The sequence below is a fragment of the Ranitomeya imitator genome, chromosome 3 (genome assembly GCF_032444005.1).
Source record: "Ranitomeya imitator isolate aRanImi1 chromosome 3, aRanImi1.pri, whole genome shotgun sequence".
Lineage (NCBI taxonomy): Eukaryota > Metazoa > Chordata > Amphibia > Anura > Dendrobatidae > Ranitomeya > Ranitomeya imitator.
In genome coordinates, this window is record NC_091284.1 from 802,836,378 (window position 1) to 802,908,466 (window position 72,089).

General features: G+C 42.3%; 6 non-coding genes and 7 pseudogenes across 6 annotated transcripts; all 13 read right to left on the minus strand.

The window, feature by feature from the left end:
- Positions 1 to 9,138: 9,138 nt before the first annotated feature.
- Positions 9,139 to 9,328, minus strand: LOC138673309 (U2 spliceosomal RNA). The gene has a single exon (XR_011319953.1). It is a non-coding gene; the product is annotated as a U2 spliceosomal RNA (small nuclear RNA).
- A 6,420-nt stretch (positions 9,329 to 15,748) lies between these two features.
- LOC138673230 (U2 spliceosomal RNA) lies at positions 15,749 to 15,941 on the minus strand. The gene has a single exon (XR_011319888.1). It is a non-coding gene; the product is annotated as a U2 spliceosomal RNA (small nuclear RNA).
- Positions 15,942 to 16,886: 945 nt separating this feature from the next.
- On the minus strand, positions 16,887 to 17,102 carry LOC138673305 (U2 spliceosomal RNA; annotated as a pseudogene).
- Positions 17,103 to 23,387: 6,285 nt separating this feature from the next.
- On the minus strand, positions 23,388 to 23,565 carry LOC138673308 (U2 spliceosomal RNA; annotated as a pseudogene).
- An 11,100-nt stretch (positions 23,566 to 34,665) lies between these two features.
- On the minus strand, positions 34,666 to 34,882 carry LOC138673304 (U2 spliceosomal RNA; annotated as a pseudogene).
- A 6,277-nt stretch (positions 34,883 to 41,159) lies between these two features.
- Positions 41,160 to 41,352, minus strand: LOC138673297 (U2 spliceosomal RNA). The gene has a single exon (XR_011319950.1). It is a non-coding gene; the product is annotated as a U2 spliceosomal RNA (small nuclear RNA).
- Positions 41,353 to 42,297: 945 nt separating this feature from the next.
- On the minus strand, positions 42,298 to 42,490 carry LOC138673244 (U2 spliceosomal RNA). Its single transcript, XR_011319899.1, has one exon. It is a non-coding gene; the product is annotated as a U2 spliceosomal RNA (small nuclear RNA).
- A 965-nt stretch (positions 42,491 to 43,455) lies between these two features.
- LOC138673301 (U2 spliceosomal RNA) lies at positions 43,456 to 43,671 on the minus strand (annotated as a pseudogene).
- A 6,300-nt stretch (positions 43,672 to 49,971) lies between these two features.
- Positions 49,972 to 50,161, minus strand: LOC138673306 (U2 spliceosomal RNA). The gene has a single exon (XR_011319952.1). It is a non-coding gene; the product is annotated as a U2 spliceosomal RNA (small nuclear RNA).
- Positions 50,162 to 56,580: 6,419 nt separating this feature from the next.
- Positions 56,581 to 56,789, minus strand: LOC138673310 (U2 spliceosomal RNA; annotated as a pseudogene).
- Positions 56,790 to 62,805: 6,016 nt separating this feature from the next.
- Positions 62,806 to 63,017, minus strand: LOC138673311 (U2 spliceosomal RNA; annotated as a pseudogene).
- Positions 63,018 to 69,022: 6,005 nt separating this feature from the next.
- Positions 69,023 to 69,215, minus strand: LOC138673256 (U2 spliceosomal RNA). Its single transcript, XR_011319910.1, has one exon. It is a non-coding gene; the product is annotated as a U2 spliceosomal RNA (small nuclear RNA).
- A 957-nt stretch (positions 69,216 to 70,172) lies between these two features.
- Positions 70,173 to 70,375, minus strand: LOC138673307 (U2 spliceosomal RNA; annotated as a pseudogene).
- Positions 70,376 to 72,089: the final 1,714 nt, after the last annotated feature.

Consider the following 72,089-nt stretch of genomic DNA (forward strand, 5'->3'; position numbering starts at 1 on the left):
TATTTTCCTAATATAGTGCCTAAACAGTGGAAACCCCCCAATTATAACTGAAACCCTAATCCAAACACAACCCTAACCCTAATCCCAACAGTAACCCTAACCACACCTCTAACCCTGACACACCCCTAATCCCAACCCTATTCCCAACTGTAAATGTAATCTAAACCCTAACCGTAACTTTAGCCCCAACCCTAACTGTAGCCTTAGCCCTAACCCTAGCCCTAATAGGAAAATGGAAATAAATACATTTTTCTAATTTTTCCCTAACTAAGGGGGTGATGAAGGGGGGTTTGATTTACTATTTATAGTTGTTTTTTAGCGGATTTTTATGATTGGCAGCCGTCAAACACTGAAAGACGCTTTTTATTGCAAAAAATATTTTTTTTGCGTTACCACATTTTGAGCTATAATTTTTCCATATTTTGGTCCACAGAGTCATGTGAGGTCTTGTTTTTTGTGGGACGAGTTGACGTTTTTATTGGTAACCTTTTCGGGCACGTGACCTTTTTTGATCGCTTTTTATTCCGATTTTTGTGAGGCAGAAAGACCAAAAACCAGCTATTCATGAATTTCTTTTGGGTGAGGCGTTTATACTGTTCCGCGTTTGGTAAAATTGATAAAGCAGTTTTATTCTTCGGGTCAGTACGATTACAGCGACACCTCATTTATATCATTTTTTTTGTTTTGGCGCTTTTATACGATAAAAACTACTTTATAGAAAAAATAATTATTTTTGCATCGCTTTATTCTCAGGACTATAAGTTTTTTATTTTTCTGCTGATGATGCTGTATGGTGGCTCGTTTTTTGCGGGACAAGATGACGTTTCCAGCGGTACCATGGTTATTTATATCCGTCTTTTTGATCGCGTGTTATTCCACTTTTTGTTCGGCAGTATGATAACGCGTTGTTGTTTGCCTCTTTTTTTTTTTTTTTTTTCTCTTACGGTGTTTACTGAAGGGGTTAACTAGTAAAACAATTTTATAGTTTGGGCTGTTACGGATGCGGCGATACTAAATGTGTACTTTTATTGTTTTTGTTTTTTTTTTATTTAGATAAATGTATTTATGGGAATAATATTTTTTTTTTTACACATTTGGAAATTTTTTTTTTACTTTGCCCCAGGGGGGGACATCACAGATCGGTGATCTGACCGTTTGCACAGCACTCTGTCAGATCACCGATCTTTCTGAGAGCTATGCAGGCTTACCAAGCCCTGCTCTTAGCAGGCACTTGGTAAGCCACCTCCCTCCCTGCAGGACCCGGATGCCGTGGCCATCTTGGATCCGGGCATGGAGCAGGGAGGGAGGTGAGGAGACCCTTGCAGCAACGCGATCACATCGCGTTGCTGCGGGGGGCTCAGGGAAGCACGCAGGGAGCCCCCTCCCTGCGCGACGCTTCCCTGCACCGCCGGCACTCCGCGATCATGTTTGATTGCGGTGTGCCAGGGGTTAATGTTCCGGGAGCGGTCCGTGACTGCTCCTGGCACATAGTGCCAGATGTCAGCTGCGATCGCGTATGACGTACTAGCCAGTCGGTGGGCATACGGGCCCACCCCACCTCGACGGGATAGTACGTCTGTCAGAAAGGGGTTAACTACTTAACGAGAGCTTGAAGATTGAAGCTCAGGAAATGCAACCAGAAGAACACCTTGGAGCTGCAGACAGTTTGTAGACCCCAACCAAACTTGTGGCCCCAATGCAGTTTTAAAATTCCAACAGGCTGAAAACCTGACAAAAAAAACTGAGCTTCAATTAAGAGGAGGACAGATGTATTGAGTGGTGCAGACACACTGCTAGTAGGCCTTACACCACAAAGTTGGCTCGCTGCAGGTTTAAAAAAGGTTACATGGGTACACGGGCAGCATTGGTGTGGTCAGCGGAGGACAATTGAAAGGATGGACCGCAGACAGACTTAGCAGGCCTAGTGGTGTAAATGTAGGACAGGGCCCCTGGATATTTTAACAATTTGTTGACATGTATGATGCTAGTTATTGTCAGTGCCAGGCATTGAAGGATTTCACCGCATAGACTAAACAGTGGTGGAGCAGTGAGATAATTTTGCAAGTGGTAGAGCACTGTTTGAGCTGGGGGGGGGACACTCTCTCGTGGCCGGCAGTACTGGCCCAGGGCCCCTCATGTTACAGCGGTGTGTCTGACGTTGGGTGCGCGCCACCATCGCCAGAGACACTTAATTGTACTATAAGGGACCCAGTGCCATCGCCCAAAAGTGGGCACACCCACCTCTTCAGACAAACGGCACTCTCACGGGTGCTTGCGCCAAGTGGCGACCACGGCCCCGTGTTGGGAGTCAGCCCATTTAGGGAGGTGTAAACATGTCATATGCTGGACATACAGCAGCTGCAAAGTAAGAGATTGGAACGGTGAGTAAGACCAGTCCAAAAGCAAGACCTTTTTACAGGAAAGCTAGGTGTCAGCTGGGAAAGGTGGGGCAAAATTAGAAATCCATGAGTGGTTCATTTTAAAGAAGGTTAGATCATCAACATTTTGGGTAGCCAGGCGAGTCCTTTTTTTGGTCGGTATTGAACCAGCAGCACTGAATACTCTTTCTAATAGCACACTAGCTGCTGGGCAAGCAAGCTCCTGCAATGCATATTCGGCCAATTCAGGCCAGGTGTCTATTTTGGATGCCCAGTAATCAAATGGGAATGACGGGTGAGGGAGAACATCGATAAGGGAGGAAAAATAGTTTGTAACCATACTGGACAAATGTTGTCTCCTGTCACTTTGAATTGATCCTGCAGTACCTGTCCTGTCTGCGGTCATAGCAAAATCACTCCACAACCTGGTCAGAAAACCCCTCTGTCCAACGCCACTTATGATTTGTGCACCTCTAACACCTCTAGCCTGCTGCCCCCTGCAGCTCGTGTGAGAACCATCACCACCGCTGTGTGCTGGGAATGCCTGAATCAAACGGTCTACAAGAGTTGCTTGTTTGGTTGCCAATATTTGTTCAAGGTTCTAAAGTGGCATGATATTTTGCAATTTCCCTTTATATCGTGGATACAGGAGGCAGGCCAACCAGTAATCGTCATTGGTCATCATTTATATAATGCGTGGGTCCCTTTTGAGGATACGCAAGGCATAATCCGCCATGTGGGCCAATGTTCAAGTTGTCAAATCACTGCTTGTGCTGGGTTGTGGGGTACTTTCGGGCAAATCAACATCACTTGTCTCCCTCAAAAACCCTGAATCTGGCCTTGCAACGCCAGCAGTTTCTATTGCCCCCTGAGAAGCTTCCTCATCCAAAAAATACTCATCCCCATCATACTCCTCGTCCTCCTCCTCTTCGCCCACCACCTCGTCCAGTAGACTTCCCTGACCAGACAATGGCTGACTGTCATCAAGGCTTCCCTCGTCCTCAGACGCCTGCTCCTTTTATGTGCGTTAAACTTTGCATCAGCAGACGCATTAGGGGGATGCTCATGCTTATTATGGTGTTGTCTGCACTAACCAGCCGTGTGCATTCCTCAAAACGTTTTTTGTTTCCATTAAAGATGTATGATTGCTGGATACCCATGTCATAGCTAACTCCTCTTCCTCAGCACTTAGGTTTTGACCCTGATATTGGATATTGACAATATTTGCCAAAAAATGAGCTGGAGTCAGTGCTTGTCCCATTCGTTTGTTTACAGCTTGTAATTTAATTCTGTCCATGTGTAGTTCTGTTTTTAAGTGTTCACTCAGTTCCTTCCAAATTTCAACAGCATCCGCAATAAAATAGCTATTTTTCTATATTTTGTTTAAAGCTTGAGAGATGGGTTTCAGGAAGCTCAGCATATGTTCAACATTTCTCTTAAGCCCAATGTTGAGGATTTTGGCCGTGACAGTGCCATCTATTTTATCTCGATTTTCTTCACAAAGTGTCATCAGAATAGGCCAGTTTTTGATATACTGCTCAAAACTGTCCACCACAGAGTTCCATCTAACAGCTTGTGGGAGCGTTAACTTGGTTCCACCCATCCTTTTCAGAGCTGCTGCAGCAAAATGATTATTACGGAAGTATTTAGCAATTTACATACATAGTAACATACATAGTAACATAGTTAGTAAGGCCGAAAAAAGACATTTGTCCATCCAGTTCAGCCTATATTCCATCATAATAAATCCCCAGATCTACGTCCTTCTACAGAACCTAATAATTGTATGATACAATATTGTTCTGCTCCAGGAAGACATCCAGGCCTCTCTTGAACCCCTCGACTGAGTTCGCCATCACCACCTCCTCAGGCAAGCAATTCCTGATTCTCACTGCCCTAACAGTAAAGAATCCTCTTCTATGTTGGTGGAAAAACCTTCTCTCCTCCAGACGCAAAGAATTCCCCCCCTGTGCCCATCACCTTCCTTGGTATAAACAGATCCTCAGCGAGATATTTGTATTGTCCCCTTATATACTTATACATGGTTATTAGATCGCCCCTCAGTCGTCTTTTTTCTAGACTAAATAATCCTAATTTCCCTAATCTATCTGGGTATTGTAGTTCTCCCATCCCCTTTATTAATTTTGATGCCCTCCTTTGTACTCTCTCTAGTTCCATTATATCCTTCCTGAGCACCGGTGCCCAAAACTGGACACAGTACTCCATGTGCGGTCTAACTAGGGATTTGTACAGAGGCAGTATAATGCTCTCATCATGTGTATCCAGACCTCTTTTAATGCACCCCATGATCCTGTTTGCCTTGGCAGCTGCTGCCTGGCACTGGCTGCTCCAGGTAAGTTTATCATTAACTAGGATCCCCAAGTCCTTCTCCCTGTCAGATTTACCCAGTGGTTTCCCATTCAGTGTGTAATGGTGATATTGATTCCTTCTTCCCATGTGTATAACCTTACATTTATCATTGTTAAACCTCATCTGCCACCTTTCAGCCTAAGTTTCCAACTTATCCAGATCCATCTGTAGCAGAATACTATCTTCTCTTGTATTAACTGCTTTACATAGTTTTGTATCATCTGCAAATAACGATATTTTACTGTGTAAACCTTCTACCAGATCATTAATGGGACCTGTTCTCATCAACATATTCAATACTGACCCCTGCGGTACCCCACTGGTCACAGCGACCCAGTTAGAGACTATACCATTTATAACCACCCTCTGCTTTCTATCACTAAGCCAGTTACTAACCCATTTACACACATTTTCCCCCAGACCAAGCATTCTCATTTTGTGTACCAACCTCTTGTGCGGCACGGTATCAAACGCTTTGGAAAAATCGAGATATACCACGTCCAATGACTCACCGTGGTCCAGCCTATAGCTTACCTCTTCATAAAAACTGATTAGATTGGTTTGACAGGAGCGATTTCTCATAAACCCATGCTGATATGGAGTTAAACAGTTATTCTCATTGAGATAATCCAGAATAACATCCCTCAGAAACCCTTCAAATATTTTACCAACAATAGCGGTTAGACTTACTGGCCTATAATTTCCAGGTTCACTTTTAGAGCCCTTTTTGAATATTGGCACCACATTTGCTATGCGCCAGTCAACAACATTAGCCTTTATTTCTGGAACACTTAAGTCTTTGGCTAAGAGGTGCAGCAAATGAGCACTGCAACCATATGTTATTAGCAGCTTTGTATTCCCTCCCTGCTCTTCTAAATCTCTTCTCATCTTGGATACGTTTGCAGCATTGTCAGTGACCAAACTGCGTACTAGACATTTGAATTTTTGTTCACATGTCGTTATAGCTTTTACTGCCACTTCTTGTAAGTATTCTGCTGTGTGCATTTCCTGACATATCAGTTGTTTGTGCAAGGAAGACTTTACCTTCTTCTGTTGTTATACAAGCACATACAATAGGATCATTGTGGACATTACTCCACCCATCAATACTTAGGTTAACAATTTTACCCTCCAGAGCTGTTGCACATTGCTCCATTTCTCTGTCATACACTTGATCCAGCAGTTTCCCTGCAACATCAGCTCTGCTGGGTGGACTGTATCCTGGTCTCAGTGACTGAACCATATTAATGAAATGTGGGTTCTCAGTCTGGCGGAAAGAAGAGTTCGTTGCATAAACAAACTGGGAAATTTTTTCATCAATCAACTCTTTTTCTAATCTGCTAGTTCTTATCACAAACCTATCTATGGTGGTTCCAGGAGGTAAAGGTTTTTTCTTCCTTTTGGGTGATGGTGATATGTGGCTGTGGGTGTCTGATGATGATGCTGCTGCTAATGAAGCACTATCCTGGATGGATAACTCTGAAACTGTAGAACAGGATGATGGTGAACTTGGAGGTGGATAGTTTCCAGAATCCATGAATTCCCCTAAACAAAAAGTCAATGCGGTTATTTTATTGTTTATACAATTTCTGCTTATTGTACACAACACATAACTGCCCCTGCCCCAAAAGGAATATTTGTTTTTCTTCATAACTGTACCAAATGACAGTAACATGCAGTAATAATAAGAAATATAATTTTTCTCACACATGACAGTTCAGTCTTTAGAAATGGGATTCAATAAAAATGTTTACCAACCTGAAGATCCTGCCTGTTCAGAAGTGTTTCTTTGGTCATCTTAATCACCGCACTTCTCATGATGTTGCCTCATTCGCGCCACCAGGCCTTGCATCTCTTTGCTGCATCGTTTGCATTTTGCACGCATGCCTGCCTTACCGATAGGCGAAGGAGCTTCATTAAAATATTCCCAAACTGGGTCTCTTTTACAGCCTGCTACCATTATAAGAAAAGAATGTAATAAACCTCAGATCCTACACACAAACAGATCCAGACTTGTCTGTCTGTGGCTATGCTGCAGTATTGTGCTCAAAGTTTCACTTTCATTTTCTTGTCTGCTTGCCCTTCCTCCTCCTCACACTTAGATTCACATTCTTCTTGTGTTGTGCAGATCTATTCCACTCCAAACAATCAAACATATTGTCTAACTTCTTGGACTTGGCACTGAAGGTGTTGATTCTGTATTCATAGGTTTGTAGAACAATAGGATTAAGGTATTTTTCTCAACTCTGTTCATGTTGTAACATTTTTGCCTTGAAGAAGAGGCTGGGACCTCTGCGGAGTCAAATTCAGTTTTGAGAACTGCGTAAGTAAAGCGAGCGTCTGTGATAATATAGGAGAGAAACTGCCCACTAATCCTACAGAAACCTCTGGAAGAGCATGGCATTGTGAATGTTACACATATACAGGTCCTTCTCAAAAAATTAGCATATAGTGTTAAATTTCATTATTTACCATAATGTAATGATTACAATTAAACTTTCATATATTATAGATTCATTATCCACCAACTGAAATTTGTCAGGTCTTTTATTGTTTTAATACTGATGATTTTGGCATACAACTCCTGATAACCCAAAAAACCTGTCTCAATAAATTAGCATATTTCACCCATCCAATCACATAAAAGTGTTTTTTAATAACAAACAAAAAAACCAACAAATAATAATGTTCAGTTATGCACTCAATACTTGGTCGGGAATCCTTTGGCAGAAATGACTGCTTCAATGCGGCGTGGCATGGAGGCAATCAGCCTGTGACACTGCTGAGATGTTATGGAGGCCCAGGATGCTTCAATAGCGGCCTTAAGCTCATCCAGAGTGTTGGGTCTTGCGTCTCTCAACTTTCTCTTCACAATATCCCACAGATTCTCTATGGGGTTCAGGTCAGGAGAGTTGGCAGGCCAATTGAGCACAGTAATACCATGGTCAGTAAACCATTTACCAGTGGTTTTGGCACTGTGAGCAGGTGCCAGGTCGTGCTGAAAAATGAAATCTTCATCTCCATAAAGCATTTCAGCCGATGGAAGCATGAAGTGCTCCAAAATCTCCTGATAGCTAGCTGCATTGACCCTGCCCTTGATGAAACACAGTGGACCAACACCAGCAGCTGACATGGCACCCCACACCATCACTGACTGTGGGTACTTGACACTGGACTTCAGGCATTTTGGCATTTCCTTCTCCCCAGTCTTCCTCCAGACTCTGGCACCTTGATTTCCGAATGACATGCAAAATTTGCTTTCATCAGAAAAAAGTACTTGGGACCACTTAGCAACAGTCCAGTGCTGCTTCTCTGTAGCCCAGGTCAGGCGCCTCTGCCGCTGTTTATGGTTCAAAAGTGGCTTTACCTGGGGAATGCGGCACCTGTAGCCCATTTCCTGCACACGCCTGTGCACGGTCGCTCTGGATGTTTCCACACCAGACTCAGTCCACTGCTTCCTCAGGTTCCCCAAGGTCTGGAATCGGTCCTTCTCCACAATCTTCCTCAGGGTCCGGTCTCCTCTTCTCGTTGTACAGCGTTTTCTGCCACATTGTTTCCTTCCAACAGACTTACCATTGAGGTGCCTTGATACAGCACTCTGGGAACAGCCTATTTGTTGAGAAATTTCTTTCTGGGTCTTACCCTCTTGCTTGAGGGTGTCAATGATGGCCTTCTTGACATCTGTCAGGTCGCTAGTCTTACCCATGATGGGGGTTTTGAGTAATGAACCAGGCAGGGAGTTTATAAAAGCCTCAGGTATCTTTTGCATGTGTTTAGAGTTAATTAGTTGATTCAGAAGATTAGGGTAGTAGGTCGTTTAGAGAACCTTTTCTTGATATGCTAATTTATTGAGACAGGTTTTTTGGGTTATCAGGAGTTGTATGCCAAAATCATCAGTATTAAAACAATAAAAGACCTGACAAATTTCAGTTGGTGGATAATGAATCTATAATATATGAAAGTTTAATTGTAATCATTACATTATGGTAAATAATGAAATTTAACACTATATGCTAATTTTTTGAGAAGGACCTGTATTTGCTACACTGTAAGAAAGTCCTAATTCAGGCCTACATCTTAACACACCTGTTGCAGCAACCAGGAAAGACTGAAAATTGATTGCCTGATTGATTGATTGCCTATTGAATGCAATGCAATGCTTGACATACATACATACATACATACATACATACATACATACAGAGGTGAAAGCAAGGCACACAAAATGTTGCAATTAGGCAAGTGAAATCGAGCAGCATGCTACATTTGGCAGCGGCGTGTGAAATGTGCTTCCTTAACAACCCTGAAATAAATTCCCATCTAGGGTTCCAAGACAACTTGCTGTGCTGATTTATTTCCATTCAATCTGTTTTTAGAAACCGGATCAGAGAAGGAGAGCACTGTTCCCGGAGAGACTGCAATAGCGGGTCAATGCGTGGAGTGGACTGAGCAAGCTCCATTTCCAGCTCCCTGTTCCAAAAAGCCATTTAATATATGGTCCCCACGTGGGGGACGTATCAGATATTAAACTGATAAGAACAGATAAGGTTTCAACATAATTTTATTGTTCAGAAAAATAACACATTACAAAAATAAAAAGGAACATTTGAAACATTATAATGGATAATACACCTAAAATACAGCAAAAAAACAAAACAAAACACAAATATAAAAACACAAATATAAAAACAATCAAACAATTGTGTTCCATAATTGTATACACCACATTGAAGCAGCTTCTTTTGCACCATACAGTTTTTTATCTCTAAGATAATAGATATACATTTCACTTAGAGCAATTTTTATACAATTAGCTGAATCAATAAAATCACGTTTAAAAAGTAAAATATTTCTGACTTTCCACATGGCATTTTTAAAACAATTAATAATTATCCAGGCCACTCTGAATTGTTTAAGATTTGGGCACTTAAAAAGACCGTACAAGACATAAATATGGTTAAAATCTCTCAGGCCACATGCCCATTTTAATAGTGGCCCTACCTTTCTCCATACCTCCTGTGCAAATGGACAGTTCCACATGAGATGCAGTACAGACTCGTTCTCGCAGCATGTTACTCTTGGACATTTGGCCCTTGCCACCAGCCCTCGCCTATGTTGGAACTCACGAGTAGGGAGGCACTGGTGGACAATTGCCCAGGCAAGGTCCTTGTGCACATTTGCTAGGAATTTCCCGTACACATTTCGCCACACCGTCTTGGACCTTGCCTGTGAAAAATTGGAGACAGGAATTGTATCCTCCGAATGCCTACAAGCCATTGATACTTTCCTCTGATCTCCCAATATGTCAGGTTCCAACTCCTGGAGACCTAACTGCCTGACCGTTTTCTCAAGTATCACATACTGTTTAGGAGGACATAGGAGCACAGGAGAATCCAAAGGTAAACGGAACCATCTTTTAAAAATCATTCCTGCTGCATATTTTAAAAAATAACTAAAAATGCCATCAGATTTAAAAACTTTAAAACAGAAACAGAAATATTTTATATAAAAGAAAGTAAAAAAATTGGGAACATCTTTACCCCCATTAATTTTGTCTTTATACATCAAAACTCTTTTTAATTTTTCCATTTTGGAACCCCATAAAAACATAAAAACAATTCTAGTTACTTTTTTAATCTGTAGATTGGAAGGGGGAAAAACCATTGCAACATACAACATAATGGGAATTAAAACAGCCTTGATAATTAAAATTTTCCCTTCCATACTGAGGTTCCTTAATTTCCAGAGAGAGATCTTTTTTTCTAATTTGTCTATAGCAGAGTCCCAATTAGGGGTACCTTCATTGGCATGGTTAAAAACAATACCTAAAATTTTTATCTGATTCGTTTGAATCACTATCCCAGGGGTCAAAGAAGAGTCCCATCTACCCACATTAAAACAATCACTTTTGTCTACATTTAGTTTAAAACCAGAGGCTTCACAGAAGAATTGAGTATTTCTCAATACCCTTCTGAGGGATGTGGAATCTGGGCATAATATGGTGACATCATCCATGTAACTTAGGACTTTAACCTGCATACCCCTTCCTCCAGGAATAGGTACCCCTTTAATTACTTTATCTTTTCTTAATAAAGTTAGCAGTGGTTCCATCGCACAGATAAAGAGTAGTGGAGACAGAGGACACCCCTGTTTTACCCCAGACAGCAGAGGAACTCCCTTTGTTAAAAACCCATTTATAGAGATTTGACTAAAACAGGAATTGTATAAAAGCATGATGCGGGTTAAAATTTTCTCTGGAAACGCCATTTTTTTAAGAACCATAAAAAGGAAATCGTGTGATACCCTGTCAAAGGCTTTTTCGAAGTCCAAAGATAAAATGGCAAGACCTTGACCTCTCTCTTTAAAATACCATATAGTATCTCTAATTATATTAAGTGGCTCAGCTATCGTTCTACCGGGGACTCCACACACTTGGTTAGGGTGAATTAATTTTGAAATAAAAGGTTTTAAACGGAGTGCAATGAGTTTGGCTAAAATTTTATAATCAATATTTAAAAGTGTAATAGGCCGCCAATTTTTAAGTTGGCTCCTGTCTCCTTTTTTGTATATTAGAGACACCAAACCTCTCCTCCAAGAAGGGGGTAATTCCTTGGTATTAAAAGCTTCTTTGAACAATAAAAACAAATCCTCCTTTAAAATCCCCCAAAAAATCAGATAAAACTCAATTGGTAAACCATCCTCACCGGGAGCTTTCCCATTGGAGAAGCTTTTGAAGCCCCGTAAAAGTTCCTCCCTGGTGAGATCACTGGATAAAATACTTTGGTCTAAAAAATCCAACTTAAAATCAAGGGAATTAATAGCATAATCTAAAAAGGAAGGATCTATCACTTTGGTATTAAAAAGATGTTGATAAAAATAAAAAGCTTTATCTAACATTCTCACAGTATTAGTTTCACCCTCCAGATTTAAAATTGCGTCCCTCCTCCCCATTACCTTTTTGAAGAAGAAACGGGAACATTTTTCTCCTTCCTCCAGATGCTGTACATGGGAGTTAAAAATTATTTGTTTTCCTTTCTCATCCAGGGTACTTTTTATTTCAGACTTCAAATTTGCAATATCATCATCTACATCAACTCCAACATCTTTTAGTTTAAAAAGTACCTGTAATCTCATATTTAAAACATAGAACCACTGCTTTTTCTGTTTAGCTTTATTTTTTCCTTCCTTAATAAAGAAAAATTTAATTTTAGGTTTTATCCTCTCCCACCACCCTAGCATAGAGGCTCTGGGGTCTCTTTTGGATTGCCAGTGTTGGTACACGTGTACAAACCTTTCCTGAATCTCAGGGTCTTCTAGGAGAGTTGTATTTAATCTCCATGATCCCTTTGAGATTTTTTGTTCCCCCTCCAGCTCCAGCTCCACAGATAAAACCTTATGATCTGAAAATAAATTAGATAAAAGAGAGCATTTATGGGCCTTAAAACCAATTGAAGCAAATATAAAATCAATCCTAGAAGAAACTCTACCATTGGACCATGTAACCCCCGGGTCCGCCGGCATGAGCACCTTCCAACAATCTTGCAACTTAAAATCATCAATCAGACTTTTTAATAGATAGGTGGTACGGTCCTTACGGTTCACATCACCACCCTGTCGACATTCCCCCTCCCGCGTGCAATTGAAGTCTCCTCCAACCAACAGGGGGGTTGACCCAACACAAAATAAAGGCAAGATATCAAATAATTCAGCTCTCTCTTGCTTTCCAGGAGGGGCATATACATTCAATATACGCAAAGGAAGTCCTTTGAAATTAAGATGGACTAAGATAGCTCTACCCGGCATAATCTCAGTCACGGACTGAATGATGATAGAATGTCCACGGCAGAGGAGTCCAATTCCGGCAGCTCGGCAGTCATTGGCACCAGACCACACAGAAGTGCCCAGTGTCCAATCTTCTTTTATGTCCTTGTAATTTAGACTGCACTGTATGCCACATTCTTGTAAGAAAAATAGATCAAAGTCAAGTGTCTCTAAATAAGAGAATAAAGCAGCCCTGCGTATAGGGCTCTTTAGGGACCTCACATTTAGTGAGGCAATCTTTATAGGAGCAGACATTTAAGAGGAATCAGAGCTTAGTGTAGGAAAAAAACCGATTTCCGGCCTCTCCTCCATCTCTCCAGGGGTCAGGATTTGTTGAATGTTACTTGGATCTGAGGCAGGAAGAAAGGCGACATCCTCTCTTGGCTCCTCCCCAGTACTTCGACATCCAAATTTCCTCTGAACCTTAGGCTGTTTCACCTCATCTCTCTGTCTTTTCAGATGCTGTGTGGAGTCCATATCCTCTGGTTCATTTACACCTGCTGTCATCATGGAGGTCTGGTCTGCTGTCGTCATGGAGGTCTGGTCTATGATGTCATCCCTCTGGTCATCCTCTGCTCTCGATCTGGTCAAGGAGTTACTGCGACTCCTGGTACATGGCTTACGACCCGATGAGGTCTTATCAGGATCTTTTTTATTTCGCGCCCTAGAGGTTCCCCTCCGGTTTTCCACACTGACTGATCGTTTAGGATTTGTACCCTGCTTGCCTTTACCCGAGCTTCCCGATAACGGTAGGGTGAAACTGGGATTTTCCTTTTCCATCGGGGTACTAAAGGACTCCTCGGCTCCGCACAATGCCGGGGGTGCATTCATGCTGAACGAGGGCCTTATCTCCTTTTGACTCTGGGCGACTGTGACATCTAGAGCCACTACATCGATCAATTCTATATTTAGGGAATCCCCAGGAGGATTTAAGGAGCCCCTACGACCATCCCTCCGAGAATCCACCGGCAAATTTTCCGGCGGGACTACAGAAGGGCCTGGTCCGGGCCCGTCAGCGTGCGCCAACCCAGGTCCAGGGGCAGGTATCGCCATACTCCCTTCGGTGACATTTTTGATAGTCAGTTGGCCTGACTTAGACGGACCATCAGCTCTTGTCCTTTTGCTCGGACAATTTCTGAAGGCGTGACCGGCCTTCCCACAGAGATTGCATACGATATCAGAGTCACACATGGCGGAGGTGTGCCCACTCTTACCGCATTTATTACAGAGGACTACATGAGCGTTTGCGCAACTTTCTCGAGTATGCCCATATTCTTGGCAATTTCGGCAGCGCAAGGGCATTCCTGGGTAGCGTAGGAAGCCCCTGACACTACCAATTGCGAAATTGGCAGGCGGATGGCATAAGCCCCCAATGTTCCCACGTTCCGTATGGAATTTCACAAGATATTTCCTCTTCCCATTCCAGAAGCGTTGGGAGTTGAGGATCTCATGTGAGAAGCGCACTGACTTGCAGTAACGCCTCAAAAAGGTTTCGATATCGCCCTCGGAGACAAATGGACTGTACATGAAGAGCACCAATGGTACTTCTTCTTCGCCATACAGAAAGTCGAACCTTAGTCCATTCAGAATGTTACTGTCCTTGTCCGCAACCAACAATGCTGCATGGATGTTATCACAGCATGATTTGGCCGTAAACGAGATGGTATATCGGCCACGGAACTCCTGGTCGTACAGACACAGGATTTTATTTCTCTCTAGGAGGAAGAACCCGAAAAGAACCTCATTCACAATATAGTGCAGGTTCTTTTCATGACGCTGGCATTCATCCACCTCGATTCTAATGGATTGTCGCAGAGGAGTCTCCCCCACCGCAAATCCAAAAGAGAATGGCATTTTCGGCCCTCAGGGACTAAGCCCCTTCCCTATAGTAACAAGGGGCAGAATCCCACCAAAGGCAAGACCCGTCCCAAGACCGAGAAGGGGGTACCCCAAGAACGTACTCTGCCCACTAAGCGATTTAACGCTCAGCAAAAGGAACGCCCTTATTATTCAGGTCGCCCTGAAAACAAGACGCGATCACTCCTCGTTGTCTGGGGGCTAAGCCGGACGCCTATAGCAGCAAGGGGGTGAAGTCCCCACCGTTAAGTGAGGACGATCCCCCAAGGCCGACGAACCGGGTACCCCAGACACCTTAGACCAGACCAAGTACAGCAACAATTAAGCCACTGCACTTGATCTTAGCCAAAAGGCCGAGAAGCGATGGCCTGAAATGGTTGGCCATTTCAGACGCACCCAGGCCTACAACCGACACCCATTGTGGAGACCTAGCCAAAGATTGCCGCAAGGAAGACATTTTCAGAAACTCTGGATGCATTCTCAATGACAGTTCGGGTGTGCTTGGGTTTTGGTCGGTTGTTTGGCTGTGTGTGTCTGTGTGTGCTCGTTGAAGCTGCGCCCAACGCGTTTTGAATCTGCATAACTCTGCCCACTTTGACACACCCACCATCCCCATTGTGACTGCAGGTGAAGGTTCCGTGCTAAGATTCTATCGACTGCAGGCAGCGCACCTGGTTGGTCAAAAGCATTAGAATACTCCTCACACAGGTGTATCTACAAGACACAAGACTAGCAGATTCGAGATCAGCACAGACACCAGTTTTCCTTTTTTTCAAATACCTATCATACACCGCATTTCAAAGTCGGTGGTCCACAAGAGGTAAACAATGTCTTCCAAAAGAATTCATGATCGGTGGTCACAAATGTGGTATGTATGGCAGAACTACTCATTGGATGCTTCAATTTAAATACCAAGTGCTGACAGCAGGCAGGGGCCTAATTCTGTAGATGGCACAGTATATTTGCTACACTGTAAGAAAGGCCTAATTCAGGCCTACATCTTAACACACCTGTTGCAGCAACCAGGAAAGACTGAAAATTGATTGCCTGATTGATTGATTGCCTATTGAATGCAATGCAATGCTTGACATACATACATACATACATACATACATACATACATACATACAGAGGTGAAAGCAAGGCACACAAAATGTTGCAATTAGGCAAGTGAAATCGAGCAGCATGCTACATTTGGCAGCCAGCGGCATGTGAAATGTGCTTCCTTAACAACCCTGAAATTAATTCCCATCTAGGGTTCCAAGACAACTTGCTGTGCTGATTAATTTCCATTCAATCTGTTTTTAGAAACCGGATCAGAGAAGGAGTGCACTGTTCCCGGAGAGACTGCAATAGCGGGTCAATGCGTGGAGTGGACTGAGCAAGCTCCATTTCCAGCTCCCTGTTCCAAAAAGCCATTTAATATATGGTCCCCACATGGGGGACGTATCAGATATTAAACTGATAAGAACAGATACTACACTTGATCTTAGCCATAGGAGGCCGAGAAGCGATGGCCTGAAATGGTTGGCCATTTCAGACGCACCCAGGCCTACAACCGACACCCATTGTGGAGACCGAGCCAAAGATTGCCGCAAGGAAGACATTTTCAGAAACTCTGGATGCATTCTCAATGACAGTTCGGGTGTGCTTGGGTTTTGGTCGGTTGTTTGGCTGTGTGTGTCTGTGTGTGCTCGTTGAAGCTGCGCCCAACGCGTTTTGAATCTGCATAACTCTGCCCACTTTGACACACCCACCATCCCCATTGTGACTGCAGGTGAAGGTTCCGTGCTAAGATTCTATCGACTGCAGGCAGCGCACCTGGTTGGTCAAAAGCATTAGAATACTCCTCACACAGGTGTATCTACAAGACACAAGACTAGCAGATTCGAGATCAGCACAGACACCAGTTTTCCTTTTTTTCAAATACCTATCATACACCGCATTTCAAAGTCGGTGGTCCACAAGAGGTAAACAATGTCTTCCAAAAGAATTCATGATCGGTGGTCACAAATGTGGTATGTATGGCAGAACTACTCATTGGATGCTTCAATTTAAATACCAAGTGCTGACAGCAGGCAGGGGCCTAATTCTGTAGATGGCACAGTATATTTGCTACACTGTAAGAAAGGCCTAATTCAGGCCTACATCTTAACACACCTGTTGCAGCAACCAGGAAAGACTGAAAATTGATTGCCTGATTGATTGATTGCCTATTGAATGCAATGCAATGCTTGACATACATACATACATACATACATACATACAGAGGTGAAAGCAAGGCACACAAAATGTTGCAATTAGGCAAGTGAAATCGAGCAGCATGCTACATTTGGCAGCCAGCGGCATGTGAAATGTGCTTCCTTAACAACCCTGAAATTAATTCCCATCTAGGGTTCCAAGACAACTTGCTGTGCTGATTAATTTCCATTCAATCTGTTTTTAGAAACCGGATCAGAGAAGGAGTGCACTGTTCCCGGAGAGACTGCAATAGCGGGTCAATGCGTGGAGTGGACTGAGCAAGCTCCATTTCCAGCTCCCTGTTCCAAAAAGCCATTTAATATATGGTCCCCACATGGGGGACGTATCAGATATTAAACTGATAAGAACAGATTTTTTTTAACTTGGAAGTACCCACATTTAGGTACACCCGTTTATTAAGGTTTTAAAAGCAATTACAGAAAAAAAAGACGTATGTATACAGTGTATCACATATTTAAAGCATTAATAACATATCAATCAGAATTTTTTTTTTTTTTTTTTTCAATGTTACATGCAGTAAAGACAAGTAATATACAAGCATCGGCCAATAATTCGCATTTATGGTAGCGTTCAAATTATGGTATTCCACTCTTCTACCATCCATTGCTTTGACAATAAAAGATTCTTTTTCTTGTCCAATAAAAAATAAATATACATCTCACTAAAAGCCAATGATAAAACGTCTTTCACAGATAAAACATCATGTTTAAAAAGAAGGATGTTCCTGGCCTTCCATAGAGCTTCTTTGATGGTGCTGATTGTCTTCCATGCGATGATCCTCTTAGTTGCGTTGGGGCATTCCATGCATCCAAACAAAACAGTCTCAAAACTTAAGTCTTTCAAATCAGTTATTTTCTGGAGTAAAGGGAAAAATTTTGTCCATATTTGTCTTGTGAATTGACAAGTCCAAAGAATGTGCAGCACTGTTTCTTCCCTTTGGCAGTCCTCTCTTGGGCACTTGGCGGATCTCACGAGTCCTCTTCGGTGCTGGAATGCCCGGCATGGAAGACAATCATGCACACAGCTCCAGGCCAGGTCCTTCTGGGAATTAAAAAGATACGAGGCATTAACATTTTTCCAAATCTCTAAACACTTAGGATCATTAAAGTTTTCAATCTGCGTCACTTGTTCTTTTCCTTTGAGGCCCTTTAGGATCTTTTTGCTATCCCCTAGGGCCTCTGTGTTTATGCCCTTTAGGTCATATGTGTTAACAATGGTACCTAAGATTTTATAGTTTTCGGGTGTGTTAAAAGCATATGGGGAATTTAAAACTGTTTCAAACCACCCAAGGCGTCTCATAAAAAAACCAATGTTAAAACGTATAAAATATGACCAGTAAGTATTTTTAAAAAGGGAATTAAAACACAGGACAAAGAAACGGATTAAAACAAAAGCTCTAAAATCTGGGAAGTCTTTGCCACCATTACCTTTGGATTTTACCACCAGCTCTCTCTTTAGTTTTTCCATCTTGGAACTCCAATAAAAGGTAAAACAAGCTTTAATTATTTTGTTAAAAATGCCGTTTGGAGGGGGGAAGACCAGGCTTAAATATAATAAAAGCGGCAATATGACCATTTTAATAATTAAAATTTTCCCCTCCATAGTCATTTTCCTCAAATTCCACATACACAGCTTTTGGTTTACCTTCTGAGCCACCATATTCCAGCTTTCAGTGCCTTTATTTTCTTCATTAAAAATAACACCTAAAACTTGAACAGAGTCCCTCTCAGGAACTTGGATATCTGTTAAAACCACCTTGCCAACCTTAAAAATAGAACTTTTATTAAAATTTAATTTAAAACCAGACCCACAGCAGAAAAACTCCACCTGCCTTAAGGCTTTTTGTATGGAAGGAGAATCCCTGCATATTATGGCTACATCATCCATATACCCTGTGACTTTAGCCTCCAGACCCCCTCCACCAGGCAGTGGGATTCCCCGGATTTGTTTATCCCTCCTCAGGGCACATAGCAGGGGTTCAAGAGCACAAATAAATAAAAGTGGGGACAGGGGACAACCCTGCTTAACCCCAGATTTTAAAACAACGTCTTTAGTTTTAAAACCATTTATCACAATTTTGCTTGTGCAATCTTTATAAAATGCCTTAAGTGACTCTAAAAACCCTTCTGGTATACCCATTTTATTTAAAACATTAAAAAGGAACTCGTGAGATACTCTATCAAAAGCTTTCTCGAAATCAAGGGATAAGACCGCCATTCCACCTCCCCTTGATTTAGTGTCATCAATTATGTCTTTAATTAAATTTAGGTTTTCCCATATGCTTCTCTCTGGTATACCACAGACCTGGTTAGGATGTATTATGTTTCCCACCACTTTTTTGAGTCTGTTTGCACAAATTTTGGCCATTATTTTATAGTCACAGTTTAAAAGGGTTATTGGTCTCCAATTCTTTATGTCTGTTTTGTCCCCTTTTTTATATATAAGGGAAACCTCACCCTTTTTCCAAGAGGTGGGGAGAGTTTTTGTATTAAAAACCTCACTTAAAATATTTAAAAGATCTTCTTGTAAAAGCTCATAAAAACTGGAATAAAATTCTATGGGGATACCGTCTGGCCCGGGGACTTTTCCTGGTTTAAAACTTTTCACTGTTTCAGCCACCTCTTCCTTGCTCAGGTCCTGTAACAAAAAGTTTTGTGACACTGGGTCTAAAATAGTTGTGATTTCTTCCATAGAGCTTTCCATAAAACTATTGTCTATAACTTTTTTATTAAAAAGGTCAGCATAAAATAGGTGGACTTTTTTTAAAATTCCCTCTATTTCATTTTCTCCCTCCAAAGAATTAATAAATACCCTTTTTCCGACCATATTTTTAAAGAAATAACGGGAACAAGTTTCATTCTCTTCTATATGCTTGACTTTTGAGTGAAAGATTAATTGCTTCCCTCTTTGTTCCAAGCATCTTGATATTTCAATTTTGAGATTACAAATATCTTTATCCACATCAATGTCATGCTCACGTAGTTTGTAGAGGGTTTGCAGTCGGGTATTTAGGAGGTTGTAAATCTCTCTCTTTTCTTTAGCTTTTTGTACTCCAACTTTAATAAAGAAATCTTTAATATTTTTCTTCATTTTTTCCCACCACCTACTAATAGGGGTACGGGGATCTCTAGTTTGTTTGCAATTTGTATAAAATTCCGTAAAACTGGTTAAAATTTCTGGATCATCTAAGAGAGAGACATTTAGTTTCCAGGCACCTTTACCTTTTTTCTTAAAATCATCATAATTAACATTAAAAAGTAAAAGTTTATGGTCTGAAAAGACATTGGTTAAAAGCTCACATTTAAAAGGCAGTATGGAATTAGAACAAAAAATAAAATCAATTCTGGAGCTACAGTTCACATTGCTCCAGGTTACCCACTCTTCAGCAGGGAGATTCATATTGCATTCCTTAAAACAATCGATAAGTTTAAAATCATGCACAACGTTTCTGAGCATAAAAGAGGTTTTATCGTAGTTTCTGCTTACCGCATTGGAGAATCTTTTCTCCCCACCCATAATACAATTAAAATCACCTGCTAAAATAAGAGGATCAGAATCATTAATAAAAAGGGGTAACATTTCTAACATTTTTGCTCTTTCATTTTTCTCAGTAGATCCATAAAAATTTAAAAACTGCCATTTAAAACCATTAATAAAAGCTTTAACCAATAAAATCCTGCCTGGTAAAACCTCTTGAACTGAGTCAATAAAAACATTACCTTTAAAAAGAATGGCGACCCCTGCTGACCTGGATTCATTTGATCCTGACCACACTGAGGGTCCATGTGTCCAATCTGTTTTATACTTGTTATAATTTAAAGAGTGTGGAATATTGCATTCCTGTAAGAAGATAACTGATGCCGACAAAGTGTACAAAAAGTCAAAGAGCGCCAACCTCCTGGGTTTTGTTTTAATCCCTCTAGCGTTGAGGGATATTCCAGAGATCCCCGCCATAAGAGAAAATAAGATGTACGAAATTCAAAAACTCTTACCTCAGCTGGCTTATATGTCCTCATCGGAGGGTTCGGTCTTGTCGGCGACGGTCATGAGGGAAGAGATCTCGGAGGACTCTCCATCAGACAGGGCTTCGGATGGCATTACACTTTCCGGGACGAGCTCACTCTCCATAAATAAGACCTTACTTGTCAGGTAGGCCGACCCCCATCCCTGCTCCTGATCTCCCACCGGCCCCCCCTCCAGGGGACCAATCGGAGGGGTCAGATCGAGCTCGGGTGCCGGCTGTCCTCTGACCGGAGTTACAGGAATGGCTGAGGTAGCCACCCCAGACCCCCTCTCCATCTCTGAAGAGGGTGGGGTTGCCCGCTCCTCCATGGGCATCTCTTCGGGTTTCCCACCTCCATCAGGGGGTTCCTGTGGGGGTACTTCCCTTGATGCACCACCTGTTTTCTCCTGGACTTTCCGCCTTTTTGAGTCCGATTTTCCGCGCCCTAGAGCCGTCCCGGAAGATCGCAGAGACAAGGGTTGGCTTTTTGCAGAAGCAGCTGTACCCTCTGCGGGGTCCTCTTTCTGCTGCCTGCTCTCCTTCTGCCGTTCCCTCCTGCGTCTCGCTTTCTCGTTTCTCACTTCAGTGTAGCCATCCTTACCTGTACCAGGTACCTCATTCGACTCGTCCATCGACTCCTCCTCATCCTCCTTTGTCTCGGGGACAGCAGAACCAGCCGAGGGTTGGCAGGGGGCCGGAGGCTGTTCCTTCTCGGGTTGTGCTCCTTTTGTGTTTTTCCTGTTAGGACAAAATGAAAAAGAATGATCTTTTGCAAGACAATTTGTACACATATTTTCTGTCTGGCATTGCTCGGTTTTATGTTCCTGGCTCCCACATTTTGCACAGGTCGGGTCACAATTTGAATGCCCATATAGTTTACATTTTCTACAGAAGGACGGCATGCCATTAAAATAGAGGTCGCCATTCGTTTTGCCAATTTTAAAACGAGCTGGTGGTAAATCTACTCCTCCAGGTTTTGAGGCATTTTTGACACAGGTTACAACATATCTCCATTTGGAGGTCCAAATGCCGCATTCATTCAAAATCTTCCCCAAACAATTGACTTTTTTGAAGAAACCCAACAGGTATCTTCCGATTTCGCTTTCTTGCATATGGGGTGAATAAATTTTAACAATCAAGAGCCTGGTCTCTTCTAAATCATGAATAGCAAATTTAACCCCTTTAAGTTCAGGGTTTTTCTGGATAATCACATCAGGGGAGATGACCTGGTTACAAACATGCTGATGGATACCTTCTCCGGTAAAAGTCACATCATAGATACCACGTCTTGGATAGTCCTGGATGGCCAGGATTTCGTGTTTCCGGACTGAAAGAGCCTTCTCCAGGACATTGCCAACCACGAATTTTAGTCCACGGCCATCTCCTCCACCTTTCTCAAAATAAATCCTAACCGTATGCTTTAGAAGAGCATAGGTTGGAACATCACCAGGATCTGGGTCCATGGCTATAAGGAAAAAAAAAAAACGGGGGTGTTCCGCAACAAACGGGGGTGTTCCGCAACAAGGAAAGGGCACCAAGTAATCCAAAGACTACCTGGCTAGGGCGATCGCAACTCGTTGCCTAGGGACTAAGCCCACCTCCCTATAGCAACAAGGGATTGGATCCCACTACAAGAGTGGGACCCGCACCCAAGGCCGAGAGGCGGGGTACCCCAGGCACCTAAAGGACTTCGACCAAATGCAAGAAAATCCTACACTTGATCTTAGCCAAAAGGCCGAGAAGCGATGGCCTGAAATGGTTGGCCATTTCAGACGCACCCAGGCCTACAACCGACACCCATTGTGGAGACCTAGCCAAAGATTGCCGCAAGGAAGACATTTTCAGAAACTCTGGATGCATTCTCAATGACAGTTCGGGTGTGCTTGGGTTTTGGTCGGTTGTTTGGCTGTGTGTGTCTGTGTGTGCTCGTTGAAGCTGCGCCCAACGCGTTTTGAATCTGCATAACTCTGCCCACTTTGACACACCCACCATCCCCATTGTGACTGCAGGTGAAGGTTCCGTGCTAAGATTCTATCGACTGCAGGCAGCGCACCTGGTTGGTCAAAAGCATTAGAATACTCCTCACACAGGTGTATCTACAAGACACAAGACTAGCAGATTCGAGATCAGCACAGACACCAGTTTTCCTTTTTTTCAAATACCTATCATACACCGCATTTCAAAGTCGGTGGTCCACAAGAGGTAAACAATGTCTTCCAAAAGAATTCATGATCGGTGGTCACAAATGTGGTATGTATGGCAGAACTACTCATTGGATGCTTCAATTTAAATACCAAGTGCTGACAGCAGGCAGGGGCCTAATTCTGTAGATGGCACAGTATATTTGCTACACTGTAAGAAAGGCCTAATTCAGGCCTACATCTTAACACACCTGTTGCAGCAACCAGGAAAGACTGAAAATTGATTGCCTGATTGATTGATTGCCTATTGAATGCAATGCAATGCTTGACATACATACATACATACATACATACATACATACAGAGGTGAAAGCAAGGCACACAAAATGTTGCAATTAGGCAAGTGAAATCGAGCAGCATGCTACATTTGGCAGCCAGCGGCATGTGAAATGTGCTTCCTTAACAACCCTGAAATTAATTCCCATCTAGGGTTCCAAGACAACTTGCTGTGCTGATTAATTTCCATTCAATCTGTTTTTAGAAACCGGATCAGAGAAGGAGTGCACTGTTCCCGGAGAGACTGCAATAGCGGGTCAATGCGTGGAGTGGACTGAGCAAGCTCCATTTCCAGCTCCCTGTTCCAAAAAGCCATTTAATATATGGTCCCCACATGGGGGACGTATCAGATATTAAACTGATAAGAACAGATTTTTTTTTTTTTTTTTAAAACCATTCAGGTTGTTTTATAAACGACAGTATGTAAGTCTTCCGAAAAACTCATTGTTGTTGCTTAAATATAACTCATCATCATGGTTATTCTTTATTTTTTTAACTCAAGAATATTTCCAAAAACAGGGATAGAAATAACATGTATGATAAACAATGAACACACTAGGGTTCTGGAGTTACTGGTACTTCACCAGATAATGCCATTTCATGACCTTCCAGATGCCTTCAGCGTCCAATCCTTCACCACCTCTACTCTTGTCCCATTTGTACATCACATATAGTCTAGATAGTATTAACCTTATACAATCATTTACAGGGATCATTTTTCTCTTGAATAATCCCAAATTTCTCACATCCCATAAGCTTTCCATTACACATACCATTATCAGCCATAAAATTCTTTCATTCATCTTACCACATGCCCCCATTCCAAACATTGCTACCCTCCAATTAATGTAATTTACACCTGCTAGTTCTTTACAAAGACCACCCACACCTTTCCACACACTATACGCATAATCACAGTCCCACATCACATGTCTCACAGTTTCACTCGCACCGCACCCATCTCTCGGACATACATTCGTTCTAATCAGATCCCTTCTTTTTTGCACCTCTCTTACAGGCAGTATATCATGCATGGCCATCCATACTACATCCTTCTGTTTATTTGACATTCCACTTGTACCCAACTTTTCCCATGTATCCGTTACCTCATTGAACCTCAAATCGTTGATGTTACATTCAATCTCATTTGCTCTCATTTTCTTCCTTACTTCTTTTGGTTTCTTAAACTCATTCATAGTCACAGCCAACAGATCATTCTTCCTAATAAACCTCTCAATCACATCATACCACACAGGACACTTAAATGCGACAGGCACGCTTCCATCTCTTTTCACCCAACATAACCCATACAACATCCATCCAGCCATATATCGTACCATATACGCCCCTTTGTTTCTTTTCCCCATTAAGACTACCACTGTTTTAATATAATTGAGGCTCAAAAAAATTTCAATGTCTGGGAAATCCATACCACCATTCTCACATGTTTTATATAGGTGTTCTCTTTTTAATTTTTCCATTTTACTTCCCCAAAAGAATGTAAATATTAATTTTTGTACTCTTTTTATTTTTTTGTATGGAGATGGAAAAACTCCAGCCACATACAGCAAAATGGGCAGTATCACTGCCTTAATTATGAGTACCTTCCCATTCAATGTCAGGTCACGCATACGCCAAAAATTCAACTTTTTCTCTATTCGTGAACCACACTCATCCCAGCTTTCTATACCCCTTAGATCCTCATTAAACCATACACCCAGCACTTTTATTGGTCCTTCCATACATGTCACACCATCCATCCTAATTCTGCTATCGCCAAAACATTTAAAACAACATTTATCCCAATTTACCCTAAAAGCAGACGCACCACAGAAAAAATCCAATAATAATTTCACTCTACTCATTGACGCAATACTTTCACTCACAATCACCACATCATCCATATATCCCAGTACTTTAGCATTCATTCCATTACTTCCAGGTATTAACATTCCTCTTATGAGTTTCTCTCTTCTAATCAAACATAGCAGTGGTTCAATGACACTAATAAACAGTACAGGGGACATAGGGCACCCTTGTCTGACTCCTGATCTGATCAGGAATTTATCACTCAACCATCCATTCACTAAAATTTCACTCGACACCTTCTCATACAGACATCTCACACCATCTAAGAATTTTTTGGGGAAACCCATTTTTTTCAGCACTTCGAACATAAACACATGCGACACTCTATCGAAAGCTTTCTCAAAATCCAAAGCCAACACCATACACTTCTGCTTCCTATCTTTGCAGTCACCCAGTATATCTCTCAACAACATCAAGTTATCATTTATACATCTCCCAGGCACAGCACATACTTGGTCATCTTCCACAACTTTACCAATTACTTCACGCATACGATTCGCTAGTATTTTACTATACACTTTATAGTCCGAATTTAGCAGTGTAATTGGCCTCCAATTCCCCAATTTTTTCTTTTCCCCTTTTTTATAGATGAGCACAACCACACCTTCCTTCATTGATTCACACAATTCTCCATTCTCCCACATATACTTGCATACTTCAGTCAGATCCGCACCCATGCACTCCCACGCTTTCACATACAATTCTATTGGTAATCCATCTTTTCCTGGTGTTTTATTTTTCTGAGCACTAAACACCACCTTTTTTACCTCATCCAGAATCACATCATCACACAGATCCTCACATTCATCCTTATCTAATTTTCTCTCCATACTGCCTAACACCTCAATCATCAATCCAGAGTCAATCCATTTTTTGTCATATAGTCTGCCATAGAAACCCTTTACCTCCTTCATCACACCCTCTCCAGTTACACTCTTATCATTCTCGTCCAATAACTCATCCATGTCCGTTTTTTTACCATTCATTTTTTTGAAGAAATATCTGGTACATTTTTCATTTTTTTCCAGATGTTCTATTTTTGTCCTGTACATAATTTCTTTTCCCTTTCTCTCAATCAGACATTTTAGCTCATTTTTTGCTTCCACTAATAGGTCATTCACATCAATCCCAGACATACTGCATTTTCTCAGCCATTCAATCCGCATATTTAAATCTTTGAATTTATTTCTATACATGGCAGCTTTTTTATAGCCCCATTTTCTGAAGAATTTTTTTATTTCCTGCTTTACCCAATCCCACCATTCCAACACACATGCAAACCTATTTTTACAGTACCCCCATCTTTCATACTTCTTCTTAAAATCACTCATCACTCTTTCATCCTCCAGCAGCCTCACATTCAGCTTCCATACACCCCTGCCATGCACAAACCTCCCCTTCTCTTGGAACAGACCCCTCAAGTACTCGTGGTCTGAAAAGGGGACCGAACCTTGTTCAAACTTAAAACATTCAAAATTTTTGGAAAAAAACATCCTGTCAATTCTTGACTCAATCCCCCCTCTATCTGCCCTGTACGTAGGTGGAGGATTGTCTGAACTTACCATTGCGGCATCTAAAAAGGAAAAATCAGAAATTAAATGAGATAATTTTTTACCGGTTACATCACCGGTATCATCTGTGACACAATTAAAGTCACCAACAAAAATTGTAGGAATCTTTCCTGGCAAAAACAAAGATAATTTCTCTAACAGAGCAAGACGCTCTTCCTTTGCAGTAGGACTATATACATTGACCACTCTAACCCGCCACCCCCTATACCTAATTACAGCTATAATACACCGCCCCACCTCCACCACTGTATAACTGTCCATACAGTACTGCTTGTTCCCCAGCAGGATCCCCACACCATCATTTTTATTTACATGTGACCCAGACCATATGTGCTGTCCATGAGGCCAGTCCTGATCATTCGGAACTTCCGATAATCCGCACTCCTGCAGGCAGTAAATGTCGGCTCCCAGATTTTTCATATATTTCAGCACAGTAGACCTGCGTCCTTTAGATTTTATCTGCCTCACATTCAGGGATACGACATTAAGTGCAGCTTTGGCAGCCATATCAGCACTTTTTTATGTAAGTTTTTACATACCCACCACTTCTGTGTCAGCCTTGTCCTTCTGGAGGCAGGCAGGCGGACTGGTAACAGCTGGGAGAAGGAACCCCCTCTAAAAAAGCCATGTCAGGGGAGAAGCTGATGTCAGGGTACTCCCTGTCACTGATGGGACTTGCACTGTTCTCATCTGCATAATGGTATGCCAGGCGGGGCTTCTTCACAGCTTGGCCACTGGCTTCATGTGCTGGCCTCACTGCTGCTGTGAAGTCCCCCTGCTCCTTCACTTCACACTCACTGTCACTGCCATCCTCCTCCTCCTCCTCTGTCTGCATTGTGTCCCAGTGAGGTGTTTTATTCAGTGACACCTCCATGTCTCCCTCCCCGCAGGCAGAGAGATGTCCTGGGAGCTGGGAGCTGAGCTCCGTTTCTAGCTCCGCCCCCTTTGACACCTCCTGTGCAGTCACAGATTCCTCAGCCTCTGTAGCCACGCCCCCCGCTCTCCCCTCAGTGTCTGGAGCTCTGGGTGAGTCACACACAGCTGGCTGCTGATTACCTGAGGTAAGCTGATTACCTGCAGCTGCAGGGGAGATTTTTCTCTCAGTAATAATGCCATGAGGTCGGCGTTCCTGCAGAGCATTGCCACCAGAGAATGTAGGGCTGGCAGACGCTACCTGGGCATACAGCCTGGCTCCAGCAGCACTGTTTGCTCTACATTCCCTGTACATATGTCCTGCCTCCCCACAGCCATTACACACTATGGGGTTAGGGCAGTCTTTTGCATAATGTCCAGGCAAATTACATTTTCTGCAGAGCATTGCAGTGGGGCAGTTATCCACAATGTGTCCATATTCATTGCATCTCCTGCAGTAGAAGGGGGCTTCAGGGAAAAACAAATACCCACTATCCCTTCCAATAGAGAAGTTCAGAGGGGGATAATGGATCCCCCCAGGGCCCTGAGGGTCCACACCAAAACGGACAAAAAATTTATGCTTCCCTGTCCAGAGCCCAGACTCCATGCTGATGACTCTGTGGGCGTACTGGACATAGGAGCAGTGTCTTTTTAGGAATTTCACAATTTCCTCCAGGGGCACAAAAGGATTGTGCATGAAAACTACTAGGGGTATGTCCCCTCTAGAATAAAGGACAGTAAATGTCAGTCCTGTGAGTAGGGCATTATCAGCATGGTCTCTCAGTGCTCTGTATAAGTTCTGGCAGGCTCCAGCAGATGAGAAAATCAGTACATACCGTCCATCTTTCCTGAACTCTTGCAGGCAGACAATGTCCTCCTTCTTCACCTTCAGCGTGTCATAAAGGATCATATTTACCAAATATCCCAGCGAGAAATGCATCCTCTTCTCCTGCGCGACATCAATACGAAATCCATTACGGACCCGGGCGTCACCGGTCCCTGCGAAGCGGACTACCACTCCCATCTTCCTTAAGATCGCCTTCTCTTTCCTCCACTCCTTATAGAACAGCCTTATGGCCAGACCAAGACATTTTTTTTTTTTTTTTTTTAAAACCATTCAGGTTGTTTTATAAACAACAGTATGTAAGTCTTCCGAAAAACTCATTGTTGTTGCTTAAATATAACTCATCATCATGGTTATTCTTTATTTTTTTAACTCAAGAATATTTCCAAAAACAGGGATAGAAATAACATGTATGATAAAACATGAACACACTAGAGTTACTGGTACTTCACCAGATAATGCCATTTCATGACCTTCCAGATGCCTTCAGCGTCCAATCCTTCACCACCTCTACTCTTGTCCCATTTGTACATCACATATAGTCTAGATAGTATTAACCTTATACAATCATTTACAGGGATCATTTTTCTCTTGAATAATCCCAAATTTCTCACATCCCATAAGCTTTCCATTACACATACCATTATCAGCCATAAAATTCTTTCATTCATCTTACCACATGCCCCCATTCCAAACATTGCTACCCTCCAATTAATGTAATTTACACCTGCTAGTTCTTTACAAAGACCACCCACACCTTTCCACACACTATACGCATAATCACAGTCCCACATCACATGTCTCACAGTTTCACTCGCACCGCACCCATCTCTCGGACATACATTCGTTCTAATCAGATCCCTTCTTTTTTGCACCTCTCTTACAGGCAGTATATCATGCATGGCCATCCATACTACATCCTTCTGTTTATTTGACATTCCACTTGTACCCAACTTTTCCCATGTATCCGTTACCTCATTGAACCTCAAATCGTTGATGTTACATTCAATCTCATTTGCTCTCATTTTCTTCCTTACTTCTTTTGGTTTCTTAAACTCATTCATAGTCACAGCCAACAGATCATTCTTCCTAATAAACCTCTCAATCACATCATACCACACAGGACACTTAAATGCAACAGGCACGCTTCCATCTCTTTTCACCCAACATAACCCATACAACATCCATCCAGCCATATATCGTACCATATACGCCCCTTTGTTTCTTTTCCCCATTAAGACTACCACTGTTTTAATATAATTGAGGCTCAAAAAAATTTCAATGTCTGGGAAATCCATACCACCATTCTCACATGTTTTATATAGGTGTTCTCTTTTTAATTTTTCCATTTTACTTCCCCAAAAGAATGTAAATATTAATTTTTGTACTCTTTTTATTTTTTTGTATGGAGATGGAAAAACTCCAGCCACATACAGCAAAATGGGCAGTATCACTGCCTTAATTATGAGTACCTTCCCATTCAATGTCAGGTCACGCATACGCCAAAAATTCAACTTTTTCTCTATTCGTGAACCACACTCATCCCAGCTTTCTGTACCCCTTAGATCCTCATTAAACCATACACCCAGCACTTTTATTGGTCCTTCCATACATGTCACACCATCCATCCTAATTCTGCTATCGCCAAAACATTTAAAACAACATTTATCCCAATTTACCCTAAAAGCAGACGCACCACAGAAAAAATCCAATAATAATTTCACTCTACTCATTGACGCAATACTTTCACTCACAATCACCACATCATCCATATATCCCAGTACTTTAGCATTCATTCCTTTACTTCCAAGTATTAACATTCCTCTTATGAGTTTCTCTCTTCTAATCAAACATAGCAGTGGTTCAATGACACTAATAAACAGTACAGGGGACATAGGGCACCCTTGTCTGACTCCTGATCTGATCAGGAATTTATCACTCAACCATCCATTCACTAAAATTTCACTCGACACCTTCTCATACAGACATCTCACACCATCTAAGAATTTTTTGGGGAAACCCATTTTTTTCAGCACTTCGAACATAAACACATGCGACACTCTATCGAAAGCTTTCTCAAAATCCAAAGCCAACACCATACACTTCTGCTTCCTATCTTTGCAGTCACCCAGTATATCTCTCAACAACATCAGGTTATCATTTATACATCTCCCAGGCACAGCACATACTTGGTCATCTTCCACAACTTTACCAATTACTTCACGCATACGATTCGCTAGTATTTTACTATACACTTTATAGTCCGAATTTAGCAGTGTAATTGGCCTCCAATTCCCCAACTTTTTCTTTTCCCCTTTTTTATAGATGAGCACAACCACACCTTCCTTCATTGATTCACACAATTCTCCATTCTCCCACATATACTTGCATACTTCAGTCAGATCCGCACCCATGCACTCCCACGCTTTCACATACAATTCTATTGGTAATCCATCTTTTCCTGGTGTTTTATTTTTCTGAGCACTAAACACCACCTTTTTTACCTCATCCAGAATCACATCATCACACAGATCCTCACATTCATCCTTATCTAATTTTCTCTCCATACTGCCTAACACCTCAATCATCAATCCAGAGTCAATCCATTTTTTTTCATATAGTCTGCCATAGAAACCCTTTACCTCCTTCATCACACCCTCTCCAGTTACACTCTTATCATTCTCGTCCAATAACTCATCCATGTCCGTTTTTTTACCATTCATTTTTTTGAAGAAATATCTGGTACATTTTTCATTTTTTTCCAGATGTTCTATTTTTGTCCTGTACATAATTTCTTTTCCCTTTCTCTCAATCAGACATTTTAGCTCATTTTTTGCTTCCACTAATAGGTCATTCACATCAATCCCAGACATACTGCATTTTCTCAGCCATTCAATCCGCATATTTAAATCTTTGAATTTATTTCTATACATGGCAGCTTTTTTATAGCCCCATTTTCTGAAGAATTTTTTTATTTCCTGCTTTACCCAATCCCACCATTCCAACACACATGCAAACCTATTTTTACAGTACCCCCATCTTTCATACTTCTTCTTAAAATCACTCATCACTCTTTCATCCTCCAGCAGCCTCACATTCAGCTTCCATACACCCCTGCCATGCACAAACCTCCCCTTCTCTTGGAACAGACCCCTCAAGTACTCGTGGTCTGAAAAGGGGACCGAACCTTGTTCAAACTTAAAACATTCAAAATTTTTGGAAAAAAACATCCTGTCAATTCTTGACTCAATCCCCCCTCTATCTGCCCTGTACGTAGGTGGAGGATTGTCTGAACTTACCATTGCGGCATCTAAAAAGGAAAAATCAGAAATTAAATGAGATAATTTTTTACCGGTTACATCACCGGTATCATCTGTGACACAATTAAAGTCACCAACAAAAATTGTAGGAATCTTTCCTGGCAAAAACAAAGATAATTTCTCTAACAGAGCAAGACGCTCTTCCTTTGCAGTAGGACTATATACATTGACCACTCTAACCCGCCACCCCCTATACCTAATTACAGCTATAATACACCGCCCCACCTCCACCACTGTATAACTGTCCATACAGTACTGCTTGTTCCCCAGCAGGATCCCCACACCATCATTTTTATTTACATGTGACCCAGACCATATGTGCTGTCCATGAGGCCAGTCCTGATCATTCGGAACTTCCGATAATCCGCACTCCTGCAGGCAGTAAATGTCGGCTCCCAGATTTTTCATATATTTCAGCACAGTAGACCTGCGTCCTTTAGATTTTATCTGCCTCACATTCAGGGATACGACATTAAGTGCAGCTTTGGCAGCCATATCAGCACTTTTTTATGTAAGTTTTTACATACCCACCACTTCTGTGTCAGCCTTGTCCTTCTGGAGGCAGGCAGGCGGACTGGTAACAGCTGGGAGAAGGAACCCCCTCTAAAAAAGCCATGTCAGGGGAGAAGCTGATGTCAGGGTACTCCCTGTCACTGATGGGACTTGCACTGTTCTCATCTGCATAATGGTATGCCAGGCGGGGCTTCTTCACAGCTTGGCCACTGGCTTCATGTGCTGGCCTCACTGCTGCTGTGAAGTCCCCCTGCTCCTTCACTTCACACTCACTGTCACTGCCATCCTCCTCCTCCTCCTCTGTCTGCATTGTGTCCCAGTGAGGTGTTTTATTCAGTGACACCTCCATGTCTCCCTCCCCGCAGGCAGAGAGATGTCCTGGGAGCTGGGAGCTGAGCTCCGTTTCTAGCTCCGCCCCCTTTGACACCTCCTGTGCAGTCACAGATTCCTCAGCCTCTGTAGCCACGCCCCCCGCTCTCCCCTCAGTGTCTGGAGCTCTGGGTGAGTCACACACAGCTGGCTGCTGATTACCTGAGGTAAGCTGATTACCTGCAGCTGCGGGGGAGATTTTTCTCTCAGTAATAATGCCATGAGGTCGGCGTTCCTGCAGAGCATTGCCACCAGAGAATGTAGGGCTGGCAGACGCTACCTGGGCATACAGCCTGGCTCCAGCAGCACTGTTTGCTCTACATTCCCTGTACATATGTCCTGCCTCCCCACAGCCATTACACACTATGGGGTTAGGGCAGTCTTTTGCATAATGTCCAGGCAAATTACATTTTCTGCAGAGCATTGCAGTGGGGCAGTTATCCACAATGTGTCCATATTCATTGCATCTCCTGCAGTAGAAGGGGGCTTCAGGGAAAAACAAATACCCACTATCCCTTCCAATAGAGAAGTTCAGAGGGGGATAATGGATCCCCCCAGGGCCCTGAGGGTCCACACCAAAACGGACAAAAAATTTATGCTTCCCTGTCCAGAGCCCAGACTCCATGCTGATGACTCTGTGGGCGTACTGGACATAGGAGCAGTGTCTTTTCAGAAATTTCACAATTTCCTCCAGGGGCACAAAAGGATTGTGCATGAAAACTACTAGGGGTATGTCCCCTCTAGAATAAAGGACAGTAAATGTCAGTCCTGTGAGTAGGGCATTCTCAGCATGGTCTCTCAGTGCTCTGTATAAGTTCTGGCAGGCTCCAGCAGATGAGAAAATCAGTACATACCGTCCATCTTTCCTGAACTCTTGCAGGCAGACAATGTCCTCCTTCTTCACCTTCAGCGTGTCATAAAGGATCATATTTACCAAATATCCCAGCGAGAAATGCATCCTCTTCTCCTGCGCGACATCAATACGAAATCCATTACGGACCCGGGCGTCACCGGTCCCTGCGAAGCGGACTACCACTCCCATCTTCCTTAAGATCGCCTTCTCTTTCCTCCACTCCTTACAGAACAGCCTTATGGCCAGACCAAGACATACTGCACTTGATCTTAGCCAAAAGGCCGAGAAGCGATGGCCTGAAATGGTTGGCCATTTCAGACGCACCCAGGCCTACAACCGACACCCATTGTGGAGACCGAGCCAAAGATTGCCGCAAGGAAGACATTTTCAGAAACTCTGGATGCATTCTCAATGACAGTTCGGGTGTGGGTGGGTTTTGGTCGGTTGTTTGGCTGTGTGTGTCTGTGTGTGCTCGTTGAAGCTGCGCCCAACGCGTTTTGAATCTGCATAACTCTGCCCACTTTGACACACCCACCATCCCCATTGTGACTGCAGGTGAAGGTTCCGTGCTAAGATTCTATCGACTGCAGGCAGCGCACCTGGTTGGTCAAAAGCATTAGAATACTCCTCACACAGGTGTATCTACAAGACACAAGACTAGCAGATTCGAGATCAGCACAGACACCAGTTTTCCTTTTTTTCAAATACCTATCATACACCGCATTTCAAAGTCGGTGGTCCACAAGAGGTATACAATGTCTTCCAAAAGAATTCATGATCGGTGGTCACAAATGTGGTATGTATGGCAGAACTACTCATTGGATGCTTCAATTTAAATACCAAGTGCTGACAGCAGGCAGGGGCCTAATTCTGTAGATGGCACAGTATATTTGCTACACTGTAAGAAAGGCCTAATTCAGGCCTACATCTTAACACACCTGTTGCAGCAACCAGGAAAGACTGAAAATTGATTGCCTGATTGATTGATTGCCTATTGAATGCAATGCAATGCTTGACATACATACATACATACATACATACATACATACATACAGAGGTGAAAGCAAGGCACACAAAATGTTGCAATTAGGCAAGTGAAATCGAGCAGCATGCTACATTTGGCAGCCAGCGGCATGTGAAATGTGCTTCCTTAACAACCCTGAAATAAATTCCCATCTAGGGTTCCAAGACAACTTGCTGTGCTGATTAATTTCCATTCAATCTGTTTTTAGAAACCGGATCAGAGAAGGAGTGCACTGTTCCCGGAGAGACTGCAATAGCGGGTCAATGCGTGGAGTGGACTGAGCAAGCTCCATTTCCAGCTCCCTGTTCCAAAAAGCCATTTAATATATGGTCCCCACATGGGGGACGTATCAGATATTAAACTGATAAGAACAGATTTTTTTTTAACTTGGAAGTACCCACATTTAGGTACACCCGTTTATTAAGGTTTTAAAAGCAATTACAGAAAAAAAAAGACGTATGTATACAGTGTATCACATATTTAAAGCATTAATAACATATCAATCAGAATTTTTTTTTTTTTTTTTCAATGTTACATGCAGTAAAGACAAGTAATATACAAGCATCGGCCAATAATTCGCATTTATGGTAGCGTTCAAATTATGGTATTCCACTCTTCTACCATCCATTGCTTTGACAATAAAAGATTCTTTTTCTTGTCCAATAAAAAATAAATATACATCTCACTAAAAGCCAATGATAAAACGTCTTTCACAGATAAAACATCATGTTTAAAAAGAAGGATGTTCCTGGCCTTCCATAGAGCTTCTTTGATGGTGCTGATTGTCTTCCATGCGATGATCCTCTTAGTTGCGTTGGGGCATTCCATGCATCCAAACAAAACAGTCTCAAAACTTAAGTCTTTCAAATCAGTTATTTTCTGGAGTAAAGGGAAAAATTTTGTCCATATTTGTCTTGTGAATTGACAAGTCCAAAGAATGTGCAGCACTGTTTCTTCCCTTTGGCAGTCCTCTCTTGGGCACTTGGCGGATCTCACGAGTCCTCTTCGGTGCTGGAATGCCCGGCATGGAAGACAATCATGCACACAGCTCCAGGCCAGGTCCTTCTGGGAATTAAAAAGATACGAGGCATTAACATTTTTCCAAATCTCTAAACACTTAGGATCATTAAAGTTTTCAATCTGCGTCACTTGTTCTTTTCCTTTGAGGCCCTTTAGGATCTTTTTGCTATCCCCTAGGGCCTCTGTGTTTATGCCCTTTAGGTCATATGTGTTAACAATGGTACCTAAGATTTTATAGTTTTCGGGTGTGTTAAAAGCATATGGGGAATTTAAAACTGTTTCAAACCACCCAAGGCGTCTCATAAAAAAACCAATGTTAAAACGTATAAAATATGACCAGTAAGTATTTTTAAAAAGGGAATTAAAACACAGGACAAAGAAACGGATTAAAACAAATGCTCTAAAATCTGGGAAGTCTTTGCCACCATTACCTTTGGATTTTACCACCAGCTCTCTCTTTAGTTTTTCCATCTTGGAACTCCAATAAAAGGTAAAACAAGCTTTAATTATTTTGTTAAAAATGCCGTTTGGAGGGGGGAAGACCAGGCTTAAATATAATAAAAGCGGCAATATGACCATTTTAATAATTAAAATTTTCCCCTCCATAGTCATTTTTCTCAAATTCCACATACACAGCTTTTGGTTTACCTTCTGAGCCACCATATTCCAGCTTTCAGTGCCTTTATTTTCTTCATTAAAAATAACACCTAAAACTTGAACAGAGTCCCTCTCAGGAACTTGGATATCTGTTAAAACCACCTTGCCAACCTTAAAAATAGAACTTTTATTAAAATTTAATTTAAAACCAGACCCACAGCAGAAAAACTCCACCTGCCTTAAGGCTTTTTGTATGGAAGGAGAATCCCTGCATATTATGGCTACATCATCCATATACCCTGTGACTTTAGCCTCCAGACCCCCTCCACCAGGCAGTGGGATTCCCCGGATTTGTTTATCCCTCCTCAGGGCACATAGCAGGGGTTCAAGAGCACAAATAAATAAAAGTGGGGACAGGGGACAACCCTGCTTAACCCCAGATTTTAAAACAACGTCTTTAGTTTTAAAACCATTTATCACAATTTTGCTTGTGCAGTCTTTATAAAATGCCTTAAGTGACTCTAAAAAACCTTCTGGTATACCCATTTTATTTAAAACATTAAAAAGGAACTCGTGAGATACTCTATCAAAAGCTTTCTCGAAATCAAGGGATAAGACCGCCATTCCACCTCCCCTTGATTTAGTGTCATCAATTATGTCTTTAATTAAATTTAGGTTTTCCCATATGCTTCTCTCTGGTATACCACAGACCTGGTTAGGATGTATTATGTTTCCCACCACTTTTTTGAGTCTGTTTGCACAAATTTTGGCCATTATTTTATAGTCACAGTTTAAAAGGGTTATTGGTCTCCAATTCTTTATGTCTGTTTTGTCCCCTTTTTTATATATAAGGGAAACCTCACCCTTTTTCCAAGAGGTGGGGAGAGTTTTTGTATTAAAAACCTCACTTAAAATATTTAAAAGATCTTCTTGTAAAAGCTCATAAAAACTGGAATAAAATTCTATGGGGATACCGTCTGGCCCGGGGACTTTTCCTGGTTTAAAACTTTTCACTGTTTCAGCCACCTCTTCCTTGCTCAGGTCCTGTAACAAAAAGTTTTGTGACACTGGGTCTAAAATAGTTGTGATTTCTTCCATAGAGCTTTCCATTAAACTATTGTCTATAACTTTTTTATTAAAAAGGTCAGCATAAAATAGGTGGACTTTTTTTAAAATTCCCTCTATTTCATTTTCTCCCTCCAAAGAATTAATAAATACCCTTTTTCCGACCATATTTTTAAAGAAATAACGGGAACAAGTTTCATTCTCTTCTATATGCTTGACTTTTGAGTGAAAGATTAATTGCTTCCCTCTTTGTTCCAAGCATCTTGATATTTCAATTTTGAGATTACAAATATCTTTATCCACATCAATGTCATGCTCACGTAGTTTGTAGAGGGTTTGCAGTCGGGTATTTAGGAGGTTGTAAATCTCTCTCTTTTCTTTAGCTTTTTGTACTCCAACTTTAATAAAGAAATCTTTAATATTTTTCTTCATTTTTTCCCACCACCTACTAATAGGGGTACGGGGATCTCTAGTTTGTTTGCAATTTGTATAAAATTCCGTAAAACTGGTTAAAATTTCTGGATCATCTAAGAGAGAGACATTTAGTTTCCAGGCACCTTTACCTTTTTTCTTAAAATCATCATAATTAACATTAAAAAGTAAAAGTTTATGGTCTGAAAAGACATTGGTTAAAAGCTCACATTTAAAAGGCAGTATGGAATTAGAACAAAAAATAAAATCAATTCTGGAGCTACAGTTCACATTGCTCCAGGTTACCCACTCTTCAGCAGGGAGATTCATATTGCATTCCTTAAAACAATCGATAAGTTTAAAATCATGCACAACGTTTCTGAGCATAAAAGAGGTTTTATCGTAGTTTCTGCTTACCGCATTGGAGAATCTTTTCTCCCCACCCATAATACAATTAAAATCACCTGCTAAAATAAGAGGATCAGAATCATTAATAAAAAGGGGTAACATTTCTAACATTTTTGCTCTTTCATTTTTCTCAGTAGATCCATAAAAATTTAAAAACTGCCATTTAAAACCATTAATAAAAGCTTTAACCAATAAAATCCTGCCTGGTAAAACCTCCTGAACTGAGTCAATAAAAACATTACCTTTAAAAAGAATGGCGACCCCTGCTGACCTGGATTCATTTGATCCTGACCACACTGAGGGTCCATGTGTCCAATCTGTTTTATACTTGTTATAATTTAAAGAGTGTGGAATATTGCATTCCTGTAAGAAGATAACTGATGCCGACAAAGTGTACAAAAAGTCAAAGAGCGCCAACCTCCTGGGTTTTGTTTTAATCCCTCTAACGTTGAGGGATATTCCAGAGATCCCCGCCATAAGAGAAAATAAGAGGTACGAAATTCAAAAACTCTTACCTCAGCTGGCTTATATGTCCTCATCGGAGGGTTCGGTCTTGTCGGCGACGGTCATGAGGGAAGAGATCTCGGAGGACTCTCCATCAGACAGGGCTTCGGATGGCATTACACTTTCCGGGACGAGCTCACTCTCCATAAATAAGACCTTACTTGTCAGGTAGGCCGACTCCCATCCCTGCTCCTGATCTCCCACCGGCCCCCCCTCCAGGGGACCAATCGGAGGGGTCAGATCGAGCTCGGGTGCCGGCTGTCCTCTGACCGGAGTTACAGGAATGGCTGAGGTAGCCACCCCAGACCCCCTCTCCATCTCTGAAGAGGGTGGGGTTGCCCGCTCCTCCATGGGCATCTCTTCGGGTTTCCCACCTCCATCAGGGGGTTCCTGTGGGGGTACTTCCCTTGATGCACCACCTGTTTTCTCCTGGACTTTCCGCCTTTTTGAGTCCGATTTTCCGCGCCCTAGAGCCGTCCCGGAAGATCGCAGAGACAAGGGTTGGCTTTTTGCAGAAGCAGCTGTACCCTCTGCGGGGTCCTCTTTCTGCTGCCTGCTCTCCTTCTGCTGTTCCCTCCTGCGTCTCGCTTTCTCGTTTCTCACTTCAGTGTAGCCATCCTTACCTGTACCAGGTACCTCATTCGACTCGTCCATCGACTCCTCCTCATCCTCCTTTGTCTCGGGGACAGCAGAACCAGCCGAGGGTTGGCAGGGGGCCGGAGGCTGTTCCTTCTCGGGTTGTGCTCCTTTTGTGTTTTTCCTGTTAGGACAAAATGAAAAAGAATGATCTTTTGCAAGACAATTTGTACACATATTTTCTGTCTGGCATTGCTCGGTTTTATGTTCCTGGCTCCCACATTTTGCACAGGTCGGGTCACAATTTGAATGCCCATATAGTTTACATTTTCTACAGAAGGACGGCATGCCATTAAAATAGAGGTCGCCATTCGTTTTGCCAATTTTAAAACGAGCTGGTGGTAAATCTACTCCTCCAGGTTTTGAGGCATTTTTGACACAGGTTACAACATATCTCCATTTGGAGGTCCAAATGCCGCATTCATTCAAAATCTTCCCCAAACAATTGACTTTTTTGAAGAAACCCAACAGGTATCTTCCGATTTCGCTTTCTTGCATATGGGGTGAATAAATTTTAACAATCAAGAGCCTGGTCTCTTCTAAATCATGAATAGCAAATTTAACCCCTTTAAGTTCGGGGTTTTTCTGGATAATCACATCAGGGGAGATGACCTGGTTACAAACATGCTGATGGATACCTTCTCCGGTAAAAGTCACATCATAGATACCACGTCTTGGATAGTCCTGGATGGCCAGGATTTCGTGTTTCCGGACTGAAAGAGCCTTCTCCAGGACATTGCCAACCACGAATTTTAGTCCACGGCCATCTCCTCCACCTTTCTCAAAATAAATCCTAACCGTATGCTTTACAAGAGCATAGGTTGGAACATCACCAGGATCTGGGTCCATGGTTATAAGGAAAAAAAAACGGGGGTGTTCCGCAACAAACGGGGGTGTTCCGCAACAAGGAAAGGGCACCAAGTAATCCAAAGACTACCTGGCTAGGGCGATCGCAACTCGTTGCCTAGGGACTAAGCCCACCTCCCTATAGCAACAAGGGATTGGATCCCACTACAAGAGTGGGACCCGCACCCAAGGCCGAGAGGCGGGGTACCCCAGGCACCTAAAGGACTTCGACCAAATGCAAGAAAATCCTACACTTGATCTTAGCCAAAAGGCCGAGAAGCGATGGCCTGAAATGGTTGGCCATTTCAGACGCACCCAGGCCTACAACCGACACCCATTGTGGAGACCGAGCCAAAGATTGCCGCAAGGAAGACATTTTCAGAAACTCTGGATGCATTCTCAATGACAGTTCGGGTGTGGGTGGGTTTTGGTCGGTTGTTTGGCTGTGTGTGTCTGTGTGTGCTCGTTGAAGCTGCGCCCAACGCGTTTTGAATCTGCATAACTCTGCCCACTTTGACACACCCACCATCCCCATTGTGACTGCAGGTGAAGGTTCCGTGCTAAGATTCTATCGACTGCAGGCAGCGCACCTGGTTGGTCAAAAGCATTAGAATACTCCTCACACAGGTGTATCTACAAGACACAAGACTAGCAGATTCGAGATCAGCACAGACACCAGTTTTCCTTTTTTTCAAATACCTATCATACACCGCATTTCAAAGTCGGTGGTCCACAAGAGGTATACAATGTCTTCCAAAAGAATTCATGATCGGTGGTCACAAATGTGGTATGTATGGCAGAACTACTCATTGGATGCTTCAATTTAAATACCAAGTGCTGACAGCAGGCAGGGGCCTAATTCTGTAGATGGCACAGTATATTTGCTACACTGTAAGAAAGGCCTAATTCAGGCCTACATCTTAACACACCTGTTGCAGCAACCAGGAAAGACTGAAAATTGATTGCCTGATTGATTGATTGCCTATTGAATGCAATGCAATGCTTGACATACATACATACATACATACATACATACAGAGGTGAAAGCAAGGCACACAAAATGTTGCAATTAGGCAAGTGAAATCGAGCAGCATGCTACATTTGGCAGCCAGCGGCATGTGAAATGTGCTTCCTTAACAACCCTGAAATAAATTCCCATCTAGGGTTCCAAGACAACTTGCTGTGCTGATTAATTTCCATTCAATCTGTTTTTAGAAACCGGATCAGAGAAGGAGTGCACTGTTCCCGGAGAGACTGCAATAGCGGGTCAATGCGTGGAGTGGACTGAGCAAGCTCCATTTCCAGCTCCCTGTTCCAAAAAGCCATTTAATATATGGTCCCCACATGGGGGACGTATCAGATATTAAACTGATAAGAACAGATCCTACACTTGATCTTAGCCATAGGAGGCCGAGAAGCGATGGCCTGAAATGGTTGGCCATTTCAGACGCACCCAGGCCTACAACCGACACCCATTGTGGAGACCTAGCCAAAGATTGCCGCAAGGAAGACATTTTCAGAAACTCTGGATGCATTCTCAATGACAGTTCGGGTGTGCTTGGGTTTTGGTCGGTTGTTTGGCTGTGTGTGTCTGTGTGTGCTCGTTGAAGCTGCGCCCAACGCGTTTTGAATCTGCATAACTCTGCCCACTTTGACACACCCACCATCCCCATTGTGACTGCAGGTGAAGGTTCCGTGCTAAGATTCTATCGACTGCAGGCAGCGCACCTGGTTGGTCAAAAGCATTAGAATACTCCTCACACAGGTGTATCTACAAGACACAAGACTAGCAGATTCGAGATCAGCACAGACACCAGTTTTCCTTTTTTTCAAATACCTATCATACACCGCATTTCAAAGTCGGTGGTCCACAAGAGGTAAACAATGTCTTCCAAAAGAATTCATGATCGGTGGTCACAAATGTGGTATGTATGGCAGAACTACTCATTGGATGCTTCAATTTAAATACCAAGTGCTGACAGCAGGCAGGGGCCTAATTCTGTAGATGGCACAGTATATTTGCTACACTGTAAGAAAGGCCTAATTCAGGCCTACATCTTAACACACCTGTTGCAGCAACCAGGAAAGACTGAAAATTGATTGCCTGATTGATTGATTGCCTATTGAATGCAATGCAATGCTTGACATACATACATACATACATACATACATACAGAGGTGAAAGCAAGGCACACAAAATGTTGCAATTAGGCAAGTGAAATCGAGCAGCATGCTACATTTGGCAGCCAGCGGCATGTGAAATGTGCTTCCTTAACAACCCTGAAATAAATTCCCATCTAGGGTTCCAAGACAACTTGCTGTGCTGATTAATTTCCATTCAATCTGTTTTTAGAAACCGGATCAGAGAAGGAGTGCACTGTTCCCGGAGAGACTGCAATAGCGGGTCAATGCGTGGAGTGGACTGAGCAAGCTCCATTTCCAGCTCCCTGTTCCAAAAAGCCATTTAATATATGGTCCCCACATGGGGGACGTATCAGATATTAAACTGATAAGAACAGATACTACACTTGATCTTAGCCATAGGAGGCCGAGAAGCGATGGCCTGAAATGGTTGGCCATTTCAGACGCACCCAGGCCTACAACCGACACCCATTGTGGAGACCTAGCCAAAGATTGCCGCAAGTAAGACATTTTCAGAAACTCTGGATGCATTCTCAATGACAGTTCGGGTGTGCTTGGGTTTTGGTCGGTTGTTTGGCTGTGTGTGTCTGTGTGTGCTCGTTGAAGCTGCGCCCAACGCGTTTTGAATCTGCATAACTCTGCCCACTTTGACACACCCACCATCCCCATTGTGACTGCAGGTGAAGGTTCCGTGCTAAGATTCTATCGACTGCAGGCAGCGCACCTGGTTGGTCAAAAGCATTAGAATACTCCTCACACAGGTGTATCTACAAGACACAAGACTAGCAGATTCGAGATCAGCACAGACACCAGTTTTCCTTTTTTTCAAATACCTATCATACACCGCATTTCAAAGTCGGTGGTCCACAAGAGGTAAACAATGTCTTCCAAAAGAATTCATGATCGGTGGTCACAAATGTGGTATGTATGGCAGAACTACTCATTGGATGCTTCAATTTAAATACCAAGTGCTGACAGCAGGCAGGGGCCTAATTCTGTAGATGGCACAGTATATTTGCTACACTGTAAGAAAGGCCTAATTCAGGCCTACATCTTAACACACCTGTTGCAGCAACCAGGAAAGACTGAAAATTGATTGCCTGATTGATTGATTGATTGCCTATTGAATGCAATGCAATGCTTGACATACATATATACATACATACATACATACATACATACATACATACAGAGGTGAAAGCAAGGCACACAAAATGTTGCAATTAGGCAAGTGAAATCGAGCAGCATGCTACATTTGGCAGCCAGCGGCATGTGAAATGTGCTTCCTTAACAACCCTGAAATAAATTCCCATCTAGGGTTCCAAGACAACTTGCTGTGCTGATTAATTTCCATTCAATCTGTTTTTAGAAACCGGATCAGAGAAGGAGTGCACTGTTCCCGGAGAGACTGCAATAGCGGGTCAATGCGTGGAGTGGACTGAGCAAGCTCCATTTCCAGCTCCCTGTTCCAAAAAGCCATTTAATATATGGTCCCCACATGGGGGACGTATCAGATATTAAACTGATAAGAACAGATTTTTTTTAACTTGGAAGTACCCACATTTAGGTACACCCGTTTATTAAAGTTTTAAAAGCAATTACAGATAAAAGACGTATGTATACAGTGTATTACATATTTAAAGCATTTATAACATATCAATTAGATTTTTTTTTTTTTTTTTTTTCCTTCCAAAGTTACATGCAGTAAAAAAACAGGTAATATACAAGCATCGGCCAATAATTTACATTTATGGTAGCGTTCAAATTATAGTATTCCACTCTTCTACCATCCATTGCTTTGACAATAAAAGATTCTTTTTCTTGTCCAATAAATAATAAATATACATTTCACTAAAAGCCAATGATAAAACGTCTTTCACAGATAAAACATCATGTTTAAAAAGAAGGATGTTCCTGGCCTTCCATAGAGCTTCTTTGATGGTGCTGATTGTCTTCCATGCGATGATCCTCTTAGTTGCGTTGGGGCATTCCATGCATCCAAACAAAACAGTCTCAAAACTTAAGTCTTTCAAATCAGTTATTTTCTGGAGTAAAGGGAAAAATTTTGTCCATATTTGTCTTGTGAATTGACAAGTCCAAAGAATGTGCAGCACTGTTTCTTCCCTTTGGCAGTCCTCTCTCGGGCATTTGGCGGATCTCACGAGTCCTCTTCGGTGCTGGAATGCCCGGCATGGAAGACAATCATGCACACAGCTCCAGGCCAGGTCCTTCTGGGAATTAAAAAGATACGAGGCATTAACATTTTTCCAAATCTCTAAACACTTAGGATCATTAAAGTTTCCAATCTGCGTCACTTGTTCTTTTCCTTTGAGGCCCTTTAGGATCTTTTTGCTATCCCCTAGGGCCTCTGTGTTTATACCCTTTAGGTCATATGTGTTAACAATGGTACCTAAGATTTTATAGTTTTCGGGTGTGTTAAAAGCATATGGGGAATTTAAAACTGTTTCAAACCACCCAAGGCGTCTCATAAAAAAACCAATGTTAAAACGTATAAAATATGACCAGTAACTATTTTTAAAAAGGGAATTAAAACACAGGACAAAGAAACGGATTAAAACAAAAGCTCTAAAATCTGGGAAGTCTTTGCCACCATTACCTTTGGATTTTACCACCAGCTCTCTTTTTAGTTTTTCCATCTTGGAACTCCAATAAAAGGTAAAACAAGCTTTAATTATTTTGTTAAAAATGCCGTTTGGAGGGGGGAAGACCAGGCTTAAATATAATAAAAGCGGCAATATGACCATTTTAATAATTAAAATTTTCCCCTCCATAGTCATTTTTCTCAAATTCCACATACACAGCTTTTGGTTTACCTTCTGAGCCACCATATTCCAGCTTTCTGTGCCTTTATTTTCTTCATTAAAAATAACACCTAAAACTTGAACAGAGTCCCTCTCAGGAACTTGGATATCTGTTAAAACCACATTGCCAACCTTAAAAATAGAACTTTTATTAAAATTTAATTTAAAACCAGACCCACAGCAGAAAAACTCCACCTGCCTTAAGGCTTTTTGTATAGAAGGAGAATCCCTGCATATTATGGCTACATCATCCATATACCCTGTGACTTTAGCCTCCAGACCTCCTCCACCAGGCAGTGGGATTCCCCAGATTTGTTTATCCCTCCTCAGGGCACATAGCAGGGGTTCAAGAGCACAAATAAATAAAAGTGGGGACAGGGGACAACCCTGCTTAACCCCAGATTTTAAAACAACGTCTTTAGTTTTAAAACCATTTATCACAATCTTGCTTGTGCAATCTTTATAAAATGCCTTAAGTGACTCTAAAAACCCTTCTGGTATACCCATTTTATTTAAAACATTAAAAAGGAACTCGTGAGATACTCTATCAAAAGCTTTCTCAAAATCAAGGGATAAGACCGCCATTCCACCTCCCCTTGATTTGGTGTCATCAATTATGTCTTTAATTAAATTTAGGTTTTCCCATATGCTTCTCTCTGGTATACCACAGACCTGGTTAGGATGTATTATGTTTCCCACCACTTTTTTGAGTCTGTTTGCACAAATTTTGCCCATTATTTTATAGTCACAGTTTAAAAGGGTTATTGGTCTCCAATTTTTTATGTCCGTTTTGTCCCCTTTTTTGTATATAAGGGAAACCTCATCCTTTTTCCAAGAGGTGGGGAGAGTTTTTGTATTAAAAACCTCACTTAAAATATTTAAAAGATCTTCTTGTAAAAGCTCATAAAAACTGGAATAAAATTCTATGGGGATACCGTCTGGCCCGGGGACTTTTCCTGGTTTAAAACTTTTCACTGTTTCAGCCACCTCTTCCTTGCTCAGGTCCTGCAATAAAAAGTTTTGTGACACTGGGTCTAAAATGGTTGTGATTTCCTCCATAGAGCTTTCCATAAAACTATTGTCTATAACTTTTTTATTAAAAAGGTCAGCATAAAATTGGTGGACTTTATTTAAAATTCCCTCTATTTCATTTTCTCCCTCCAAAGAATTAATAAATACCCTTTTTCCGACCATATTTTTAAAGAAATAACGGGAACAGGTTTCATTCTCTTCTATATGCTTGACTTTTGAGTGAAAGATTAATTGCTTCCCCCTTTGTTCCAAGCATCTTGATATTTCAGTTTTAAGATTACAAATATCTTTATCCACATCAATGTCGTGCTCACGTAGTTTATAGAGGGTTTGCAGTCGGGTATTTAGGAGGTTGTAAATCTCTCTCTTTTCTTTAGCTTTTTGTACTCCAGCTTTAATAAAAAAAATTTTAATATTTTTCTTCATTTTTTCCCACCACCTACTAATAGGGGTACGGGGATCTCTAGTTTGTTTGCAATTTGTATAAAATTCCGTAAAACTGGTTAAAATTTCTGGATCATCTAAGAGAGAGACATTTAGTTTCCAGGCACCTTTACCTTTTTTCTTAAAATCATCATAATTAACATTAAAAAGTAAAAGTTTATGGTCTGAAAAGACATTGGTTAAAAGCTCACATTTAAAAGGCAGTATGGAATTAGAACAAAAAATAAAATCAATTCTGGAGCTACAGTTCACATTGCTCCAGGTTACCCACTCTTCAGCAGGGAGATTCATATTGCATTCCTTAAAACAATCGATAAGTTTAAAATCCTGCACAATGTTTCTGAGCATAAAAGAGGTTTTATCGTAGTTTCTGCTTACCGCATTGGAGAATCTTTTCTCCCCACCCATAATACAATTAAAATCACCTGCTAAAATAAGAGGATCAGAATCATTAATAAAAAGGGGTAACATTTCTAACATTTTTGCTCTTTCATTTTTCTCAGTAGATCCATAAAAATTTAAAAACTGCCATTTAAAACCATCAATAAAAGCTTTAACCAATAAAATCCTGCCTGGTAAAACCTCCTGAACTGAGTCAATAAAAACATTACCTTTAAAAAGAATGGCGACCCCTGCTGACCTGGATTCATTTGATCCTGACCACACTGAGGGTCCATGTGTCCAATCTGTATTATACTTATTATAATTTAAAGAGTGTGGAATATTGCATTCCTGTAAGAAGATAACTGATGCCGACAAAGTGTACAAAAACTCAAAGAGCGCCAACCTCCTGGGTTTTGTTTTAATCCCTCTAACGTTGAGGGATATTCCAGAGATCCCCGCCATAAGAGAAAATAAAAGGTACGAAATTCAAAAACTCTTACCTCAGCTGGCTTATATGTCCTCATCGGAGGGTTCGGTCTTGTCGGCGACGGTCATGAGGGAAGAGATCTGGGAGGACTCTCCATCAGACAGGGCTTCGGATGGCATTACACTTTCCGGGACGAGCTCACTCTCCATAAATAAGACCTTACTTGTCAGGTAGGCCGACCCCCATCCCTGCTCCTGATCTCCCACCGGCCCCCCTTCCAGGGGACCAATCGGAGGGGTCAGATCGAGCTCGGGTGCCGGCTGTCCTCTGACCGGAGTTACAGGAATGGCTGAGGCAGCCACCCCAGACCCCCTCTCCATCTCTGAAGAGGGTGGGGTTGCCCGCTCCTCCATGGGCATCTCCTCGGGTTTCCCACCTCCATCAGGGGGTTCCTGTGGGGGTACTTCCCTTGATGCACCACCTGTTTTCTCCTGGACTTTCCGCCTTTTTGAATCCGATTTTCCGCGCCCTTGAGCCGTCCCGGAAGATCGCAGAGACAAGGGTTGGCTTTTTGCAGAAGCAGCTGTACCCTCTGCGGGGTCCTCTTTCTGCTGCCTGCTCTCCTTCTGCCGTTCCCTCCTGCGTCTCGCTTTCTCGTTCCTCACTTCAGTGTAGCCATCCTTACCTGTACCAGGTACCTCATTCGACTCGTCCATCGACTCCTCCTCATCCTCCTTTGTTTCGGGGACAGCAGAACCAGCCGAGGGTTGGCAGGGGGCCGGAGGCTGTTCCTTCTCGGGTTGTGCTCCTTTTGTGTTTTTCCTGTTAGGACAAAAGGAAAAAGAATGATCTTTTGCAAGACAATTTGTACACATATTCTCTGTCTGGCATTGCTCGGTTTTATGTTCCTGGCTCCCACATTTTGCACAGGTCGGGTCACAATTTGAATGCCCATATAGTTTACATTTTCTACAGAAGGACGGCATGCCATTAAAATAGAGGTCGCCATTCGTTTTGCCAATTTTAAAACGAGCTGGTGGTAAATCTACTCCTCCAGGTTTTGAGGCATTTTTGACACAGGTTACAACATATCTCCATTTGGAGGTCCAAATGCCGCATTCATTCAAAATCTTCCCCAAACAATTGACTTTTTTGAAGAAACCCAACAGGTATCTTCCGATTTCGCTTTCTTGCATATGGGGTGAATAAATTTTAACAATCAAGAGCCTGGTCTCTTCTAAATCATGGATAGCAAATTTAACCCCTTTAAGTTCAGGGTTTTTCTGGATAATCACATCAGGGGAGATGACCTGGTTACAAGCATGCTGATGGATACCTTCTCCGGTAAAAGTAACATCATAGACACCGCGTCTTGGATAGTCCTGGATGGCCAGGATTTCGTGTTTCCGGACTGAAAGAGCCTTCTCCAGAACATTGCCAACCACGAATTTTAGTCCACGGCCATCTCCTCCACCTTTCTCAAAATAAATCCGAACCGTATGCTTTAGCAGAGCATAGGTTGGAACATCACCAGGATCTGGGTCCATGGTTATAAGGGAAAAAAAAACGGGGGTGTTCCGCAACAAACGGGGGTGTTCCGCAACAAGGAAAGGGCACCAAGTAATCCAAAGACTACCTGGCTAGGGCGATCGCAACTCGTTGCCTAGGGACTAAGCCCACCTCCCTATAGCAACAAGGGATTGGATCCCACTACAAGAGTGGGACCCGCACCCAAGGCCGAGAGGCGGGGTACCCCAGGCACCTAAAGGACTTCGACCAAATGCAAGAAAATCCTACACTTGATCTTAGCCAAAAGGCCGAGAAGCGATGGCCTGAAATGGTTGGCCATTTCAGACGCACCCAGGCCTACAACCGACACCCATTGTGGAGACCTAGCCAAAGATTGCCGCAAGGAAGACATTTTCAGAAACTCTGGATGCATTCTCAATGACAGTTCGGGTGTGCTTGGGTTTTGGTCGGTTGTTTGGCTGTGTGTGTCTGTGTGTGCTCGTTGAAGCTGCGCCCAACGCGTTTTGAATCTGCATAACTCTGCCCACTTTGACACACCCACCATCCCCATTGTGACTGCAGGTGAAGGTTCCGTGCTAAGATTCTATCGACTGCAGGCAGCGCACCTGGTTGGTCAAAAGCATTAGAATACTCCTCACACAGGTGTATCTACAAGACACAAGACTAGCAGATTCGAGATCAGCACAGACACCAGTTTTCCTTTTTTTCAAATACCTATCATACACCGCATTTCAAAGTCGGTGGTCCACAAGAGGTAAACAATGTCTTCCAAAAGAATTCATGATCGGTGGTCACAAATGTGGTATGTATGGCAGAACTACTCATTGGATGCTTCAATTTAAATACCAAGTGCTGACAGCAGGCAGGGGCCTAATTCTGTAGATGGCACAGTATATTTGCTACACTGTAAGAAAAGCCTAATTCAGGCCTACATCTTAACACACCTGTTGCAGCAACCAGGAAAGACTGAAAATTGATTGCCTGATTGATTGATTGATTGCCTATTGAATGCAATGCAATGCTTGACATACATATATACATACATACATACATACATACATACATACAGAGGTGAAAGCAAGGCACACAAAATGTTGCAATTAGGCAAGTGAAATCGAGCAGCATGCTACATTTGGCAGCCAGCGGCATGTGAAATGTGCTTCCTTAACAACCCTGAAATAAATTCCCATCTAGGGTTCCAAGACAACTTGCTGTGCTGATTAATTTCCATTCAATCTGTTTTTAGAAACCGGATCAGAGAAGGAGTGCACTGTTCCCGGAGAGACTGCAATAGCGGGTCAATGCGTGGAGTGGACTGAGCAAGCTCCATTTCCAGCTCCCTGTTCCAAAAAGCCATTTAATATATGGTCCCCACATGGGGGACGTATCAGATATTAAACTGATAAGAACAGATAAGGTTTCAACATAATTTTATTGTTCAGAAAAATAACACATTACAAAAATAAAAAGGAACATTTGAAACATTATAATGGATAATACACCTAAAATACAGCAAAAAACAAAACAAAACACAAATATAAAAACACAAATATAAAAACAATCAAACAATTGTGTTCCATAATTGCATACACCACATTGAAGCAGCTTCTTTTGCACCATACAGTTTTTTATCTCTAAGATAATAGATATACATTTCACTTAGAGCAATTTTTATACAATTAGCTGAATCAATAAAATCACGTTTAAAAAGTAAAATATTTCTGACTTTCCACATGGCATTTTTAAAACAATTAATAATTATCCAGGCCACTCTGAATTGTTTAAGATTTGGGCACTTAAAAAGACCGTACAAGACATAAATATGGTTAAAATCTCTCAGGCCACATGCCCATTTTAATAGTGGCCCTACCTTTCTCCATACCTCCTGTGCAAATGGACAGTTCCACATGAGATGCAGTACAGACTCGTTCTCGCAGCATGTTACTCTTGGACATTTGGCCCTTGCCACCAGCCCTCGCCTATGTTGGAACTCACGAGTAGGGAGGCACTGGTGGACAATTGCCCAGGCAAGGTCCTTGTGCACATTTGCTAGGAATTTCCCGTACACATTTCGCCACACCGTCTTGGACCTTGCCTGTGAAAAATTGGAGACAGGAATTGTATCCTCCGAATGCCTACAAGCCATTGATACTTTCCTCTGATCTCCCAATATGTCAGGTTCCAACTCCTGGAGACCTAACTGCCTGACCGTTTTCTCAAGTATCACATACTGTTTAGGAGGACATAGGAGCACAGGAGAATCCAAAGGTAAACGGAACCATCTTTTAAAAATCATTCCTGCTGCATATTTTAAAAAATAACTAAAAATGCCATCAGATTTAAAAACTTTAAAACAGAAACAGAAATATTTTATATAAAAGAAAGTAAAAAAATTGGGAACATCTTTACCCCCATTAATTTTGTCTTTATACATCAAAACTCTTTTTAATTTTTCCATTTTGGAACCCCATAAAAACATAAAAACAATTCTAGTTACTTTTTTAATCTGTAGATTGGAAGGGGGAAAAACCATTGCAACATACAACATAATGGGAATTAAAACAGCCTTGATAATTAAAATTTTCCCTTCCATACTGAGGTTCCTTAATTTCCAGAGAGAGATCTTTTTTTCTAATTTGTCTATAGCAGAGTCCCAATTAGGGGTACCTTCATTGGCATGGTTAAAAACAATACCTAAAATTTTTATCTGATTCGTTTGAATCACTATCCCAGGGGTCAAAGAAGAGTCCCATCTACCCACATTAAAACAATCACTTTTGTCTACATTTAGTTTAAAACCAGAGGCTTCACAGAAGAATTGAGTATTTCTCAATACCCTTCTGAGGAATGTGGAATCTGGGCATAATATGGTGACATCATCCATGTAACTTAGGACTTTAACCTGCATACCCCTTCCTCCAGGAATAGGTACCCCTTTAATTACTTTATCTTTTCTTAATAAAGTTAGCAGTGGTTCCATCGCACAGATAAAGAGTAGTGGGGACAGAGGACACCCCTGTTTTACCCCAGACAGCAGAGGAACTCCCTTTGTTAAAAACCCATTTATAGAGATTTGACTAAAACAGGAATTGTATAAAAGCATGATGCGGGTTAAAATTTTCTCTGGAAACGCCATTTTTTTAAGAACCATAAAAAGGAAATCGTGTGATACCCTGTCAAAGGCTTTTTCGAAGTCCAAAGATAAAATGGCAAGACCTTGACCTCTCTCTTTAAAATACCATATAGTATCTCTAATTATATTAAGTGGCTCAGCTATCGTTCTACCGGGGACTCCACACACTTGGTTAGGGTGAATTAATTTTGAAATAAAAGGTTTTAAACGGAGTGCAATGAGTTTGGCTAAAATTTTATAATCAATATTTAAAAGTGTAATAGGCCGCCAATTTTTAAGTTGGCTCCTGTCTCCTTTTTTGTATATTAGAGACACCAAACCTCTCCTCCAAGAAGGGGGTAATTCCTTGGTATTAAAAGCTTCTTTGAACAATAAAAACAAATCCTCCTTTAAAATCCCCCAAAAAATCAGATAAAACTCAATTGGTAAACCATCCTCACCGGGAGCTTTCCCATTGGAGAAGCTTTTGAAGCCCCGTAAAAGTTCCTCACTGGTGAGATCACTGGATAAAATACTTTGGTCTAAAAAATCCAACTTAAAATCAAGGGAATTAATAGCATAATCTAAAAAGGAAGGATCTATCACTTTGGTATTAAAAAGATGTTGATAAAAATAAAAAGCTTTATCTAACATTCTCACAGTATTAGTTTCACCCTCCAGATTTAAAATTGCGTCCCTCCTCCCCATTACCTTTTTGAAGAAGAAACGGGAACATTTTTCTCCTTCCTCCAGATGCTGTACATGGGAGTTAAAAATTATTTGTTTTCCTTTCTCATCCAGGGTACTTTTTATTTCAGACTTCAAATTTGCAATATCATCATCTACATCAACCTCAACATCTTTTAGTTTAAAAAGTACCTGTAATCTCATATTTAAAACATAGAACCACTGCTTTTTCTGTTTAGCTTTATTTTTTCCTTCCTTAATAAAGAAAAATTTAATTTTAGGTTTTATCCTCTCCCACCACCCTAGCATAGAGGTTCTGGGGTCTCTTTTGGATTGCCAGTGTTGGTACACGTGTACAAACCTTTCCTGAATCTCAGGGTCTTCTAGGAGAGTTGTATTTAATCTCCATGATCCCTTTGAGATTTTTTGTTCCCCCTCCAGCTCCAGCTCCACAGATAAAACCTTATGATCTGAAAATAAATTAGATAAAAGAGAGCATTTATGGGCCTTAAAACCAATTGAAGCAAATATAAAATCAATCCTAGAAGAAACTCTACCATTGGACCATGTAACCCCCGGGTCCGCCGGCATGAGCACCTTCCAACAATCTTGCAACTTAAAATCATCAATCAGACTTTTTAATAGATAGGTGGTACGGTCCTTACGGTTCACATCACCACCCTGTCGACATTCCCCCTCCCGCGTGCAATTGAAGTCTCCTCCAACCAACAGGGGGGTTGACCCAACACAAAATAAAGGCAAGATATCAAATAATTCAGCTCTCTCTTGCTTTCCAGGAGGGGCATATACATTCAATATACGCAAAGGAAGTCCTTTGAAATTAAGATGGACTAAGATAGCTCTACCCGGCATAATCTCAGTCACGGACTGAATGATGATAGAATGTCCACGGCAGAGGAGTCCAATTCCGGCAGCTCGGCAGTCATTGGCACCAGACCACACAGAAGTGCCCAGTGTCCAATCTTCTTTTATGTCCTTGTAATTTAGACTGCACTGTATGCCACATTCTTGTAAGAAAAATAGATCAAAGTCAAGTGTCTCTAAATAAGAGAATAAAGCAGCCCTGCGTATAGGGCTCTTTAGGGACCTCACATTTAGTGAGGCAATCTTTATAGGAGCAGACATTTAAGAGGAATCAGAGCTTAGTGTAGGAAAAAAAACGATTTCCGGCCTCTCCTCCATCTCTCCAGGGGTCAGGATTTGTTGAATATTACTTGGATCTGAGGCAGGAAGAAAGGCGACATCCTCTCTTGGCTCCTCCCCAGTACTTCGACATCCAAATTTCCTCTGAACCTTAGGCTGTTTCACCTCATCTCTCTGTCTTTTCAGATGCTGTGTGGAGTCCATATCCTCTGGTTCATTTACACCTGCTGTCATCATGGAGGTCTGGTCTGCTGTCGTCATGGAGGTCTGGTCTATGATGTCATCCCTCTGGTCATCCTCTGCTCTCGATCTGGTCAAGGAGTTACTGCGACTCCTGGTACATGGCTTACGACCCGATGAGGTCTTATCAGGATCTTTTTTATTTCGCGCCCTAGAGGTTCCCCTCCGGTTTTCCACACTGACTGATCGTTTAGGATTTGTACCCTGCTTGCCTTTACCCGAGCTTCCCGATAACGGTAGGGTGAAACTGGGATTTTCCTTTTCCATCGGGGTACTAAAGGACTCCTCGGCTCCGCACAATGCCGGGGGTGCATTCATGCTGAACGAGGGCCTTATCTCCTTTTGACTCTGGGCGACTGTGACATCTAGAGCCACTACATCGATCAATTCTATATTTAGGGAATCCCCAGGAGGATTTAAGGAGCCCCTATGACCATCCCTCCGAGAATCCACCGGCAAATTTTCCGGCGGGACTACAGAAGGGCCTGGTCCGGGCCCGTCAGCGTGCGCCAACCCAGGTCCAGGGGCAGGTATCGCCATACTCCCTTCGGTGACATTTTTGATAGTCAGTTGGCCTGACTTAGACGGACCATCAGCTCTTGTCCTTTTGCTCGGACAATTTCTGAAGGCGTGACCGGCCTTCCCACAGAGATTGCATACGATATCAGAGTCACACATGGCGGAGGTGTGCCCACTCTTACCGCATTTATTACAGAGGACTACATGAGCGTTTGCGCAACTTTCTCGAGTATGCCCATATTCTTGGCAATTTCGGCAGCGCAAGGGCATTCCTGGGTAGCGTAGGAAGCCCCTGACACTACCAATTGCGAAATTGGCAGGCGGATGGCATAAGCCCCCAATGTTACCACGTTCCGTATGGAATTTCACAAGATATTTCCTCTTCCCATTCCAGAAGCGTTGGGAGTTGAGGATCTCATGTGAGAAGCGCACTGACTTGCAGTAACGCCTCAAAAAGGTTTCGATATCGCCCTCGGAGACAAATGGACTGTACATGAAGAGCACCAATGGTACTTCTTCTTCGCCATACAGAAAGTCGAACCTTAGTCCATTCAGAATGTTACTGTCCTTGTCCGCAACCAACAATGCTGCATGGATGTTATCACAGCATGATTTGGCCGTAAACGAGATGGTATATCGGCCACGGAACTCCTGGTCGTACAGACACAGGATTTTATTTCTCTCTAGGAGGAAGAACCCGAAAAGAACCTCATTCACAATATAGTGCAGGTTCTTTTCATGACGCTGGCATTCATCCACCTCGATTCTAATGGATTGTCGCAGAGGAGTCTCCCCCACCGCAAATCCAAAAGAGAATGGCATTTTCGGCCCTCAGGGACTAAGCCCCTTCCCTATAGTAACAAGGGGCAGAATCCCACCAAAGGCAAGACCCGTCCCAAGACCGAGAAGGGGGTACCCCAAGAACGTACTCTGCCCACTAAGCGATTTAACGCTCAGCAAAAGGAACGCCCTTATTATTCAGGTCGCCCTGAAAACAAGACGCGATCACTCCTCGTTGTCTGGGGGCTAAGCCGGACGCCTATAGCAGCAAGGGGGTGAAGTCCCCACCGTTAAGTGAGGACGATCCCCCAAGGCCGACGAACCGGGTACCCCAGACACCTTAGACCAGACCAAGTACAGCAACAATTAAGCCACTGCACTTGATCTTAGCCAAAAGGCCGAGAAGCGATGGCCTGAAATGGTTGGCCATTTCAGACGCACCCAGGCCTACAACCGACACCCATTGTGGAGACCTAGCCAAAGATTGCCGCAAGGAAGACATTTTCAGAAACTCTGGATGCATTCTCAATGACAGTTCGGGTGTGCTTGGGTTTTGGTCGGTTGTTTGGCTGTGTGTGTCTGTGTGTGCTCGTTGAAGCTGCGCCCAACGCGTTTTGAATCTGCATAACTCTGCCCACTTTGACACACCCACCATCCCCATTGTGACTGCAGGTGAAGGTTCCGTGCTAAGATTCTATCGACTGCAGGCAGCGCACCTGGTTGGTCAAAAGCATTAGAATACTCCTCACACAGGTGTATCTACAAGACACAAGACTAGCAGATTCGAGATCAGCACAGACACCAGTTTTCCTTTTTTTCAAATACCTATCATACACCGCATTTCAAAGTCGGTGGTCCACAAGAGGTAAACAATGTCTTCCAAAAGAATTCATGATCGGTGGTCACAAATGTGGTATGTATGGCAGAACTACTCATTGGATGCTTCAATTTAAATACCAAGTGCTGACAGCAGGCAGGGGCCTAATTCTGTAGATGGCACAGTATATTTGCTACACTGTAAGAAAGGCCTAATTCAGGCCTACATCTTAACACACCTGTTGCAGCAACCAGGAAAGACTGAAAATTGATTGCCTGATTGATTGATTGATTGCCTATTGAATGCAATGCAATGCTTGACATACATATATACATACATACATACATACATACATACAGAGGTGAAAGCAAGGCACACAAAATGTTGCAATTAGGCAAGTGAAATCGAGCAGCATGCTACATTTGGCAGCCAGCGGCATGTGAAATGTGCTTCCTTAACAACCCTGAAATAAATTCCCATCTAGGGTTCCAAGACAACTTGCTGTGCTGATTAATTTCCATTCAATCTGTTTTTAGAAACCGGATCAGAGAAGGAGTGCACTGTTCCCGGAGAGACTGCAATAGCGGGTCAATGCGTGGAGTGGACTGAGCAAGCTCCATTTCCAGCTCCCTGTTCCAAAAAGCCATTTAATATATGGTCCCCACATGGGGGACGTATCAGATATTAAACTGATAAGAACAGATTTTTTTTTTTTTTTTTTTTTAAACCATTCAGGTTTCAGACATAGTCAAAAGTCAGGAGTCAGACCCAAAAGGGCAAAACCACCTGACGAGACTATCACAAAACTCATCATAATGGCCATATTTTATTTAGCACACCACAACAATCCATAATACAATATCAGCAGAATAACATAAAATCCATCAAAAATCACACACCCGCCACCCAATGCTTCCACTTCAAAAATTTCCAATTACCTTCAGCATCCATACCTCTATCAGCATCCCACTTATAGCAAAAATACAGCTTATCCAAACCATTCTCACACAATCATCAATCTCAAACACTTCTTTCTTATAAACATTCAAATTCCTCACATCCCACAAAACTTCCTTCACACATGCCAAAAACAACCATAACAACCTATCATTTCTCCTACTCAACCTACAAAGACCAAACATAACAATTTCTAAGTTCAAACTCCTAATCCCAGTCAGACCCAAACACATCCTGCCTAATCTATTCCATACGTCTCTTGCATACCTACAAGACCAAAAAACATGACTTACATCCTCATCATCTCCACATCCAACCCTAGGACACCTTTCAGAAGGCACAAGACCTCTCCTCTTCTGCACACTCCTAACTGGTAAAATACCATGCAAAGACATCCAAACAAGATCCTTCTGCTTATTAGTCAAATCGTACTTAGAAACTTTCCCCCACACAGCTTCCGCCTCAGCAGATTTCAAACCATTAATCTCACATATAGACCCATCCACACACATCCTCTTAATTAACTTTTTCTTACTTACAAACTGTTCCATTTTTACGTTTTCCAATCTATACTTCCTCACAAACCGCTCAACATACAAATACCATTCAGGACAAAAAAAACCAAAGGGCTTACTTCTATCAGGAACCACCCACTTCAAACGACCCAACACAGAACCCGCCAAGTACCTCAACATACAGGCAGTCTTGGAAGACTTAGAAAGAGACCCAACAAAAAAAACAATATAATTAATCCCCAGAAAAACCTCCAAATTGGGAAAATCCAGTCCTCCAAGTTCCCTCCTCTTTACCAATATCTCTCGCTTTGCCTTCTCCATTCCAGACCCCCATAAGAACAAAAACAGAATCCGATTAACCTTTTTTAACATCATGTTAGACGGAGGAAACACCAGAGCGATATATAAAATCATGGGCAAAACAACACTCTTAACAACAAGCACTTTACCAGTAAAGGACAAATCCCTTAAACGCCAAAAATCAAGCTTCTTGGAAATCCTACGTCCTAATTCCACCCAACACTCATCCCCATTCAAACTCTCACTAAAATCCACCCCCAACACCCTAATACTATCACCAGCTAATACCATACCACAATCCACTACAGAAACATGTTTGAAGAAAACCTTCATATTACTTTTCCCCCAATTAATCCTAAAAGCAGAAGCAATACAAAAAAGACTAACCAATAACCTCACTCTAGCAACTTCACAAACCGAATCACAAAAAACACAAATATCATCCATATAACCCAACACTTTTAAACACCTTCCATCACTCCCCGGAACAAAAAAACCTCTAAAAACCTTATCCTTTCTCAACATCACCAAAAGCGGCTCAATAGCACATATAAACAAGATGGGCGACAAAGGACACCCCTGCCTTACCCCAGAACAAATATCAAAAGGAAAAGTAAAAAAACCATTCACCAACACTCTACTTTTAGCCCCCTCATACATACCAAACAACAAATCAACAAACCTATCTGGAAAACCCATACGCCTCAACACTTTAAACAAAAACACATGAGCCACCCGATCAAACGCTTTCTCAAAATCTAAAGCACAAACAATCACACCACACTTCCTAGCTTTACAATCCCCCAACATATCCCGTACTAACACCACATTATCATGAATCTTTCGACCAGGCACTGCACAAACCTGATCTTCATGTATAACATGACCCACCACCTCTCTCATACGATTTGCCATTAATTTAGAAAAAATTTTGTAGTCAGTGTTCAAAAGAGTAATGGGTCTCCAATTACCCAAAATACGCCTATCACCCTTCTTGAAAATTAACACCACTACCCCTTGCTTCATACTCTCAGTCATCCTTGCACCCCCAAAAATCATACTCATCACTTCCACCACATCACCACCAATCACTTCCCAGTACTTCTCATAAAATTCCCAAGGAATCCCATCATGACCAGGAGCTTTATTTTTGGCTGCCTTAGATACAATCCCTCCAATTTCCTCCTTTGTAACTTCCCCCATTAGAAACTGAAACTCACCCTCCGGGACAAACCTCTCTATCACATCCAAAAACTCATCATCAACACCCAAATCACAAACTTTCCTTTCATATAAACCACTATAGAATTCAGCCACCACCTTCAAAACTTGCATACCACGCACCTCACAATTGTTCCCATCCAACAACACACTCATGTCCCTTCCACCACTACACATCTTTTTGAAAAAGAAACGAGTACACTTTTCATCTTTCTCTCTCACTTCCACTCTTGATCTGAAAATAATCTTCTTACCTTCCTCTCCAAGCCAACCATTCATCTCCTTTTTTGCCCGCTCCAAATCATTCTGCACATCCAGACCCAAAGATTTGCATTTATGCAAATAAGAAATTCTCCCAGCATGCCTTTTATACAACAACCTCCTATTCCATGCCCTTGCATATCCCAAGTGCCTGAAGAAACCACCTATTTTAATTTTAACCCAGTCCCACCACAATAAAAGATTTGAAAAACAGCCTTTCTTCCTACACCAAAAAGCATACTTTCTTTCAAACGCCCTCCTTACATTCACATCAAGCAACATACTAACATTCATCCGCCACACACCCCGGCCATGGAAAACATTATTAACCTCAAACACTCCAGACAAACATTCATGATCAGAAAACCCCACCCGCTCTTGCTCATACTTCACACACTTAACCGCAAAAGATGTATAAAAGAAAAAATCCAAGCGAGAATCAGTGCACCCATCATCCGCATGATATGTAAAAGGGCCAGGACTAACTTCCACTGCATCTTTAAGTGAAAAATCAGACACCAGCTGCTTCCACCTGTTACCTGTAACATCTACCCTGGATACATAAGACCCAGCCCTGGCATCTTTCTCCAGGATACAGTTCAAATCCCCCACAACAAAGGTTGGAAGTTTGCCATGCAAAAAAAAATTCAGTTTATCAAACAGAGCAAGCCTGGCGTTTTTATCAGCATGTGCATAAATATTAATCAACTTAAAATCCCACCCCCTACAGGAAAGAAGCAGACATACACACCTTCCATCCTCCACCACAACACTTTGTTTTAACACAATATCCTTATTCCTAAACAACACCCCGACCCCATCATTCTTATTTACCAAAGAAAAAGACCATATAGCCTCACCAAACCTCCATTCATTCTTCTTAGGACACCTATTCAGACCACACTCCTGCACACATACAATATCACCCCCTTTCAAACTCAAAAAATCCAAAATAGATGCACGCCTAGCCAGAGACTGAAAAACTCTCACATTTTGAGAGATGATTTTCAAACGCATAGCCATATAGCTATCTCAGGAAAAAAAAGAAAAGAAAAAAAACACTGAACATTCAAGTTCCACGGGGGAAACCAGTTATCCTCTCCAGGTCAGCCACCTTCTCATCGCTAAGATAACCTTGTCCCGGAGACACTGGAGCCATCACCGGAAGGAGAGGGGGGTCAGGGAGCTCAGGGGGGGGTTCTACATCACCTCCAAGTATGTCAAAACGATTCTCAGTTACAATAGGCTTGATTTCCTTCCTCTTCAACCTCTTCACCTGTTTTGCAGCTGATTTTTTGGACACTGCCTGATAAACAATAGCAGCACTCTCTGCTTTAGCTACCAAGGAAGACAAGTCAATATTGGGGGTTTCAGACTGCACAATCTCTGCAGAAGCACCGGCATCTTCCTGAGCCTCCATGCTTGGGCTATCAAACTCCACCAGACTTGTACTGGGCGTCTCCTCCACCATTTCTGGACTAGATATTATAGCCTCCACCACAGGAAGTTCATCATTCTCAGCCACCATTTGCAATTCCATGGATTCCACGGGAGCCACGGTACTACTACCCACATCAGGTCCTTCCAGAGGGTCTAAGACAGGACTCACTCCAACTTCTGGCACCGCCTCCTCAGCAGCTAAGACAGTCTGGCCTTCAGCAGGCGTGACAGGTGTGGCAAACAACCTGGCAGTCTGTCTAGCAAAACGGGCCTTATCGGAAGCATACTGCTGCCTAAGCCCCGGACACATCTTACAAGTGTGTTCACGACTCCCACACAAATCACAAGCCGGGGGATAAGGACAACCAGCAGTTTCATGTCCCGACCTCTTGCAATTCCTACATGTAGTGCCATGAGTACATTGCTCTTTCACATGCCCATATCGGAAACATGCCCTACAAAAGGTCGGCTGACCAGGGTAATGCAAAAATCCCTTATTACCACCAACAGAGAAATTTGCTGGGGGATGCATTATACCCCCTATGCCGTCTGGGTCAGGCTTAAAGCGTACCCAGAATTTATGCTTCCCATTGAACACCCCAAAGCAATTTCGCTGCATCGGCCCCATTCGCACAGACGAAAAATATCTGGCAAGAAAGGCTTTCAACAAGGCAGAGTCAATAAAGGGGTTATAGCAATGCAGAAGCAAAGGCCTCTCAATTATAGAAAAAAGAGGAGCCACAGTCACATACTTCAATGAAGGATGATCCACATTCTCTCTCAAGAGCTGAAAAAAGTTCAAACAATCCTCCTCCTGATAAAAGGTAATATCGTACTGACCGGAAGATGGAAAATCCTGGATACAAAAGACTTTACCCAAATCGATAAGTGCCAGTTCCTTGAGGATGTCTTCCACGATGAAGGAAAGCTGCAAGCCATACTTCTTTTCCGGAGAAATGGTCAAACGCACAGTGTTGCGAATTGCTGCCATGTCAGCAAAGAGTGCCCGAAGCACAAGATCGCCACTCACGGACGCCGGAGAAACTCCACGCCAAGAAAACCCCCCCAGCCCAGACCATGGTTATTCACCCCGATCTGAGCCAAAAGGCCGAGAAGCGATGGCCTGAAATGGTTGGCCATTTCAGACGCACCCAGGCCTACAACCGACACCCATTGTGGAGACCTAGCCAAAGATTGCCGCAAGGAAGACATTTTCAGAAACTCTGGATGCATTCTCAATGACAGTTCGGGTGTGGGTGGGTTTTGGTCGGTTGTTTGGCTGTGTGTGTCTGTGTGTGCTCGTTGAAGCTGCGCCCAACGCGTTTTGAATCTGCATAACTCTGCCCACTTTGACACACCCACCATCCCCATTGTGACTGCAGGTGAAGGTTCCGTGCTAAGATTCTATCGACTGCAGGCAGCGCACCTGGTTGGTCAAAAGCATTAGAATACTCCTCACACAGGTGTATCTACAAGACACAAGACTAGCAGATTCGAGATCAGCACAGACACCAGTTTTCCTTTTTTTCAAATACCTATCATACACCGCATTTCAAAGTCGGTGGTCCACAAGAGGTAAACAATGTCTTCCAAAAGAATTCATGATCGGTGGTCACAAATGTGGTACGTATGGCAGAACTACTCATTGGATGCTTCAATTTAAATACCAAGTGCTGACAGCAGGCAGGGGCCTAATTCTGTAGATGGCACAGTATATTTGCTACACTGTAAGAAAGGCCTAATTCAGGCCTACATCTTAACACACCTGTTGCAGCAACCAGGAAAGACTGAAAATTGATTGCCTGATTGATTGATTGCCTATTGAATGCAATGCAATGCTTGACATACATATATACATACATACATACATACATACATACATACATACCGAGGTGAAAGCAAGGCACACAAAATGTTGCAATTAGGCAAGTGAAATCGAGCAGCATACTACATTTGGCAGCCAGCGGCATGTGAAATGTGCTTCCTTAACAACCCTGAAATAAATTCCCATCTAGGGTTCCAAGACAACTTGCTGTGCTGATTAATTTCCATTCAATCTGTTTTTAGAAACCGGATCAGAGAAGGAGTGCACTGTTCCCGGAGAGACTGCAATAGCGGGTCAATGCGTGGAGTGGACTGAGCAAGCTCCATTTCCAGCTCCCTGTTCCAAAAAGCCATTTAATATATGGTCCCCACATGGGGGACGTATCAGATATTAAACTGATAAGAACAGATTTTTTTTTTTTTTTTTTTTTTTTAAACCATTCAGGTTTCAGACATAGTCAAAAGTCAGGAGTCAGACCCAAAAGGGCAAAACCACCTGACGAGACTATCACAAAACTCATCATAATGGCCATATTTTATTTAGCACACCACAACAATCCATAATACAATATCAGCAGAATAACATAAAATCCATCAAAAATCACACACCCGCCACCCAATGCTTCCACTTCAAAAATTTCCAATTACCTTCAGCATCCATACCTCTATCAGCATCCCACTTATAGCAAAAATACAGCTTATCCAATACCATTCTCACACAATCATCAATCTCAAACACTTCTTTCTTATAAACATTCAAATTCCTCACATCCCACAAAACTTCCTTCACACATGCCAAAAACAACCATAACAACCTATCATTTCTCCTACTCAACCTACAAAGACCAAACATAACAATTTCTAAGTTCAAACTCCTAATCCCAGTCAGACCCAAACACATCCTGCCTAATCTATTCCATACGTCTCTTGCATACCTACAAGACCAAAAAACATGACTTACATCCTCATCATCTCCACATCCAACCCTAGGACACCTTTCAGAAGGCACAAGACCTCTCCTCTTCTGCACACTCCTAACTGGTAAAATACCATGCAAAGACATCCAAACAAGATCCTTCTGCTTATTAGTCAAATCGTACTTAGAAACTTTCCCCCACACAGCTTCCGCCTCAGCAGATTTCAAACCATTAATCTCACATATAGACCCATCCACACACATCCTCTTAATTAACTTTTTCTTACTTACAAACTGTTCCATTTTTACGTTTTCCAATCTATACTTCCTCACAAACCGCTCAACATACAAATACCATTCAGGACAAAAAAAACCAAAGGGCTTACTTCTATCAGGAACCACCCACTTCAAACGACCCAACACAGAACCCGCCAAGTACCTCAACATACAGGCAGTCTTGGAAGACTTAGAAAGAGACCCAACAAAAAAACCAATATAATTAATCCCCAGAAAAACCTCCAAATTGGGAAAATCCAGTCCTCCAAGTTCCCTCCTCTTTACCAATATCTCTCGCTTTGCCTTCTCCATTCCAGACCCCCATAAGAACAAAAACAGAATCCGATTAACCTTTTTTAACATCATGTTAGACGGAGGAAACACCAGAGCGATATATAAAATCATGGGCAAAACAACACTCTTAACAACAAGCACTTTACCAGTAAAGGACAAATCCCTTAAACGCCAAAAATCAAGCTTCTTGGAAATCCTACGTCCTAATTCCACCCAACACTCATCCCCATTCAAACTCTCACTAAAATCCACCCCCAACACCCTAATACTATCACCAGCTAATACCATACCACAATCCACTACAGAAACATGTTTGAAGAAAACCTTCATATTACTTTTCCCCCAATTAATCCTAAAAGCAGAAGCAATACAAAAAAGACTAACCAATAACCTCACTCTAGCAACTTCACAAACCGAATCACAAAAAACACAAATATCATCCATATAACCCAACACTTTTAAACACCTTCCATCACTCCCCGGAACAAAAAAACCTCTAAAAACCTTATCCTTTCTCAACATCACCAAAAGCGGCTCAATAGCACATATAAACAAGATGGGCGACAAAGGACACCCCTGCCTTACCCCAGAACAAATATCAAAAGGAAAAGTAAAAAAACCATTCACCAACACTCTACTTTTAGCCCCCTCATACATACCAAACAACAAATCAACAAACCTATCTGGAAAACCCATACGCCTCAACACTTTAAACAAAAACACATGAGCCACCCGATCAAACGCTTTCTCAAAATCTAAAGCACAAACAATCACACCACACTTCCTAGCTTTACAATCCCCCAACATATCCCGTACTAACACCACATTATCATGAATCTTTCGACCAGGCACTGCACAAACCTGATCTTCATGTATAACATGACCCACCACCTCTCTCATACGATTTGCCATTAATTTAGAAAAAATTTTGTAGTCAGTGTTCAAAAGAGTAATGGGTCTCCAATTACCCAAAATACGCCTATCACCCTTCTTGAAAATTAACACCACTACCCCTTGCTTCATACTCTCAGTCATCCTTGCACCCCCAAAAATCATACTCATCACTTCCACCACATCACCACCAATCACTTCCCAGTACTTCTCATAAAATTCCCAAGGAATCCCATCATGACCAGGAGCTTTATTTTTGGCTGCCTTAGATACAATCCCTCCAATTTCCTCCTTTGTAACTTCCCCCATTAGAAACTGAAACTCACCCTCCGGGACAAACCTCTCTATCACATCCAAAAACTCATCATCAACACCCAAATCACAAACTTTCCTTTCATATAAACCACTATAGAATTCAGCCACCACCTTCAAAACTTGCATACCACGCACCTCACAATTGTTCCCATCCAACAACACACTCATGTCCCTTCCACCACTACACATCTTTTTGAAAAAGAAACGAGTACACTTTTCATCTTTCTCTCTCACTTCCACTCTTGATCTGAAAATAATCTTCTTACCTTCCTCTCCAAGCCAACCATTCATCTCCTTTTTTGCCCGCTCCAAATCATTCTGCACATCCAGACCCAAAGATTTGCATTTATGCAAATAAGAAATTCTCCCAGCATGCCTTTTATACAACAACCTCCTATTCCATGCCCTTGCATATCCCAAGTGCCTGAAGAAACCACCTATTTTAATTTTAACCCAGTCCCACCACAATAAAAGATTTGAAAAACAGCCTTTCTTCCTACACCAAAAAGCATACTTTCTTTCAAACGCCCTCCTTACATTCACATCAAGCAACATACTAACATTCATCCGCCACACACCCCGGCCATGGAAAACATTATTAACCTCAAACACTCCAGACAAACATTCATGATCAGAAAACCCCACCCGCTCTTGCTCATACTTCACACACTTAACCGCAAAAGATGTATAAAAGAAAAAATCCAAGCGAGAATCAGTGCACCCATCATCCGCATGATATGTAAAAGGGCCAGGACTAACTTCCACTGCATCTTTAAGTGAAAAATCAGACACCAGCTGCTTCCACCTGTTACCTGTAACATCTACCCTGGATACATAAGACCCAGCCCTGGCATCTTTCTCCAGGATACAGTTCAAATCCCCCACAACAAAGGTTGGAAGTTTGCCATGCAAAAAAAAATTCAGTTTATCAAACAGAGCAAGCCTGGCGTTTTTATCAGCATGTGCATAAATATTAATCAACTTAAAATCCCACCCCCTACAGGAAAGAAGCAGACATACACACCTTCCATCCTCCACCACAACACTTTGTTTTAACACAATATCCTTATTCCTAAACAACACCCCGACCCCATCATTCTTATTTACCAAAGAAAAAGACCATATAGCCTCACCAAACCTCCATTCATTCTTCTTAGGACACCTATTCAGACCACACTCCTGCACACATACAATATCACCCCCTTTCAAACTCAAAAAATCCAAAATAGATGCACGCCTAGCCAGAGACTGAAAAACTCTCACATTTTGAGAGATGATTTTCAAACGCATAGCCATATAGCTATCTCAGGAAAAAAAAGAAAAGAAAAAAAACACTGAACATTCAAGTTCCACGGGGGAAACCAGTTATCCTCTCCAGGTCAGCCACCTTCTCATCGCTAAGATAACCTTGTCCCGGAGACACTGGAGCCATCACCGGAAGGAGAGGGGGGTCAGGGAGCTCAGGGGGGGGTTCTACATCACCTCCAAGTATGTCAAAACGATTCTCAGTTACAATAGGCTTGATTTCCTTCCTCTTCAACCTCTTCACCTGTTTTGCAGCTGATTTTTTGGACACTGCCTGATAAACAATAGCAGCACTCTCTGCTTTAGCTACCAAGGAAGACAAGTCAATATTGGGGGTTTCAGACTGCACAATCTCTGCAGAAGCACCGGCATCTTCCTGAGCCTCCATGCTTGGGCTATCAAACTCCACCAGACTTGTACTGGGCGTCTCCTCCACCATTTCTGGACTAGATATTATAGCCTCCACCACAGGAAGTTCATCATTCTCAGCCACCATTTGCAATTCCATGGATTCCACGGGAGCCACGGTACTACTACCCACATCAGGTCCTTCCAGAGGGTCTAAGACAGGACTCACTCCAACTTCTGGCACCGCCTCCTCAGCAGCTAAGACAGTCTGGCCTTCAGCAGGCGTGACAGGTGTGGCAAACAACCTGGCAGTCTGTCTAGCAAAACGGGCCTTATCGGAAGCATACTGCTGCCTAAGCCCCGGACACATCTTACAAGTGTGTTCACGACTCCCACACAAATCACAAGCCGGGGGATAAGGACAACCAGCAGTTTCATGTCCCGACCTCTTGCAATTCCTACATGTAGTGCCATGAGTACATTGCTCTTTCACATGCCCATATCGGAAACATGCCCTACAAAAGGTCGGCTGACCAGGGTAATGCAAAAATCCCTTATTACCACCAACAGAGAAATTTGCTGGGGGATGCATTATACCCCCTATGCCGTCTGGGTCAGGCTTAAAGCGTACCCAGAATTTATGCTTCCCATTGAACACCCCAAAGCAATTTCGCTGCATCGGCCCCATTCGCACAGACGAACAATATCTGGCAAGAAAGGCTTTCAACAAGGCAGAGTCAATAAAGGGGTTATAGCAATGCAGAAGCAAAGGCCTCTCAATTATAGAAAAAAGAGGAGCCACAGTCACATACTTCAATGAAGGATGATCCACATTCTCTCTCAAGAGCTGAAAAAAGTTCAAACAATCCTCCTCCTGATAAAAGGTAATATCGTACTGACCGGAAGATGGAAAATCCTGGATACAAAAGACTTTACCCAAATCGATAAGTGCCAGTTCCTTGAGGATGTCTTCCACGATGAAGGAAAGCTGCAAGCCATACTTCTTTTCCGGAGAAATGGTCAAACGCACAGTGTTGCGAATAGCTGCCATGTCAGCAAAGAGTGCCCGAAGCACAAGATCGCCACTCACGGACGCCGGAGAAACTCCACGCCAAGAAAACCCCCCCAGCCCAGACCAGGGTTATTCACCCCGATCTGAGCCAAAAGGCCGAGAAGCGATGGCCTGAAATGGTTGGCCATTTCAGACGCACCCAGGCCTACAACCGACACCCATTGTGGAGACCTAGCCAAAGATTGCCGCAAGGAAGACATTTTCAGAAACTCTGGATGCATTCTCAATGACAGTTCGGGTGTGGGTGGGTTTTGGTCGGTTGTTTGGCTGTGTGTGTCTGTGTGTGCTCGTTGAAGCTGCGCCCAACGCGTTTTGAATCTGCATAACTCTGCCCACTTTGACACACCCACCATCCCCATTGTGACTGCAGGTGAAGGTTCCGTGCTAAGATTCTATCGACTGCAGGCAGCGCACCTGGTTGGTCAAAAGCATTAGAATACTCCTCACACAGGTGTATCTACAAGACACAAGACTAGCAGATTCGAGATCAGCACAGACACCAGTTTTCCTTTTTTTCAAATACCTATCATACACCGCATTTCAAAGTCGGTGGTCCACAAGAGGTAAACAATGTCTTCCAAAAGAATTCATGATCGGTGGTCACAAATGTGGTATGTATGGCAGAACTACTCATTGGATGCTTCAATTTAAATACCAAGTGCTGACAGCAGGCAGGGGCCTAATTCTGTAGATGGCACAGTATATTTGCTACACTGTAAGAAAGGCCTAATTCAGGCCTACATCTTAACACACCTGTGGCAGCAACCAGGAAAGACTGAAAATTGATTGCCTGATTGATTGATTGATTGCCTATTGAATGCAATGCAATGCTTGACATACATACATACATACATACATACATACAGAGGTGAAAGCAAGGCACACAAAATGTTGCAATTAGGCAAGTGAAATCGAGCAGCATGCTACATTTGGCAGCCAGCGGCATGTGAAATGTGCTTCCTTAACAACCCTGAAATAAATTCCCATCTAGGGTTCCAAGACAACTTGCTGTGCTGATTAATTTCCATTCAATCTGTTTTTAGAAACCGGATCAGAGAAGGAGTGCACTGTTCCCGGAGAGACTGCAATAGCGGGTCAATGCGTGGAGTGGACTGAGCAAGCTCCATTTCCAGCTCCCTGTTCCAAAAAGCCATTTAATATATGGTCCCCACATGGGGGACGTATCAGATATTAAACTGATAAGAACAGATACTACACTTGATCTTAGCCATAGGAGGCCGAGAAGCGATGGCCTGAAATGGTTGGCCATTTCAGACGCACCCAGGCCTACAACCGACACCCATTGTGGAGACCTAGCCAAAGATTGCCGCAAGGAAGACATTTTCAGAAACTCTGGATGCATTCTCAATGACAGTTCGGGTGTGGGTGGGTTTTGGTCGGTTGTTTGGCTGTGTGTGTCTGTGTGTGCTCGTTGAAGCTGCGCCCAACGCGTTTTGAATCTGCATAACTCTGCCCACTTTGACACACCCACCATCCCCATTGTGACTGCAGGTGAAGGTTCCGTGCTAAGATTCTATCGACTGCAGGCAGCGCACCTGGTTGGTCAAAAGCATTAGAATACTCCTCACACAGGTGTATCTACAAGACACAAGACTAGCAGATTCGAGATCAGCACAGACACCAGTTTTCCTTTTTTTCAAATACCTATCATACACCGCATTTCAAAGTCGGTGGTCCACAAGAGGTAAACAATGTCTTCCAAAAGAATTCATGATCGGTGGTCACAAATGTGGTATGTATGGCAGAACTACTCATTGGATGCTTCAATTTAAATACCAAGTGCTGACAGCAGGCAGGGGCCTAATTCTGTAGATGGCACAGTATATTTGCTACACTGTAAGAAAGGCCTAATTCAGGCCTACATCTTAACACACCTGTGGCAGCAACCAGGAAAGACTGAAAATTGATTGCCTGATTGATTGATTGATTGATTGATTGCCTATTGAATGCAATGCAATGCTTGACATACATACATACATACATACATACATACAGAGGTGAAAGCAAGGCACACAAAATGTTGCAATTAGGCAAGTGAAATCGAGCAGCATGCTACATTTGGCAGCCAGCGGCATGTGAAATGTGCTTCCTTAACAACCCTGAAATAAATTCCCATCTAGGGTTCCAAGACAACTTGCTGTGCTGATTAATTTCCATTCAATCTGTTTTTAGAAACCGGATCAGAGAAGGAGTGCACTGTTCCCGGAGAGACTGCAATAGCGGGTCAATGCGTGGAGTGGACTGAGCAAGCTCCATTTCCAGCTCCCTGTTCCAAAAAGCCATTTAATATATGGTCCCCACATGGGGGACGTATCAGATATTAAACTGATAAGAACAGATAAGGTTTCAACAAAATTTTTTATTTAGTCATAAGACATAGAACAACAAGAAAAAATGAAACCTTTTGTGCAAAAGAAACATAAACAATTACAATAATAAAATACAACAACATGAAACAACTTAATATAAAACAGTATTCCACATATAAAAACACCATCTACGATTCGCTTCCTTCTTCCCCACATCTTTAACATCCTTTAAGAAATAAATAAACATTTCACTAAAAGCCAATTTAATACAATCATTTACAGAGATAAAATCACGGTTAAAAAGTAAAATGTTTCTCGCTTTCCAGATTGCATTTTTGGCACAGTTTATTATACACCAGCATACTTTGAACTGGTGTGTAGTGGGGCAATTAAAAAGTCCATATAAAACATACTCATAGCTAAAATCTTTAAGACCACAAACCCATTTTAAAAGTATCCCCAATCTCCCCCAAAGTTCTTGTGCAAAACAGCAGTTCCAGAAAAGGTGCAAAACAGTCTCATCCTCTCGGCAAGAGTCTCTTGGGCACTTTGCCCGCGCCACCAGGCCTCTCCTGTGCTGGAAGTCTCTGGTTGGGAGGCACTGGTGGGCAGCCATCCATGCGATGTCTTTGTGAATGTTGGCCAAGAATTTCCCAAAAACGTTCCTCCACACACGCTTGGATCTACTCCAGGAGAAGTTGCTCACAGGGGACACTCCTTCTTCTCTTCTCAGATGAACCATCAATTTTTTTCTGTCCAGAAGGAGATCGGCATCCAAGTCCTTTAATTTATGAGTCCTTATCACCTTTTCTAAAACAATAAAATGCTTGGGCGGGCATAATAAAATGGGTGCTGATAAACATGGCCTGAACCATTTTTTAAAGATAAAACCGCAAGTATATTTTAAAAACAGACTAAAAGTAGAATTAGTGTTAAAAACTTTAAAACAAAAACAAAAGAAATTTACATATAAATACAAATGCAAGTCAGGGACATCTTTTCCTCCATTTTGTTGTTTCTTGTACATTTCCGTTCGCCTCAGCTTTTCCATTTTTGATCCCCAAATGAACATAAAAATACATCGAGTTAGTTTTTTTAGTATCAACTCAGAAGGAGGATATACCATGGCAACATAAAGCATCATAGGCAATAAAACAGATTTAATAATTAAAATTTTCCCTTCAATCGACAAGCATCTCAAATTCCAGAAGGAGAGCTTTTTCACCATTTTATGCTGTACCTCCTCCCAGCTCACGTGTCCATCATTTTTAGCATCAAATACTATACCCAAAATTTTTACCTCGTCGTGCCTCAATTTTACTGCTGGTAGGTCATTTGTATCCCAGGAACCCAAAATCAAACATTCAGTTTTATTAAAATTCATTTTAAAACCTGAAGCCTGACTAAAAAAATTGGTGCACATTACCACTCTCCGGAGTGAAGCAGGATCTGTACAGATGGCAGTAACATCATCCATGTAGGCAAATACTTTGACTTGGGCCCCTCCTCCACCCGGAATAGGAACCCCTCGGACCACTTTATCTCTCCGGATCATACACAGCAGGGGTTCCATAGCACAAATAAAAAGAATTGGGGATAATGGACACCCCTGCTTCACTCCGGATTCCAACGGGATAAAATCTGTTAAAAAACCATTGACAGAAATTTGAGAAAACACATTATTATATAAAATCATAATACGAGATAAAAACATGTCGGGGATCGCCATTTGTTTTAAAACTTTAAAAAGATACTCATGCGAGACCCTGTCAAACGCCTTTTCAAAGTCCAGCG